At 46.5% G+C, this 64,653-nt stretch overlaps 1 protein-coding gene across 1 annotated transcript; it reads left to right on the top strand.

Annotated features, from left to right (window-relative positions):
• Positions 1-21,079: 21,079 nt before the first annotated feature.
• LOC106570918 (sorting nexin-18) lies at positions 21,080-56,553 on the top strand. The gene is made up of 3 exons (XM_045695426.2): positions 21,080-22,451; positions 22,862-23,331; positions 52,960-56,553. Exons 1-3 carry the CDS (start codon positions 21,406-21,408, stop codon positions 53,211-53,213), a joined length of 1,770 nt encoding a protein of 589 aa, XP_045551382.1. The 5' UTR covers positions 21,080-21,405; the 3' UTR covers positions 53,214-56,553.
• The last annotated feature ends 8,100 nt before the right edge of the window (positions 56,554-64,653 follow it).

The raw sequence follows: 64,653 nt of genomic DNA, 5'->3' as shown, positions 1-64,653 counted from the left end.
TGTCTGCTTGTATTAGTATATGGACCCAACTGTGTATCTAAGCTCAATGTATCCACGTTTAATTACATGCATGAATGGATATAGGCTGCTACGACCACTTTTTTTTTTTTTTTTTTTTACACTCTGTGATAGAAAGACTCCCACGACCACCGCTTAACGTCCACCGGCTCGGCTCCAAATATGTAATCCCTCAATATCAGCGTTGGTTTGGAGGAAACTACAGCGCTACGTCATTTGTCTCCTTTCACAACGTAACATATGGATGGTCAGCTGACCAAACCATCCCATTGGTTGAATCAACGTTGTTTCAACATCATTTGAACAACAACAACAAAAAAAAGTAATTTCTTGACATTGAATCAACGTTGTTTCAACATCATTTCAACAACAAAGATTCTTTTTTTTTGATTGACATTGAATCAAGGTAGGAAACGAATTGGATTTTGCAACAACAACAAAAAGTTATCAACATAAGGGAATTTTTAACCACGTGTTTTACCTAAATCCAATGACATGGAGAAATGTTTTGTTGATTTCACGTTAGTTGATAACTCAACAAAATGTTAATCAAAACTAGAGGTCGAACTGACATCAATGCCCAGTGGGAACTTTCCATGATGTAGACAGTATGTGTTACTACACTACACAAGCTGACGTTTTAACCACATCTAGTGGTGAAGTGGAGGGTATACATACACAGGTATAAGCCATATACCTACTTATTTTTCTGTGGTCATTACTTATACTAATGTTTTTGTTATCCCCAGGATACATATCAAAATAGTGTAGTGTAGGTATATGCTGTATCAATTAACAAGGCTGATGGAACAGAGCAGAATGTTTAGCTTAAAATGTTGGTAAACGTATTTCTTCAACAACAAAAATGGTGCAGCAATGTGCACACGGCGGTAGAAAAGTGTGAATGTTCCCAAAAAACAATTTGCGGGGAAAGAAATGTTCTAAAATGCACACCTCACATGCAAACAGTTTCCTGGACAGATATGGAAATATCCCGTTAGAAATTTAGAGAAGGGAGATTACATAATATGACTAGGATAATGCAATTTTGGCTGCTATAAAATGAAAGAAAGTTGAAAGAAAACTAATAGAACAGGAGAAAGCATAATGAGGAAGCCTTTATAAAAAAAAAAATTATTGCCTCCACGTTTCCATGGTGGGATTTTGGCTTTAGGCTACTTTGAAGCAAGGTAAACATTTTTTTTTTAAAAGCCTCATAATATGAAGTAAAACATCCAGGTTTCAAGCAATTAAGAAACAGGAAACAAATAAGGATGCTAATGATGGCCTAACCATCTTCAGGTAGAACACCACTAACCAAACAGCAGTGCTATGTGCCTGTACTACAGAAACATGCTAACCAAACAACAGTGCTAGGTGCCTGTACTACAGAAACACTGCTAACCAAACAACAGTGCTAGGTGGCTGTACTACAGAAACATGCTAACCTAACAACAGTGTTAGGTGCCTGTACTACAGAATCATGCTAACCAAACAACAGTGCTAGGTGGCTGTACTACAGAAACATGCTAACCAAACAACAGTTAGGTGCCTGTACTACAGAAACATGCTAACCAAACAACAGTGCTAGGTGGCTGTACTACAGAAACATGCTAACCAAACAACAGTGTTAGGTGCCTGTACTACAGAAACATGCTAACCAAACAACAGTGCTAGGTGGCTGTACTACAGAAACACCGCTAACCAAACAACAGTGCTAGGTAGCTGTACTACAGAAACTAGCTAACCTAACAACAGTGCTAGGTGGCTGTACTACAGAAACACTGCTAACCTAGCAACAGTGCTAGGTGCCTGTACTACAGAAACACTGCTAACCAAACAACAGTGCTAGGTGGCTGTACTACAGAAACACTGCTAACCAAACAACAGTGCTAGGTGGCTGTACTACAGAAACATGCTAACCAAACAACAGTGCTAGGTGGCTGTACTACAGAAGCACTGCTAACCTAACAACAGTGCTAGGTGGCTGTACTACAGAAACATGCTAACCGAACAACAGTGTTAGGTGCCTGTACTACATGAACACCACTTTTGTATGGAGGTCAATGAGAGAGTGTTGAATTTGGTTAACTGTAAGGGGTGCGTAACTGGTGGCAGTGAAGTCAGACGCAGGAGAGCAGAACTAAGTAATAGCCGGAGCAGTTTAATTTCAAAACCAACGGCATAAAGAAATAACCAACATGGGTACAAAACCCAACGCGCACCAGTAAACATGTGCACAAGCACTTACAACAAACAATACCACACAAAGACATTGGGGGAACAGAGAGTTAAATACACAACACTTAATGAGGGAAATGAGAACCAGGTGTGTAGGAAAACAAGACAAAACAAATGGAAAATGAAAAGTGGATCGACGATGGCTAGACCGCCGAACGTCGCCCAAACAAGGAGAGGAACCGACTTCGGTGGCAGTTGTGATGTAAACAAAAAATGTAGTGGCTTATTTTTTAAGTGTGGCTTATTTGATCAAATAGACGTTTTGTAATTATTAGGTTGTTACGTGTACTGATATAAGTAGGACATGTGACTATGGAAAATGGAAGACGTTTTTTACGTGCCCCCAGCCGATTGTGTTTTTTTGTTTATTTATTTGCGTTGTTTGTAACTTGTTTTTTTAACTTATTTTGTACATAATGTTGCCGCTGCCGTCTCTTATGACCGAAAATAACTTCTAGACATCAGAACTGCGATTACTCCCCACGGACTAGCAGAAACCTCTTTTTCCTTCCGTCATTTGTCTCCTTTCACAACGTAGTATATGGATGGTCAGCTGACCAAACCATCCCATTGGTTGAATCAACGTTGTTTCAACATCATTTCAACAACAACAACAACAAAAATGTAATTTCTTGACATTGAATCAACGTTGTTTCAACATCATTTCAACAACAAAGAAAAAAAATTAATTTCTTGACATTGAATCAACGTTTTTAAGTGTGGCTTATTTGATCAAATAGACGTTTTGTAATTATTAGGTTGTTACGTGTACTGATATAAGTAGGACATGTGACTATGGAAAATGGAAGACGTTTTACATAATGTTGCCGCTGCCGTCTCTTATGACCGAAAATAACTTCTAGACATCAGGACTGCGATTACTCCCCACGGACTAGCAGAAACCTCTTTTTCCTTTCATGACTCTGATGAGCCCGACGCGAAGAATACACCGCTTCCTCGGGAACAGGCCCCGACCCCAGTGATCTGCGAGGAGATGGAGAAAGAGAGGCCAGAGAGCAGGCTGCCTTCTGAGAATCCGAAGGCGATCAAATAAACCCCCACTTCCTTCCATTCTACTAGCAAACGTGCAATCTTTGGACAATAAAATCGACGAGTTACGAGGAAGATTAAACTACCAATGGGACATTAAAAACTGTAACATCTTATGCTTCACGGAGTTGTGGCTGAACGACGACAATATCAACATACAGCTGGCTGGTTATACGATGGACCGGCAGGATAGAACAGCGGCATCTGGTAAGACAAGGGGCGGCGGTCTATGTATTTTTGTAAACAACAGCTGGTGCACGATATCTAAGGAAGTCTTGAGCTATTGCTCGCCTGAGGTAGAGTATATCATGATAAGTTGTAGACCAAAATACCTACCGAGAGAGTTTTCATCTGTATTCTTTGTAGCTGTTTACATACCACCACAGTCAGAGGCTGGCACTAAGACAGCATTGAATGAGCTGTATTCATCCATAAGCAAATGAAGACGCTCAGCCAGAGGCAGTGCTCCTAGTAGCCGGGGACTTTAATGCAGGGAAACTTAAATCTGTTTTACCTCATTTCTATCAGCATGTTAAATGTGCAACCAGAGGAAAAATAACTCTTGACCACCTCTACTCCACACCCTCCATTTGACAAATCTGACCATAATTCTATCCTCCTGATTCCTGCTTACAAGCAAAAATTAAAGCAGGAAGCACAAGTGACGAGATCAATAAAAAAGTGGTCAGAGGAAGCAGATGCTAAGCTACAGGACTGTTTTGCTAGCACAGACTGGAATATGTTCCCGGGATTCCTCCGATGGCATTGAGGAGTACACCACATCAGTCATTGGCTTCATCAATAAGTGCATTGATGACGTCGTCCCCACAGCGACCGTACGTACATACCCCAACCAGAAGCCATGGATTACAGGCAACATCCGCACTGAGCTAAAAGCTAGAGCTGCCGCTTTCAAGGATCGGGACTCCAACCCGGAAGCTTATAAGAAATACCGCTATGCCCTCCGACGAACCATCAAATAGGCAACGCTTCAATATCTGCCCTCTCATTGGCTAGAATGATCCCACCTGATCTTGCCTCCTCAACTGCCTTTATTTTTGAAGATATTAGTATCTGAACAATATAATGGATAATCTGTGGTTAATCTGTGGTTAATCTGATAATCTGTGCTCTCTTTCCATTTACCCTGAAATCCGGAACCGGTTGTTGGGGACTCGGCAGAGACTAAAGGACTTAGAACGCAGCTATCATTTTCTTTCTCAAATGGCATGTACTGTAGAATTTAGACCAGTCTCTCTATAAATGTCGCTGGACACACCAATACACTGATTTGATAGTCAAACTATCATTTAAATAGCAGCCAGCGGTTGTCACTGTTGAAATCCTATGGCGGGTTGTGATTCGTTGAAGTTAACTAACAGAAAAATTGGTTTCTTTCCTTTTCCGAGATGGCAGCCTGCCGGAATCAACATCCGCAATTCCAAAACATAGATATAAGCCTTCTACAAGTTCTCATCTAACCAACCATGTACAATATAGGTTATTCCAAGTTTCCATGTGGCCTTTGAACAGTGTTAGTTTAAACAGTGCTACACTGTTCTATTGATTTCAGCGTGATATCTATGGAAGTGATATCTATGGAAGTGATATCTATGGAAGTGACATCTATGGAAGAGATATCTATGGAAGTGATATCTATGGAAGAGATATCAATGGAAGAGATATCTATGGAAGTGATATCTATGGAAGAGATATCTATGGAAGTGATATCTATGGAAGTGATATCTATGGAAGTAATATCTATGGAAGTGATATCTATGGAAGTGATATCTATGGAAGTGATTAACAAAAAAACTGTTGCCTTAAACTTACAGCGTTGGTGGCCAACTTTAATCAAAATGAAACACTTCAAAATGCAGCTAGCTGCCTTCTACAAATTGTCCTCTGACCAGTGATGTACACATTATTCAGAGATCCCGTGTGTTTTTTTTTAGCTGTGTTAGTTTCAACAGGACAACCTCATCACTCCCCCTCTCGCATAATTGAGTTCAGCGTGATACTTAAAAAAAAGTAAACTTTATTTAACTAGGTAAGTCAGTTAAGAACACATTTTTATTTACAATGACTGCCTACACCGGCCAAAGCGGGATGACACTGGGCCAATTGTGCGCCGCGGGACTTCCAATCACAGCCGGTTGTGATACAGCCTGGAATCGAACCAGGGACTGTAGCATTGAGATCCAGTGCCTTTAGACTGCTGCTCCACTCGGGAGCCAACATAATCAATGAGTGATTGATAAAACAGTTGCATTTCTCTTTCTGTTCTGGCGACCCACAAATCAAAATGCAACATTCCAAAATATAGCTGACTGTGTTCTGCATGTTATCTTCTAACAACCAGTAATGTAAAAAATCTATAGTTTATAAGGTGCTCGTTTAAAAATACTATTGTTCCACATATATGTGTATATAGTAAATGTATATTTATATTATATTGTTATATTTAGCTAGGTTTTCAAAATATCACAATGTTTCTGCATATTTGTTATTTATTTGGACACTTTTAAACTGTGTATTGACATTGGCCTATTTCTCTCAGCACATGTCAAAGCTGCAGGCTAAAGTTACATGTAGACTTGGTTTCCTCTATCGTAATTGCTCCTCTTTCATCCCCGCTGCCAAACTAACCCTGATTAAGATGACCATCCTACCCATGCTAGATTACGGAGACATAATTTATAGATCGGCAGGTAAGGGTGCTCTCGAGCGACTAGATGTTCTTTACCATTCGGCTATCAGATTTACCACCAATACTCCTTATAGGACACATCAATGCACTCTATACTCTTCTGTAAACTGGTCATCTCTGTATACCCGTCGCAAGACCCACTGGTTTCTGATTATTTATTAAACCCTCTTAGGCCTCACTCCCCTCTATCTGAGATACCTACTGCAGCCCTCATCCTCCACATACAACACCCGTTCTGCCAGTCACATTCTGTTAAATGTTCCCAAAGCACACACATCCCTGGGTCGCTCCTCTTTTCAGTTCGCTGCTGCTAGCGACTGGAACGAGCTGCAACAAACACTCAAACTGGACAGTTTTATCACCATCTATATTCCAAAGACTCAATCATGTACACTCTGACTGATAGTTGTGGCTGCTTTGCTTGATGTATTGTTGTCTCTACCTTCTTGCCCTTTGTGTTGTTGTCTGAGCCCAATAAATGTTTGTACCATGTTTTGTGCTGCTACAATGTTGTGTTGCTACAATGTTGTGTTGCTACCATGTTGTTGTCATGTTGTGTTGCTACCATGCAGTGTTGTCATGTGTTGCTGCCTTGCTATGTTGTGGTCTTAGGTCTCTCTTTATGTAGTGTTGTGGTGTCTCTCTTGTCGTGATGTGTGTTTTGTCCTATATATATATATATAGATGGCAGCCTATAATATAATATATATATATTATATTATATTATATATAATATATATATATATATATATTATATAAATATATATATATATATATATATTTTAATCCCAGCTCCCAGCCCCGCAGGAGGTCTTCTGCCTTTTGGTAGGCCGTCATTGTAAAGAAGAATTTGTTCTTAACTGACTTGCCTAGTTAAAAAAAGGTGAAATAAAGGTAAAAAAAAAATATATAAAATATATTTTTTTAAATCAATGTCTTGTCAATAGGAAGCAGCGACGGCAGTTTTAGGAACATAAATGGAACTTCCTACATTAACTTCCAATGGTAAATACTACTGAATGGGTCCTAAAACGTGCTGTGATTGATTTCTTTTGATGATATACCAGAAATCACCAAAACGGGTTTGCCCTGCCTAGTAGAAGGCTAGAATGCATTAGAGTGGAGGCAGCAGTATGGAGTCAATATTTAGATTCATTAAAACAAAAATGTGGAGTTCCAGGTTCCAGTGGTCATTATTTACAGTAGGACAAACATTTTTGTTGTTGACTAACTTGAAAAAAACACAAAGCTTAAAATGGGTGTTTAGGTTGTCCCATTTGGCATAGGCCTTAAAAAGATCCTGGCTTCCACATCAAAGGTTTCCTATGGTCTGTCGTTACCAAAGCACTCTACTCCAGACTGTACTTACTGTACTTAGCGTAGCACCTACTGGATACAGAACAAACATAGTTAACCCATTAAACAACAAAAGATTCCAAAATGACAAATAACATTCCCCAAAATATAAGATAAAAGGTAGTATAAATGGGTAACGAAAATCAGACAAATTACTAACTTTTCATAAACAATTTGGAATTAAACGTCTTATTTATCATGAGGCTACTTGGTTTGAACCACGAGAACCCAGGGAGAACCCAGGGAGAACCCCTCTACATAATGCACTTGAAATATCCCAACTTCATAAAAGTCACTTGACCGAGAGATATTTACATGGTTATCAAAATGTCACGCCAGGGTAAGCTCTTATGTTAAGTGTTTCTAAAAATCCCCTGTGGGGTAAAAAAATAATGGTGGAAAAACAATTGGAACCATTTCCTTGTTTGACTGCTAGGTTTTATGTTTGGCAACTGGTTAATCTGGGCAGGTGATGGGGGGTGTCTCTCTCTCTCTCTCTCTCTCTCTCTCTGTGTCCAGTGCCCCTCTCCCAGCTATCCAGGAGGTGTCGCTGTTTTGCATGCTATACCGGTATTGATTGATTGATTCTAGTAAAATATACTTTCTTCCTAAAAACAATTTTGCTCCACTCCTGTGGTCTTCAGTACAATATTATTGGGTGTTCATAACTCTTCATAGATATGGCTGATGATGGATTATCACATTAGCCTGGTTAAACCAGACTGAAAACTGCTGTTGCAATGTTGTTCCGATGGTGAGTGGAGCATTCAGTCTCGTTTAACCAGTCTATTATCACCAGCATCAAAGAGAAGAAAAAAATCACGTTTGGTTTTATAATGTGACGCAGACTGTATGCCAGGCTGAAGTAATCCTCTTTCTCCCTCTCTTCCTCTCTCTCTCTCTCTCTCTCTCTCTCTTTCAATTCAAAGGACTTTATTGGCATGGGAAACATATGTTTACATTGCCAAAGCAAGTGAAATAGATAATAAACAAAAGGGAAATCTCTCTCTACAGTTCTGCTCTCCTCCTGTTTAATATTTAATGTGCTGCTGTGCGATAAATGAGATCTCCCTGATCTGAGGAAGACGTAGGTGGGTGGGCGAGAAGATTGTTGCATAGGTTGGACTGTATAAATGAATAGTGCAGTGAAAAGTGTTGTATTAAAAATGTATGGTAAATTCACACATGCATGCTAGCCTACCATACACAGACCAGAATCAAATCAAATCAAATGTATTTATAAAGCCTCTTCTTACATCAGCTGTTATCTCAAAGTGCTGTACAGAAACTCAGCCTAAAACCCTCAAACAGCAAGCAATGCGATGTAGAAGCACGGGAACCAGGCTATGAGGGGTGGCCAGTCCTCTTCTGGCTGTGCCGGGTGGAGATTATAACAGAACATGGCCAAGATGTTCAAATGTTCATAGATGACCAGCAGGGTCAAATAATAATAGATAATAGATATCATTCCCAATAAAAAATCTAAATAAAAGAGCAAGTATTATTATTACGCGTCACATTTAACAAGGAGTCTGTATATCTCTATTTATGTAATTTATTGACGCTTCAAATGAGTGATATCGGTTTAAAGCTGCAATCCCTCTTTCATGATGACCAACTATGACCACTGGGAAGCAGTATTTACCAGAGTATGTTAATGTATCTTATTCACTGTATTAACGTTGTTTCCAATTGAATGAATTTTTATGCGGGGTTCGAAATACGTGGGAGCCAAGGGGGTGCTCAGCTCGGCTGAATGAGACGTTATCTCTCCTAAATGCAACAAAAGTCAAACGTTTTCTACGACTAAATAATGCTAATGACCATATTTGTTTAAAATGCAGTGGTAAATATGTTTTACACTGGCAAATATGAAAATAAAAGCTTCAAAATGAAACAAACACCCCCACCTCTTGTCATTTCTAAATGACTGCACAAACCGTTTCCCTGTCCAATAATGGCACTGAAGAGTGGACAGTGACGATGTCCACTCAACAGTGCAACCATTTCGGCCTCAGCTGAGCTCCTTTTTAAACGCATAGATTTTCCTTTGTACTTCCTCATTTTCGCAATTTGTTTGCCTTGCGTCCTTGAGCAAAAGAAAATAGCCTTAATTCCAATGCATTAGATTTATCCATTGATTTATCATTGTTTGTTTTTGTTAGTCAGCTGTTTAGAGCGCTCATTGTTTGATTTTCAGGTGCACACGGGTGTTGGTATTCTCCGTGCCTTCCGTGGTCGGAAGAAGTAGACCATTTATTTTCAATCAATATTTGTTTTCTTTTCCTGGATCAGCTGACGATGGTCAACAATATCGCTAGACAACTAGACTACAGCTAGACACCAATACGCATCCAATCCATCCCAACACGTATAGTTAATGACAGTAGACGTATAGTTAAGTGACTCTTTCGGTTATAAGTATTCGATAGTTTTGCAATGGCATTATTTTGGATTTGTGTGCCCATGTTTTCACTGTGAAACATAACGTTACGTAGGCATAGTTACACTTACAGTTTGCCACAGGGTTAGAATCAGAGCAGGTGGTCAGTCCTGTTAGAATCAGAGCAGGTGGTCAGTCCTGTTAGGGTTAGAATCAGAGCAGGTGGTCAGTCCTGTTAGGGTTAGAATCAGAGCAGGTGGTCAGTCCAGTTAGAATCAAAGCAGGTGGTCAGTCCTGTTAGGGTTAGAATCAGAGCAGGTGGTCAGTCCTGTTAGAATCAGAGCAGGTGGTCAGTCCTGTTAGGGTTAGAATCAGAGCAGGTGGTCAGTCCTGTTAGGGTTAGAATCAGAGCAGGTGGTCAGTCCTGTTAGGGTTAGAATCAGAGCAGGTGGTCAGTCCTGTTAGGGTTAGAATCAGAGGAGGTGGTCAGTCCTGTTAGGGTTAGAATCAGAGCAGGTGGTCAGTCCTGTTAGGGTTAGAATCAGAGCAGTTGGTCAGTCCTGTTAGAATCAGAGCAGGAGGTCAGTCCTGTTAGAATCAGAGCAGGAGGTCAGTCCTGTTAGAATCAGAGCAGGTGGTCAGTCCTGTTAGGGTTAGAATCAGAGCAGTTGGTCAGTCCTGTTAGAATCAGAGCAGGAGGTCAGTCCTGTTAGAATCAGAGCAGGAGGTCAGTCCTGTTAGAATCAGAGCAGGTGGTCAGTCCTGTTAGGGTTAGAATCAAAGCAGGTGGTCAGTCCTGTGCAAGTGTTCAGCAGTCTGATGGCTTGTAGATAGAAACTGTCTCTGTGTCACACCCTGATCTTTTTCACCTGTCCTTGTGCTTGTCTCCACCCCCTCCAGGTGTCACCCATGTTCCCCATTATCCCCTGGGTATTTATACCTGTGTTTTATGTTTGTCTGTTGCCAGTTCGTCTTGTTTTGTCAAGTCAACTAGCGTGTTACTCTGTGCGCCTGGTTTTTCCTTTTCTCTGGTTTTTGCTAGTCCTCCTGATTTTGACCCTTGCCTGCCTTGACTCTGAACCCACCTGCCTGACCATACTGCCTGCCCTGACCTCGGGCCTGCCTGCCACTCTGTACCTCCTGGACTCTGACCTTGTTATGATCATTTGCCTGTCCACAACCATTGTCTTACCTGCCCCTTGGATACTAATAAATATCAGAGACTGGAACCATCTGCCTCCCATGTCTGCATCTGGGTCTTGCACTGTGCCCTTATAGTACGAACTGGCCATGACAGACCCAGCAGACTTGGACCAGCTCCGCCACGCTGTCTCCCTGCAGGGAGCCACCATTGGGAGGCATGAGGAACTGTTACAGGACCTTCTGGAAGGGCTCCGTTCCTTGACGGAACGCCACGACCAAGGGTTCAAGGCTATTATGGAGCCAATCAGTGAGTTAGCTCATAGGCAGCCTGCCACCTCTGAGACCTCCCAACTACCCAGTAACCTGTCTACTATTAGTGGTGGGTTTGTACAGCCTACCACGGCTCCCCTGGAACCCCGCTTACCACCTTTTCTTTCTCAGTGCTCCCTTATTTTTGAGCTGCAGCCATCTTCGTTCCCTTCGGACCGGTCAAGGATAGCGTATATTATTACGCTAATGACGGGAAGGGTGCTCTCCTGCGCTACGTCAGTTTCGGAGCAACAATCCGCCATTTGTCGTCATCTAGAAGATGTCATGGCAGAGGTGAGGAAGGGGTTCTATTCTCCGGTATCTGGGAGAGAGGCGGCCCGAAATCTACTTGAATTACGTCCAAGACTCCCGTAGTGTGGCAGACTATGCAGAAGATTTTCACACATTGGTCGCCGACAGTGCCTGGAATCCGGAGTCCCTATTCGATACCTTCCTTCATGAACTTTCAAAGGAAATAAAAGACGAGCTAGCAGCTCGGGAGTTACCGCTTGGCCTCAATTCCCTTATCGCCCTTACTCTTAGGATTGATGGGCGTCTATGGGAACGCAGGAGTGAGAGAAGGTCTGGTCTGCTGCTCGTTCATCTCCGAAGGAATCCAGAAGTCCCCGAAGGCTGTATTTCCCAGAAGACCCGAAGCCACCCGAGTTCCCTCGAGAAATTAATAGACCTATTTATTTAGTAGGTACAAGTACTCTGGTGAGCCAGACTGGGAATCCTCTAATTCCCATCAACCACACTCCCTTTTTTGTGATACTGCTGTGGAGAGACCAGTCTAAGTCTCTCCGGGTGCTCATTGACTCTGGGGCGGATGAGAGTTTTATGGACGCTACCCTAGTTTCTGAATTAGGTATCTAAAGTCAACTACTCTCTGTTCCCATGGACACTAGAGCACTGGACGGCCGCTCCATTGGTTGACCCACAGCACTGTTCCTGTTAATCTGCGGGTTTCAGGAAATCACGGTGAGGCTGTACAGCTTCTCCTCATTGTGTCCCCCCATGTTCCTGTTTTGGGATTTTCTTGGCTCCAAAAGCACAACCCCGTTATTGACTGGACCGCGAGTTCAATCCTGGGTTGGAGTCTGTTCTGCCATTCCCATTGCCTCAAAGCAGCGCAGCCTTTCCCGAGACGGTCTCCTCAGGGCTTAAGTCAAGCCTCTGATTTTTCTGCCATCCCCGCAGAGTACCATGACCTCCTGGAGGTCTTCAGCAAGGCACAGGCTACTTCTCTTCCCCCGCATCATCCTTACGATTGTGCCATTGACCTTCCCCCAGGCACCACACCACCTCGTGGTTGGCTATATTCCCTATCCGTCCCGGAGACCAAGGCCATGGAGGAGTATATTGAGGATTCTCTGGCTGCTGGAGGCATCTGTCCTTCTGCATCTCCTGCCGGCGCAGGGTTTTTCTTTGTGGAGAAGAAGGACAAGACCCTGCATCTGTGCATTGACTACCGGGGCCTTATTGACATAACGATCAAGAGTCGATACACCCCCCGCCACGCCTCTCCTCGGCTTTCGAACCTCTCCAGCTGGACCTTCAGAATGCCTACCACCTGGTTCAGAAACGCGAAGGGGATGAGTGGAAGACAACCTTCAACACTGCCAGTGGACATTATGAGTACCTGCTCATGCCGTTTGGACTCACCAACACCCCAGCGGTCTTCCAGGCCCTGATAAACGATGTGCTCTGAGATATGTTAAATCGTTTTGTGTTCGTCTACCTGGACGACATCCTGTTTTTTTTCCCGTTCTGCCCAAGAACACGTCCTCCATGTTCGACAAGTCCTTCAGCGCCTCCTGGAGAACCAGTTATTTGTGAAAGCGGAAAAATTTGAGTTCTATCCTCTTCTTTCTGGGATATGTCATCGCTGAAGGAAATCTCCAGATGGACCCGGAAAAGGTGAAAGCAGTAGTGGCTTGGCCCCAACCTACGTCCTGGGTACAGCTACAACGTTTCCTTGGGTTTGCCAATTTCTACGGTGTTTAGTTCGATGCTACAGCACCCTAGCAATCCCCTTCTTGGCACTCACCTCTCCCAAGGTACCGTTCACATGGTTCCCAGCGGTTGACAGAGCCTTTGTGGACCTGAAGTATCACTTCCCCACAGCCCCCATCCTCGTCCATCTGGACCCGTCCCGTCAGTTTGTGGTTGAGGTCGATGCTTCTGACGTAGGAGTGGGGGCTATCTTGTCCCAGTGATCCATCCAGGACCAAAAGCTCCATCCCTGTGCCTTCCTGTCCCATCATCTCAACTCTGCAGGAAGAAACTACGACGTGGGTAAGCAAGAACTCCTGGCAGTCAAGATGGCACTGGAGGAGTGGAGACACTGGCTGGAGGGAGCATAACATCCGTTTTTGGTTTGGAGCGACCACAAGAATTTGGAATATCTGCGCACAGCCAAGCGCCTTAACTCCCGGCAGGCCCGATGGGCTCTGTTATTCACCAGGTTCAACTTCACCATTTCCTATCGCCCAGGGTCCAAGAATGTTAAATCTGACACCCTCTCTCGCCTGTACAGTCCCGCTGCCACATCCTCTGACTCCGAGACCATCCTCCCTACCTCATGCCTTGGAGGGGGCTCGGCTAACCTGTTGTTCGTCCCTAATTCTGTCCGGTCCCGGGTCTTGGAATGGGCTCATTCCTCCAGGTTTACCTGTCATCCAGGTTTACCTGTCATCCGGGTTCCCGTCGAACCCTGGCCTTCCTCCGACAACGTTTCTGGTGGCCCACAATGGTTCCTGATGCCTCTGCCTTCGTTGCCACATGCACTGTTTGTGCTCAGAATAAGACTCCGCAGCAAGTCCTTTCCGGCCTCCTTCAGCCACTACCTGTCCCTCATCGACCCTGGTTCCATATCTCCCTGGACTTTGTCACTGGGCTCCCTCCATCTGATGGCAACACCGTCATTCTGACGGTAGTGGATCGGTTTTCCAAGGCCGCCCATTTCATCCCTCTCCCCAAACTACCCTCTGCCAAAGAGATGGCCCAGCTCATGGTGCAGCACGTCTTCAGGATCCACGGACTCCCAGTGGACATGGTCTCCGACTGGGGTCCTCGGTTCTCGTTCTCAGTTCGGAGCGAGCAAACCAAGACCTGGAAACAACCTTAATTAAGATGTCTCACCACAGATTAATGAGAAGGGTGTGCTTGAAAGGATGCATATAACTCTGAAATGTTGGGTTGTATTGGAGAGTCTCAGACTTAAATCATTTTTCACACACAGTCTGTGCCTGTATTTAGTTTTCATGCTAGTGAGGGCCGAGAATCCACTCTCTCATACAGTTGAAGTCGGAAGGGTACACACACCTTAGCCAAATACATTTAAACTCAGTTTTTCACAATTCCTGACATTTAATCCTCGTAAAAAATCCCTGTCTTACGTCAGTTAGGATCACCAATTTATTTTAACAATGTGAAATGTCAGAATAATAGTAGATAGAAACTTTTATTTCTTTCATCACATTCTCAGCGGATCAGAAGTTTACATACACTCAATTAGTATTTGGTAGCATTGCCTTTGTTTAACTTGGGTCAAACGTTTCGGTTAGCCTTCCACAAGCTTCCAACAATAAGTTGGGTGAATTTTGGCCCATTCCTCCTGACAGAGCTGGTGTAACTGAGTCAGGTTTGTCGGCCTCATTGCTCACACACACTTTTTCAGTTCTGCAGGAAGAATTAAGTCCTACACAATAGTATGCGGCTTGCCTGTCCTAGCCACTCGGTAGCTCACCATGTAAGTGTCACGTCCTGACCAGTAAAGGGATTATTTGTTATTGTAGTTTGGTCAGGACGTGGCAGGGGGTGTTTGGTTAGAGTGTTTCAGGGTTTGTTGGGCTATGTTATTATGTAAGAGGTGTGTTTGTTTAGAGTGTTCCGGGGTTTTTGGTCTATGTTCTAGGTTAGTGTTTTTCTATGTTCAGTCTAGTTTTTCTACTTCTATGTTTAGGGTTTGTTGATTGACCTTCAATTGGAGGCAGCTGTTCCTCGTTGCCTCTGATTGAAGGTCCTATGTATAGGGGTGTTTGTGCTATGGGGGTTTGTGGGTAGTTGTCTCCTGTTTTGTGTCTGTGCACCTGACAGGACTGTTTAGTGTCGTTTGTTGTTTTGTATACGTGTTTCTTTTGTTTTTCCTTCTTTTAATAAAAATAAAGATGAGTATACACGTTCCCGCTGCGTTTTGGTCTAATCCGCACGACAACCATGACAATAAGGCGCTTCTAGCCCCTTCTTATTAATGCTATCTGTTGCTTTTATACACGTCTTACAACTTGAAAGTCGTCTTAATTCTCGCTCGAAAAACTCCCATGGCTTATTTTTCAAATTGGCATGTTTTCTTTCTAAATGTCTGCTCAAGACAGAAGGTTTCATCGAGTTGTGAGATAGTACTTTTGTACATATAACACACTGTGGCTGAGGAAAGGCACTACTCCCAATATAAGTGAACCCCAAATCAATGTAGTTCTCATCATGTTTGCGCCTCTTCGATGGTCCAACGTCCCTGTCTGTTGTTTGGTGCTTTCCTGGGTAAGGGGGCAGTAGCTCTTCGGCTGCATCAGATTCACAAATGTCAGGGTCCATGCTAGCTGGGCTAACAAAAAAAGTAGATTTACTGGTGCTAGCATTCGATATGCTCTTGGAAGCAGACCAACTTGTCATCGACAGGTGCAGGTGTAGTACTGCTGGTAGGTGCAGGTGTAGTACTGCTGGTAGTAGCAGTACTACCAGTAGAGCTGGTATGCGTCTCTATGGATGCGGGCCTTACTTTCTTTGAACCATTTATCAATTTTCGAGCAAACTGAATGAGCAGCAGCTATGTGTCATGACGTTGGCCTCTTTTGGTACAGGGAGGACAGTTGACCCCCCCCCTCCCTTTTGCACCACCAACCAACCTACCTTCCCCCAATCCACCCTGTGTGTAAAGGGTCGTAAAAACTCTAAAATTCCAGGAGAGTCTCTGGCCACATGGCCCATAGAGAGACACAGGAATTTCTTCCAACTCATAGAATTGGAGAGCAAAGCGACATTTTGTGTTCTGGAGAAGGTATGGAAGATTGGTGAAGAATCCAGCTACGAACTGATCCGCTTGGTACAATTTTGTGATACTCAGAAGAGACAATATAGCCATATTACCATAAAACTGTTTATATAATAGCATCATAATGGTTGTATAGAATGTATTAATAAGGATAAAGCTTTTGTAAGACATTGAGATGCTATGTACTGATGTAATGTGATAGAATTGTATTTCTGTAACCAAATCTAACTCAGTCATAGGCACGCCCCCAGGGACCCATACAGGACCAGGCGTCATTTGACAAGCTGTTCTATGGGCATTATAAAACACCCCTTGATTTACATTTCCCCAGACCAGGCCTACACTCTATGGCCAGAGGTTTGACCATCCAAGTACTCTACTGAAAGTGAACCATACCACGTGGTTAACTTTTAGACTATTGATACTGACAGAATAAGAACAAGTCTTTGATATTAATTATTAGTCTGCAGCTAAGTAAATTATATCATTGAACGCGAAGACCAACGAAACAACCATTCGATGACGACATTAATGAATGTCGCTTTGAAAGATCCATTCTTACCGAGAGAGAGACTCTCCATCAGAACTACTCTCCAACAAGAATCAGAACGACACACTGAGCGTAAATATATATTGATTGCAATTGTTCCCGAATGAGTGAGCCTTCAATTGTCAATTGTTAATATTAATGAACTCTGTGTGCCACAGCTGACCTTTTATGATCCATTGTTCAACAGGCCGACCTGCCTGTTTAGCCCACAAGGGCACATTCCTCTACCAATCCTCTGTGACGATAGTTGCTGTTTGTATGTTTTTCTGTTAATTACTTAGTGTAGTAAATAAATGATTTTAAGACAATTGATGTATGGATGATTTTAGTAAAGACTGGGTTCGTGCAGATACAACAATTTACGACGTTTGGAATGAGACTGGACTAGAGGTAAAATACACCATTGAAACTAGAAGATAATCGGCCTATACTATAATAGAATATAATATTATAGTACAGGAAAGTTATATTAGGAAAATTATAGCTTTGTAATCTGAATATTCTCCTTGGTGCCCCGATCTCCTAGTTAATTACAATTAAACGATTAATCAGTTTAATCGCGTGATAATAATTACAGGGAGCTAATTGATAAACATATCTTCCGTTTAATGGTAACCCAAAGACACGACATATGTTTGGCTACATAAGGACCAATAGTGGAATTCCCGCAAAAGAGTAACGGTTAATGTGATTGGATGTTCATTTAATTGACTAGGCTACCTGTATTTGACATTGTGTTGGTATTTCGCTGAACACTAGATGGTTTAATTTTCTTTTTGGCAGTGAAACGAGGCTACTCAGGCGAGGAAAGAAAACTCACCCAAATGTATAACCCCGTTGGAAAATATAAATGGACTGTTTGAAAATGTGAAAAAAATATATATACTTTTTTAAATGTATTTGAAAAAATGTGAATCACATTTTAATTTGGCGTACACCCGACGGCATTGTACATACCCCAGTTTGGGAATACCTGCTCTATGGGATCGGTGCTCTATGGTTGAGCTAACATAGGCTAATGTGATTAGCATGAGGTTGTAAGTAACAAAACAAAAAAATCCCAGGACATAGACATATCTGAAATGGGCAGAAAGATTAACATGAGTTTAAGCTAACTGTGCTGTCCAATTTACAGTAGCTATTGCAGTGAAATAATACCATGCTATTGTTTGAAGACTGCACAATTATGAACTTGAAAATGTATTAATAAACCAATTAGGCACATTTGGGCAGTCTTGATACAGCATTTTGAACAGATATGCAATGGTTCATTGGATCAGTCTAAAACTTTGCACATACACTGCTACCATCTAGTGGCCAAAATCTAAATTGGGCCTGGGCTGGAATAATACATTATGGCCTTTCTCTTGCATTTCAAAGATGATGGTACAAACTTTTTATTTTTTTAAACGCACATTTTTTTCTTTGTGTTAAATTCTCCTACATCAATGTCACATTTCCACAAAAATGATATCAAGAATGTGCATATCCTTGCTTCAGGTCCTGAGCTACAGGCAGTTAGATTCAGGTATGTCATTTTAGGAGAAAATTAAAAAAAAAAGGCTTAGTAATGGGTGGCTTTTTAATGGGTGATATTGTTGTAATAAACTAATGATTTGTTTTCCAGAGAAACACATTTGCTGAGCTCAAAAACATTTAGAAATAGTTATATTATATTTTGTCTGGGGTTTTATTAATGAATTTAGTTTGTTTGTTAGTCTAATGGATATATTACATTTAGTGTGTAAAGAAACATGACTCATATGAGTTATTAACTGTGTTGACAGTTTACATTAGTAGTGAACTCAACGGTGTCAAATGACAAGTCAACATGACAAATGATCAATTCACATGACATCACCCAAAACAAACAAGATCCACGATTCTCTGATCATGACAAGCTATTACAAGGACCAATGATGATTATATCTCTAAGGGGACTCTCTGGCCCGGAGTCCATATGTAATCTGATCTCCTGCTGCATATCTGCCAGCTCTGAAAACAGCCCTCTTATATCCCCACCAGGTCCAGACCTGGGTTCAAATACTATTTGAAATCATTGCAAATACTTGCCTGGCCAATGGTACCAAAAGAAAATAGTTGCAAAAGGGCGAACCCCGTCCATCTGGTAATCCAGGCAGGCTAAAGCAAATGCTAAAAGTATTGGAAAAGATTTTAAATAGCAATTTGAACGCAGGTCTGATCCCCTCCTACTATTAGGACTTGAGACCGCCCCAGGCCCCCACCCCAGGCCTCCAGGCCTCCACCCCCAGGCCCTCACCCCAGGCCCCCACCCCCAGGCCCTCACCCCCAGGCCCTCACCCCAGGTCTCCAGGCCCCCACCCCCAGGCCCTCACCCCAGGCCCCCAGGTGGAGTCTAAACAGCTGTGTCATGCTGGGATACTGGTGGTGGAGTCTAAACAGCTGTGTCATGCTGGGGATACTGGTGGTGGAGTCTAAACAGCTGTGTCATGCTGGGATACTGGTGGTGGAGTCTAAACAGCTGTGTCATGCTGGGGATACTGGTGGTGGAGTCTAAACAGCTGTGTCATGCTGGGGATACTGGTGGTGGAGTCTAAACAGCTGTGTCATGCTGGGGATACTGGTGGTGGAGTCTAAACAGCTGTGTCATGCTGGGATACTGGTGGTGGAGTCTAAACAGCTGTGTCACGCTGGGATACTGGTGGTGGAGTCTAAACAGCTGTGTCATGCTGGGGATACTGGTGGTGGAGTCTAAACAGCTGTGTCACGCTGGGATACTGGTGGTGGAGTCTAAACAGCTGTGTCACGCTGGGATACTGGTGGTGGAGTCTAAACAGCTGTGTCACGCTGGGATACTGGTGGTGGAGTCTAAACAGCTGTGTCACGCTGGGATACTGGTGGTGGAGTCTAAACAGCTGTGTCACGCTGGGATACTGGTGGTGGAGTCTAAACAGCTGTGTCACGCTGGGGATACTGGTGGTGGAGTCTAAACAGCTGTGTCACGCTGGGATACTGGTGGTGGAGTCTAAACAGCTGTGTCACGCTGGGATACTGGTGGTGGAGTCTAAACAGCTGTGTCATGCTGGGATACTGGTGGTGGAGTCTAAACAGCTGTGTCACGCTGGGATACTGGTGGTGGAGTCTAAACAGCTGTGTCACGCTGGGATACTGGTGGTGGAGTCTAAACAGCTGTGTCATGCTGGGGATACTGGTGGTGGAGTCTAAACAGCTGTGTCATGCTGGGATACTGGTGGTGGAGTCTAAACAGCTGTGTCACGCTGGGATACTGGTGGTGGAGTCTAAACAGCTGTGTCACGCTGGGATACTGGTGGTGGAGTCTAAACAGCTGTGTCACGCTGGGATACTGGTGGTGGAGTCTAAACAGCTGTGTCACGCTGGGATACTGGTGGTGGAGTCTAAACAGCTGTGTCACGCTGGGATACTGGTGGTGGAGTCTAAACAGCTGTGTCACGCTGGGATACTGGTGGTGGAGTCTAAACAGAGTGAGGAGAAGGACTATTAATGATTGACTATTGATTATTACTCTATTGATTAGGTAAGGAAGTGAGTTAAAGTACAAACAGTGACCTGACCAGATAGTACAGTAGCGCTAACAAAAGTGATTGATTGTATTATGTTTTGTGAAATGAATTATATAATTATAAATATTTCTCTAACCATACATTTCTATCTGGTATTACTTTGCTATATAAAGTTATTGGTAGTAATGTTATTGAATTACTTAACAGTATAAATGCTTTATTTAAAAAATAATAATTTAAGTGTTCAATTTGCTTTAAATTGTAAATAGACATATGAGGTTGGTCACTAGGCAGTCATTGAGAAGTTGATAATATAGTTCTTATGATATCTGACATGTATGAACAGATGTTCTGTACATTTAGGGCTGACTGAGACTATAAATATAGACTTCAAAGAAGATACAAATGTGATTTTAAAAAGTGATACATTGTCACATTATAATCACCAATGTTACTAGATTGATAAATTGCTATTCAAATCTTTTACATCATTTTTTGTTTTGTTTTTGTTTTTACTATTTTGTTACATTCATGCTACATTCTGATAATACAAATAAATACACGTAAATACAGTAGGAGTCTGATAACATCTATGAATTGATACGTGACAGAAAATCACATCACATAACTGGAATTCCACACCCACTCATCAACTAAAAAAAGCAAAGATAGGCGTTTGATTAACGTTGCCTGTTATCTGATCATCCTCATAGCTCCACCCTCGATTATTCGGACTGATTATGTGCGGTTGTTGCGCCGAGAAGGGGAGTCTGCGAGGAGAGGAGAGCAAGAGGCACTAACCAGGCTACACATCTAACGGGGAGGGTAAAAACCCGGACGAAACAACAGGATTTTATTGCACATTTGAACGGTAACAAAATAAAATTTGGATTGTATAGTGTAGGTCGTTGGAAGAAGGGATATTTCGGTGGGAGTTTACAAGCAGTGTGCCTTTTTAACTTCGTACACAGAGTTGTGTTAGTTTGGATAGGCTAGCCCAGCTGGGGGGAGAGTTTGCTGGTTATATTTTTTATTGCGCGTTAGGCGCTCCAGTTGTTTTGAACTATGGCGCTCAAAGCGAGGGCTTTATACGATTTCAATTCCGAAAACCCCGGTGAGATATCAGTGAAAGAAAATGAAATAGTGAGTCTGTACAGCGAACAGGATATCGAAGGATGGCTAGAAGGGTCCAACAGTAAAGGAGAGAGAGGTCTCATCCCAGCGTCCTACGTCGAGATCCTGAAGAATGATACTGCGTCCACGTTTAACAACAGCAGCACATCTGGATCACGGTACGCCAATATACCAACCGGAGGTTTCGGGGACTCCTCTTCTTCTTCTTATAAAATCCAGAATCAAACTGACAACTTGTCCAAAACATCGGTAACATCACCCGGGTTTAATGCGTTCTCACCGCCTGTCCCAGTACAACAGCAACACGGATACCAAGCCAGCCAGGGAAGCGACGAAGACTGGGATGATGACTGGGATGACAGCTCGACAGTGGCTGACGAACCAGGGGTTGTCGGAGGTAATTACCAAGGGGATTTTGATGGCAACGGACCGTCTACATACAGAGTGTCAACGTCTACGTCTAAAAGTAGCAACGTTCAACAAGCCAAGAGCTCTGCTACGGTCAGTAGAAACCTCAATAGGTTTTCAACATTTGTGAAATCAGGAGGGGAAGCGTTCGTGTTAGGTGATGCAGCTGGTTTTGTAAAAGATGGGGATAAGATATGTGTTGTAACGGGACAATACGGTCCAGAATGGCAGGAAAACCCATACCCTTTCGCCTGTACCATCGACGACCCCACCAAGCAGACCAAGTTTAAAGGGATGAAGAGTTACATTGCCTACAAGTTGACTCCCACCCACACACAGACCCAGGTAAACAGGAGGTATAAACACTTTGACTGGCTCTATGCCAGGCTGGTGGAGAAGTTCCCTGTCATCTCGGTACCCCACATCCCAGAGAAACAAGCCACGGGACGGTTTGAGGAAGACTTCATCTCTAAAAGGAGGAAGGGGTTGATATGGTGGATGAATCACATGACCAGCCACCCGATCCTGTCCAAGTGTGATGTCTTTCAGCACTTCCTCACCTGCAACAGGTAGGCTTCACCTTTCCCCATCCCCTCTCTCCTCTCCATGTTTCTTTGCTCTGTAAAGCTAGCCTGAGTGCCAGTCTTTTTTTTTTTTTTTGCTCTCTTGCCAACTCCTCATAGAATTGGCGTGTTTAGCGTGATAATGGGCAGCAATGGAGATGTCATAATAGCACAAACAGACTGGCACTCAGGCTATCGTAAAGCGTCTTTTGGGTCATTGAAAAGCTCTAGCCAGTAGTGGCCTGGGGATGGTCTGGTGGTAACTGCTTTCCATTCGGATCACACAATGTAGGCTTGGCCTGTGTTGGTATGGGTACGAATCTGGCCCACGAGAACCGTGTTCTTCACTGTCTCTGTAAAACAAAACATTTTTAAACGCTTTGTGAAAACCCCATGTTTTTAATTATTTTCCACAGCACAGACGAGAAGTCATGGAAGCAGGGGAAGAGGAAGGCGGAGAAGGACGAGATGGTGGGGGCAAACTTCTTCCTCACTATCTCCACGCCCTCCGGACCCCCCCTGGACCTGGTCGAGGTCGAGTCCAAGATCGACGGCTTCAAAGCTTTCACTAAGAAAATGGACGACAGCGTGGTCCAAGTCAACGCCACCACCAACGAGTTCGCCCGGAAACAGATCACAGGGTTTAAGAAAGAGTACCAGAAAGTGGGGCAGGCGTTTAAAGTCCTGGGACAAGCGTTTGAGCTGGACCAGCAGACGTATTCAGTAGGGTTGAACCAGGCCATAGCTTACACTGGAGAGGCATACGATGCTATTGGGGACTACTTTGCAGAGCAGCCAAGACAAGATGTGGACCCGTTAATGGATTTGTTACAGCTGTACCAGGGACATCTGGCCAACTACCCTGATATCATCCACGTACAGAAAGGTAATGCCACCATACTACCCTGATATCATCCACGGTACAGAAAGGTAATGCCATCATACTACCCTGATATCATCCACGGTACAAAAAGGTAATGCCACCATACTACCCTGATATCATCCACGGTACAGAAAGGTAATGCCACCATACTACCCTGATATCATCCACGGTACAGAAAGGTAATGCCACCATACTACCCTGATATCATCCACGGTACAGAAAGGTAATGCCACCATACTACCCTGATATCATCCACGGTACAGAAAGGTAATGCCATCATACTACCCTGATATCATCCACGGTACAGAAAGGTAATGCCATCATACTACCCTGATATCATCCACGGTACAGAAAGGTAATGCCACTATACTACCCTGATATCATCCATGGTACATAAAGGTAATGTCACCATACTACCCTGATATCATCCACGTACAGAAAGGTAATGCCACCATACTACCCTGATATCATCCATGGTACATAAAGGTAATGTCACCATACTACCCTGATATCATCCACGGTACAGAAAGGTAATGTCACCATACTACCCTGATATCATCCACGGTACAGAAAGGTAATGTCACCATACTACCCTGATATCATCCACGGTACAGAAAGGTAATGCCATCATACTACCCTGATATCATCCACGGTACAGAAAGGTAATGCCATCATACTACCCTGATATCATCCACGGTACAGAAAGGTAATGCCACCATACTACCCTGATATCATCCACGGTACAGAAATGTAATGCCACCATACTACCCTGATATCATCCACGGTACAGAAAGGTAATGTCACCATACTACCCTGATATCATCCACGTACAGAAAGGTAATGCCATCATACTACCCTGATATCATCCACGGTACAGAAAGGTAATGCCACCATACTACTAAACTCAGGCCTAGTAACTCCACTAATCAGCTGATTGATTGATTGATTGATTGCTCCACTGATTGTAAATCTGTGTGCGATAACAGTTGAATGGGTGTAGCTAAGTGTCAACATTGGTTCATCAGGGATTGGTTCATCAGGGATTGGTTCATCAGGGATTGGTTCATCAGGGATCAAATGACTTTGTTGAAACCCATGTGCTGTCAGACAGGAACAACAATATACATTCGCTTAATAAGAGCCTTCATGTTTTGTTTCTGATAAGGTACCTCCCTCCTGAGGCTTATTCTTTTTCTCCACCTGTCATGGTGGCTGTAGTCTCCGTATCATCAGCTCTGCAGCAGTCGTCACCATTATAACTGAGAGGAGGGGACTTCAGCTTTGCATGAGTGATGGGGAAATGTTTATGTTGGGGGTGTTGACTCACACCATAAGTCCTCCCTTACACACACACATACACAGGTTTCATTTGACTGCTGAGTCATATGGGAGGCAGGCTGTGGTTTAGCTGATGCGTTGTGTTTTCACGTCTGGTTGTGTGTGTGCAGTCATTGTGGTGCATGACCCATGTATAAAGCCTGGAAACAACAGAAATTGCCACAGGGTTTGCCAGGAAAGCCAGTCAGTCTATCACCCGTGACCTACAGTAGTATCAAGGGCTGTGACGGTCATGGAACTTTGGATGACGGTAATTGGCCAGCCAAATTACCACGATCAACGCAATAACCATTTGAATAGCAAAACATGTTTTAGAAAAAAATATAAATATTTTTTTATATATAAATATAAATGTTTTTTCTTTTTTAAACATGTTTTCTCCTTTGCTCAGCCTGCATGTGCTGCAGTAGAAATAGAAGGAAGAGAACGGGTGTCCCCATTCAAGTCAATGAGGACATAATGGGTGGAATGGCAGCCATTGCGAGGAGCAAAGCAGGAAGTAAAAGCAGGAAATATACCCATCAATATGTGCTGTGATTTGCAAAAAAATATATTCCATAGATCTCGCCAGCTTGTAGTCCTACAACCAGGCAATGAGTTACCTCTGATTCTTTCAGCCATTCCTGTGGTGAAAGAATAGGGGTTTGGGATAAACGTGAAAAATAAAAGTCTGAGGTTAACACAGGCTCAGGAGATCATAGCAGTCATTGAACATAACCTTTTTTATTAATTATGAAGCTTTTTTTAAATTATTTTTTAAATTTTAGTCATTTAGCAGACGCTGTTATCCAGAGCGACTTACAGTAGTTGAATGCATACATTTCGTACATTTCATGCATTTTTAAGAAAACATTTTTTCTACTGGCCCCCCGTGGGAATCGAACCCACAACCCTGGCATTGCAAACACCATGCTCTACCAACTGAGTCACAGTTTTATGTGCTTTATGCATTTTTTTTATTCCATAAATGCTTCATCATTTCACCAAAAAAGTGACGTTAGCTGATGATTATCTCATAGAACTAAACGTATAAGATCTGTGTTTACCTCTGACCTTATTTAAGGCATTTATTCCCCCGCTCCCTCAAAAAAACTACCAAAAAAAACCAGCATTCATTTCCACAAACCATGATGGAATTGAGCCCCTTTTTCCATTGGCACTTTGAAGTCCACCTAGGTTGGGCTGGCCTTGGGAGGGCTAGCTCAAAGTGCGTTTCCACTGCCTCCAGAAATTAGAATTGATGTCATGTTGCTAGGTAGCCAATATGTGACTGCTGCTGATGCTAGCTAGCTAGCTAGCCTTTTACTGAGGAGTTGTCATCAAGGCAAAGGGTGGCTATTTGAAGAATCTCATATATAAAATATATTTTGATTTGTTTAACACTCTTTTTTTGGGGGTAGTACATCATCCAATATTTGTTATCTCATAGTTTTGATGTCTTCACAACTATTCTATAATGTAAAAAATTTAGAAAGACCTTTGAATGTGTGTGTATATATATGTGTGTGTGTGTGTGTGTGTGTGTGTGTGTGTGTGTGTGTGTGTGTGTGTGGTGTGTGTGTGTGTGTGTGTGTGTGTGTGTGTGTGTGTGTGTGCGCGCGCACACAGTTGAATTCGGAAGTTTACAAACACCTTAGCCAAATACATTTAAACTCAGTTTTTCATAATTCCTGACATTTAATCGTAGTAAACATTCCCTGTCTTAGGTTAGTTAAGATCACCACTTTATTTTAAGAATGTGAAATGTCAGAATAATAGTAGAGTGATTTATTTCAGCTTTTATTTCTTTCATCACATTCCCAGTGGGTCAGAAGTTTACATACACTCAATTAGTATTTGGTAGCATTGCCATTAAATTGTTTAACGTGGGTCAAACGTTTTGGGTAGCCTTCCACAAGCTTCCCAGAATAAGTTGGGTGAATTTTGGCCCATTTCTCCTGACAGAGCTGGTGTAACTGAGTCAGGTTTGTAGGCCTCCTTGCTCACACACACTTTTTCAGTTCTGCCCACAGATTTTCTATATGATTGAGGTCAGGGCTTTGTGATGGGCACTCCAATATCTTGACTTTGTTGTCATTAAGCCATTTTGCCACAACTTTGGAAGTATGCTTGGGGTCATTGTCCATTTGGAAGACCCATTTGCGACCAAGCTTTAACTTCCTGACTGATGTCTTGAGATGTTGCTTCAATATATCCACATAATTTTCCTCCCTCATGATGCCATCTACTTTGTGAAGTGCACCAGTCCCTCCTGCAGCAAAGCACCCCCACAACATGATGTTGCCGCCCCCGTGCTTCACGGTTGGGATGGTGTTCTTCGGCTTGCAAGCCTCCCCCTCTTTCCTCCAAACAAAATGATGGTCATTATGTCCAAACAGTTCTATTTTTGTTTCAGCAGACCAGAGGACATTTCTCCAAAAAGTACGATCTTTGTTTGTCCCCATGTGCAGTTGCAAACCATAGTCTGGCTTTTTTATGGTGGTTTTGGAGCAGTGGCTTCTTCCTTGCTGAGCGGCCTTTCAGGTTATGTCGATATAGGACTCGTTTTACTGTGGATATAGATAGTTTTGTACCTGTTTCCTCCAGCATCTTCACAAGGTCCTTTGCTGTTGTTCTGGGATTGATTTGCACTTTTCTCACCAAATTACGTTTATCTCTAGGAGACAGAACTTGTCTCCTTCCTGAGCGATATGACGGCTGTGTGGTCCCATGGTGTTTATAGTTGCGTACTATTGTTTGTACAGATGAACGTGGTACCTTCAAGTGTTTGGAAATTGCTCCCAAGGATGAACCAGACTTGTGGAGGTCTCCAATTTTTTTTCTGAGGTCTTGGCTGATTTCTTTAGATTTTCCCATGATGTCAAGCAAAGAGGCACTGAGTTTGAAGGTAGGCCTTGAAATACATCCACAGGTACACCTCCAATTGACTCAAATGATGTCAATTAGCCTATCAGAAGCAATTAGCTGTTTAAAGGAACAGTCAGCTTAGTGTATGTAAACTTCTGACCCACTGGAATTGTGATACAGTAAGTGAAATAATCTGTCTGTAAATAATTGTTTGAAAAATTACTTGTCATTCACAAAGTAGATGTCCTAACCGACTTGCCAAAACTATAGTTTGTTAACAAAACATTTGTGGAGTGGTTGAAAAAAACGAGTTTTTTAATGACTCCAACCTAAGTGTATGTAAACTTTCGACTTGTACTGTGTGTGTGTGTGTGTGTGTGTGTGTGTGTGTGTGTGTGTGTGTGTGTGTGTGTGTGTGTGTGTGTGTGTGTGTGTGTGTGTGTATTTAGAAAGGTAGATGCAAAGTTTGGTAACAGAATGACAGTAAATGTGACCGTTTATGTGACCACGTTTTCGAAAAACTATCTTTTCCATTTTTCAAGATTCAAAGATGTCTGCAATAAGAGCTATGATATGACACCTTGACTCTCTTTTGGGTTATTTTACTACAGGAAGTGAAGTGGTTTAAGACCCGGTAACAGAATGACGGTAACATTGACATCATGGGTCCTTGATCTGTACTATAGAGGAATGCATCATTCTGAGTGTCGTTCTGTTCATGGTGATGTAGTCTAAATAGGTAGGAATGTTTAATGTTCTTCCTTTGCATGTTTTGGGAATTATTATTACTACACACTGGTTATTATTCTAATGCCCCCAAAACAAGATCACATTTGGTTGATCCAGACCAAATCTGTACCAATCATAGATGTCTATATTTCACAAGTATGGACATCACAGTTTGGCCCCGGGCAGAGTGGAGTTTGGCCCCGGGCAGAGTGGAGTTTTTTCTATTTTTTTTTATTTTTTATTTTTTTATTATTGTATTTATTTAACCTTTTATTTAACTAGGCAAGTCAGCAGAGTTGAATTCAGCACAGGGAAAAATAATAATACTCATTGAGTAGTAACAATTAACAGGACACTAGAGTAACAATTAACAGGACACTAGAGTAAGAAATGAATGAGGACAATAATGAAATGGTGACAGACACAGGAAGCAATGTTTATTCTGTGGTTGGTCATTCCACTGGCTGGCTCTACGGGTGTGGCAGCTGCTACATATTATGAAACTAATATGGCACAAAGATACTGGATTTTCTCCTTTTCTGGTTTTGTTTTCAAAATGTTTTTGTTTTCAATTTTGTAAAAAGAAATAGCTGGTAAGTCTCTCTTGTTCTCTCGGTGTGGGAGAAAGTACAGCCTCTCACTGTCTCTCTCTCTCTCTCTCTCTCTCTCTCTCTCTCTCTCTCTCTCTCTCTCTCTCTCTCTCTCTCTCTCTCTCTCGTTTGTATGTGTATCTGTATTCATCTGTTCTGCGTTAGAGATTCTGTGGATCTGGGTTAAACTTCAGCAGTGGAGCAGAGATATTGCCAAGAAGAAGAATGGGTAGTGGGGGGGAGAACTTATTTTAGGGAATGTCAGCATGTTTTCCTTACTTCATGCACAAGTCTGTCTGTGGTATGTCTGGACAGAATACTGTAGAATATAATAGATTTATTGTCCTCTGAGCAGGAAATTGTTTTTCACAAGCTTGTACATTTTACACAAACCTCAAACCAACATCAAACATACAGCTCATCGTTCAGACATAGGGATGGGCGTTTTACATTTTTGGACTGTTAGAGTACTCGCAATTGTTTTATCTGGAGTTCTCGAATGGAAAAAATATAATATTGTTTTTAACACAATGCCCGACACTAGAAAAAAAATATGTTTGCATTTATCTATATGCCAACAGATCATAACCATTACAGATAACAAATCCAAATTGCTAAATTGCCCCATATATACAAAGCATTCGGAAAGTATTCAGACCCCTTGACTTTTTCCACATTTTGTTACGTTACAGCCTTATTCTAAAATTGATTCGAAAAAAATATATATATTTTTAATAAATCTACACACAATACCCCATAATGACAAAGCAAAAATAGTGATATTGCATTTACATAAGTATTCAGACCATTTACACAGTACTTTGTTGAAGCACCTTTCCTCCAGACGTGACGCTTGGCATTCAGGCCAAATAGTTTCATCTTGGTTTCATCAGACCAGAGAATCTTGTTTCTCATGGTCTGAGAGTCCTTTAAGTGCCTTTTGGCAAACTCCAAGTGGGCTGTCATGTACCTTTTTTTACTGCGGAGTGGCTTCTGTCTGGAGCTCTACCCTAAAGGCCTGATCGGTGGCGCTGCAGAGATCGTTGTCCTTCCGGAAGGTTCTCCCATCTCCACAGAGGAGCTCTGTCATAGTGACTATCGGGTTCTTGGTTGTTCCAAACTTGTTTCATTTAAGAATGTTTCCCCCCATCAATGTATTCCATTTCAGAATAAGGCTGTAATGTGGAAAAAGTCAAGGGGTCTGAATACTTTCCGAATGCACTGTATATGCAAATAACTCGTTTGCCACACGGGCCTGCCATCATTCACTTTGAACTGGACTGTGTGTTAACAGGAAGTAGGACCTGCCTTAATTCTCTTTGAACTGGACTGTGTTTACAGGAAGTAGGGCCTGTCAAATTGAACTGGACTGTGTGTTTACAGGAAGTAGGGCCTGTCATCATTCACTATGAACTGGACTGTGTGTTTACAGGAAGTAGACCTGCCATCATTCACTATGAACTGGACTGTGTGTTTACAGGAAGTAACAACAGCGTGACTTTAGATCATTAGAACACATTCACCTGAATGGATTTCTGTAAATATGTAAAAACACCACAGGAGTCCTCTTACCAAATGACCCCTGCATCTCTAGCTGTAGCCACCGTAAAAGATATCCGAAGATATGACATCCTCCCAGCAACTAGCTTGTTAATGTTAGGCTCTGTGTTTTTAGCTTGCTAAATAAATAGCTAGCTGCATAAATAGATACGCTAGCCATGGGGTGTCAAACTCAAACAGTGCACAAGGCCGAATTGAAAAAAAATCCTAACGAAATCGTGGGCCAGACAGCCTATTTGGTTTTTACAAAAAAAAAGTAAAACTGCGACCCAAACTGGCCATTTTTTGTTTTTCTTCTGTACACTTTCCCTCCACTCCGCGCTGTAAACAGGACACGCGAAAGTTTGGGTCAATTGAAGTTGAATTCACCGACGCAAGCGCATCAGGCTGTAATTTCATAAAAGTACATGACTCACTTGTGTCCTTTTTTATTTTTTTATCCCGCGGGGCTTTGTGTTTGGCCACGTTATGACTGACTTGTCATCCTTGCCCTTGCAAGTCAGATTGTATTGACATTCCCAGCCTTAGTTTACAGTCATTTAAACCAAAACAGTGCATCCGAATGGCTGGAGGCAGCAAACAGTGTACCAGACCGGCTGTGATTTACAACCTGATAGCAATTTTGTTGTTGTTGTTGTACTACCAAGAAATGTATTGGTGAATTATTATATTAAATAATGCATTGAACTGCATCCATCTATTCTGCCAACAATTCCTTACTCTATGTCATGGAAAGTTGAGTCACATAGAACCCTCTTGATAAATTTGGTTTTGAAGCATATTAATATCTTTGACTGATTTTTCTTTTTGTTTCATATCTGCAAAAGTAGTTTAAACGCTGTCAGTTTCTCTTTTTAAAGTGAAAGATGTTAGCTTTTGCTGCACATGGCGTTGAGAAGGGACCCATTGCACTTCTATTGCAAAAACAGACATTTCCTTGTTTTCTTGTGGAGTCTGGAGTAGAATAGATTATAATGAAAATCTGTATGTAAGGTCTGAAATACAGTGGACTTGAATAAGATGCATTTCCTAGGAGAAGGTAACTATTTCCTGCAGGGTCGTCAAACTTTACACAAACACCAAACCAATATATAATCATTAGGGCGCAGCGGTCTAAGACACTACAGACACCCTGGTTCGATTCCAGGCTGTATCACAACCGGCCGTGATTGGGAGTCCCATAGGGCGGCGCACAATTGGCCCAGCATCGTCCGGGTTTGGCCGGGGGTAGACCGTCATTGTAAATAAGAATTTGTTCTTACCTGACTTGCCTAGTTAAATAAAGGTTACATAAAAAAAATTGGTTTGTTACACATGGAGAAAGGACCATTAGACCTCTATTGCAAAAACAGACATTTCCTGTTTCTTGTGAGGTCTATGTGAGAGAGCAGACAACAGAGTGCAATGTCAGTGTATTTACGTTCTCTTGATGATTGGCCAATGAAAGGTCTTCCTGTCGGGGTCAGACCAATCCCAGCTCTTTTATTTTGACAGAGGCCATTACTCATGGTGACTGAGTTCACTAAATGAAACCAAATCCCGGGGCAGAGTCATGCAGGAAGGTTGGCTGCATGCCTGAAAGGTGAGGATAGTTTCACTCCCTCCCCCTGGGAGTCCCTGAGCAGCAACATCACAATGTGACAGCATGTGTAGAGTTGCGGATATTCTAAAACTTACCCAAATTCCCATAATTCCCTGTTTTTATCAGAAATCCTAGTTGGGAGGATGACTTCTGTAACAAGGAGGGAATAGACTGTGAGGGAATCCTTTGTGCTCCCGAGTAGTGTAGTGGTCTAAGGCACTGCATCTCAGTTCTAGAGGTGTCACTGCAAATCAAATCAAATTTTATTGGTCACATACACATGGTTAGCAGATGTTAATGCGAGTGTAGCGAAATGCTTGTGCTTCTAGTTCCGACCGTGCAGTAATATCTAACAAGTAATATAACCTAACAATTTCACAACTACCTTATACACACAAGTGTAAAGGAATGAATAAGAATATGTACATATAAATATATGAATGAGCGATGGCCGAACGGCATAGGCAAGATGCAGTAGATGGTATAGAGTACAGTATATACATATGAGATGACTAATGTAGGTTATGTAAACATTATACTGCTCAAAAAATAAAGGGAACACTTAAACAACACATCCTAGATCTGAATGAAAGAAATAATCTTATTAAATACTTTTTTCTTTACATAGTTGAATGTGCTGACAACAAAATCACACAAAAATAATCAATGGAAATCCAATTTATCAACGCATGGAGGTCTGGATTTGGAGTCGCACTCAAAATTAAAGTGGAAAACCACACTACAGGCTGATCCAACTTTGATGTAATGTCCTTAAAACAAGTCAAAATGAGGCTCAGTAGTGTGTGGCCTCCACGTGCCTGTATGACCTCCCTACAACGCCTGGGCATGCTCCTGATGAGGTGGCGGATGGTCTCCTGAGGGATCTCCTCCCAGACCTGGACTAAAGCATCCGCCAATTCCTGGACAGTCTGTGGTGCAACGTGGCGTTGGTGGATGGAGCGAGACATGATGTGCTCAATTGGATTCAGGTCTGGGGAACGGGCGGGCCAGTCCATAGCATCAATGCCTTCCTCTTGCAGGAACTGCTGACACACTCCAGCCACATGAGGTCTAGCATTGTCTTGCATTAGGAGGAACCCAGGGCCAACCGCACCAGCATATGGTCTCACAAGGGGTCTGAGGATCTCATCTCGGTACCTAATGGCAGTCAGGCTACCTCTGGCGAGCACATGGATGGCTGTGCGGCCCCCCAAAGAAATGCCACCCCACACCATAACTGACCCACCGCCAAACCGGTCATGCTGGAGGATGTTGTAGGCAGCAGAATGTTCTCCACGGTGTCTCCAGACTCTGTCACGTCTGTCACGTGCTCAGTGTGAACCTGCTTTCATCTGTGAAGAGCACAGGGCGCCAGTGGCAAATTTGCCAATCTTGGTGTTCTCTGGCAAATGCCAAACATCCTGCACGGTGTTGGGCTGTAAGCACAACCCCCACCTGTGGACGTCGGACCCTCATACCACCCTCATGGAGTCTGTTTCTGACCGTTTGAGCAGACACATGCACATTTGTGGCCTGCTGGAGGTCATTTTGCAGGGCTCTGGCAGTGCTTCTCCTGCTCCTCCTTGCACAAAGGCAGAGGTAGCGGTCCTGCTGCTGGGTTGTTGGCCTCCTCCACGTCTCCTGATGTACTGGCCTGACTCCTGGTAGCGCCTCCATGCTCTGGACACTACGCTGACAGACACAGCAAACCTTATTGCCACAGCTCGCATTGATGTGCCATCCTGGATGAGCTCCACTACCTGAGCCACTTGTGTGGGTTGTAGACTCCGTCTCATGCTACCACTAGAGTGAAAGCACTGCCAGCATTCAAAAGTGACCAAAACATCAGCAAGGAAGCATAGGAACTGAGAAGTGGTCTGTGGTCCCCACCTGCAGAACCACTCCTTTCTTGGGGGTGTCTTGCTAATTGCCTATAATTTCCACCTGTTGTCTATTCCATTTGCACAACAGCATGTGAAATGTATTGTCAATCAGTGTTGCTTCCTATTTGGACAGTTTGATTTCACAGAAGTGTGATTGACTTGGAGTTACATTGTGTTGTTTAAGTGTTCCCTTTTATTTTTTTGAGCAGTGTATAAAGTGGCATTGTTTAAAGTGGCTAGTGATACATTTATTACATCCCATTTTTAATTATTAAAGTCGCTAGAGATTTGAGTCAGTATGTTGGCAGCAGCCACTCAATGTTAGTGATGGCTGTTTAACAGTCTGATGGACTTGAGATTGAAAAACAGCTTCTGTCTCTCGGTCCCAGCTTTGATGCACCTGTACTGACCTCGCCTTCTGGATGATAGCGGGGTGAACAGGCAGTGGCTCGGGTGGTTGTTGTCCTTGTTGTCCTTGATGAGCTTTTTGGCCTTCCTGTGACATCGGGTGGTGTTGGTGTCCTGGAGGGCAGGTAGTTTGCCCCCGGTGATGCGTTGTGCAGCCCTCACTACCCTCTGGAGAGCCTTGCGGTTGTGGGCGGAGCAGTTGCCGTACCAGGCGGTGATACAGCCCGACAGGGTGCTCTCGATTGTGCATCTGTTAAAGTATGTCAGGGTTTTAGGTGACAAGCCGAATTTCTTCAGCCTCCTGAGGTTGAAGAGGCACTTTTGAGCCTTCTTCACCACGCTGTCTGTGTGGGTGGACCATTTCAGTTTGTCTGTGATGTGTACGCCGAGGAACTTTTAAAACTTTCCAGCTTCTCCACTACTGTCCCGTCGATGTGCAGTACCTGGTTCGAATCCAGGCTGCATCACATCCGGCCGTGATTGGGTGTCCCATAGGGCAGCGCGCAATTGGCACAGCATCGTCCGGGTTTAGCCGGGGTTAGACCGTCATTGTAAATAAGAATTTGTTCTTAACTGACTTGCCTAGTTAAATAACGGTTAAATAAAAGTTACATTTAAATTAATAAAAAACCAAGTTTCCAGAATGATTCAACCCTACACTGTATGTCAACAATACCATTCATATTTGTGTAGGCAAAATACTCCCAGCTATATTGGAAGTGAGCTAATGTAGGCCTAAGCTATGCTTCCTCCCAAGCCCCACCAACAGAACAGAACAGAGCAGAACGGGGAAGTAGAACAGTGCCTTTAGCAGTAGGTCGGAACCAACCAAACCTGCTTTTCTGCTCCATGAGTCTGAGGGATTGTAATCTAACTATTCCTACGTGTTGAACACATCCTACAAAGGCAACATCAGACACTTGTTGCATTTGCTTGTTTCACACCAGAGTCAGACCCCAGGTATTTGAGGACACCCTCAAGCATAGCACTTTCAACATAGAGAGAGTGTAGGGTTAGGGGGAGAGTGTAAGGTTAGGGGGAGAGTGTAGGGTTAGAGAGAGTAGGGTTAGGGGAGAGTATGGTTAGGGAGAGGGGGAGAGAGTAGGGTTAGGGAGAGGGGGAGAGAGTAGGGTTAGGGAGAGTAGGAGAGAGTAGGGTTAGGGAGAGAGTAGGGTTAGGGAGAGGGGGAGAGAGTAGGTTTAGGGAGAGAGTAGGGTTAGGGAGAGAGGGAGAGAGTAGGGTTAGGGAGAGAGGGAGAGAGTAGGGAGAGAGAGTAGGGTTAGGGGAGAGAGGGAGAGAGTAGGGAGAGAGTAGGGAGAGAGTAGGGTTAGGGAGAGAGAGAGAGTAGGGTTAGGGAGAGAGAGAGAGAGTGGGGTTAGGGAGAGAGAGAGAGAGAGTGGGGTTAGGGGGAGAGAGAGAGAGAGAGAGTGGGGTTAGGGAGAGAGAGAGAGAGAGTGGGGTTAGGGAGAGAGAGAGGGAGAGAGTAGGGTTGGGGAGAGAGTAGGGTTGGGGAGAGGGGGAGAGAGTAGGGAGAGGGGGAGAGAGTAGGGTTAGGGGGAGAGAGTAGGGTTAGGGGGAGAGTAGGGAGGGGGGAGAGGTAGGGAGAGGGGAGAGAGTAGGGAGAGGGGGAGAGAGTAGGGTTGGAGAGAGTAGGGAGAGAGAGTAGGGAGAGAGAGTAGGGTTAGGGGAGAGAGTAGGGTTAGGGAGAGAGAGTAGGGTTAGGGAGAGAGTAGGGTTAGGGAGAAGAGTAGGGTTAGGGAGAGAGTAGGGTTAGGGAGAGAGTAGGGTTAGGGAGAGAGTAGGGTTAGGGAGAGAGAGAGAGAGAGTGGGGTTAGGGAGAGAGAGAGAGAGAGAGTGGGGTTAGGGAGAGAGAGAGAGAGAGTGGGGTTAGGGAGAGAGAGAGAGAGAGAGAGAGAGTGGGGTTAGGGAGAAGAGAGAGAGAGAGAGTGGGGTTAGGGGAGAGAGAGAGAGAGAGAGTGGGGTTAGGGAGAGAGAGAGAGAGAGAGAGTGGGGTTAGGGAGAGAGAGAGAGAGAGAGAGTGGGGTTAGGGGAGAGAGAGAGAGAGAGAGTGGGGTTAGGGAGAGAGAGAGAGAGAGAGTGGGGTTAGGGAGAGAGAGAGAGAGAGTGGGGTTAGGGAGAGAGAGAGAGAGAGTGGGGTTAGGGAGAGAGAGAGAGAGAGAGTGGGGTTAGGGAGAGAGAGAGAGAGTGGGGTTAGGAGAGAGAGAGAGAGAGTGGGGTTAGGGAGAGAGAGAGAGAGTGGGGTTAGGGAGAGAGAGAGAGAGAGTGGGGTTAGGGAGAGAGAGAGAGAGTGGGGTTAGGGAGAGAGAGAGAGAGAGAGAGAGAGAGAGAGTAGTAGGGAGAGAGAGAGAGAGAGAGTGGGGTTAGGGGAGAGAGAGAGAGAGAGTGGGGTTAGGGAGAGAGGGAGAGAGTGGGGTTAGGGAGAGAGGGAGAGAGTGGGGTTAGGGAGAGAGGGAGAGAGTGGGGTTAGGGAGAGAGAGTGGGGTTAGGGAGAGAGAGAGGGTTAGAGAGAGAGAGAGTTAGAGGGAAGAGAGAGAGAGAGAGAGGGGTTAGGGAGAGAGAGAGAGAGGGGTGGGAGAGAGAGAGAGAGAGGGAGAGAGAGAGAGAGAGAGAGAGAGGTGAGGGAGAGTAGGGTTAGGGAGAGAGTAGGGTTAGGGAGAGAGAGAGAGTGGGGTGAGGGAGAGAGTAGGGTTAGGGAGAGCGGGAGAGAGTAGGGTTAGGGAGAGAGAGAGTAGGGTTAGTGAGAGAGAGAGAGTGGGGTGAGGGAGAGTAGGGTGAGGGATAGAGTAGGGTTAGGGAGAGCGGGAGAGAGTAGGGTTAGGGAGAGCGGGAGAGAGTAGGGTTAGGGAGAGAGTGGGGTGAGGGAGAGAGAGAGTGGGGTGAGGGGAGAGAGGGAGAGAGTAGGGTTAGGGAGAGAGGGAGAGAGTAGGGTTAAGGGAGAGAGGGAGAGAGTGGGGTTAGGGAGAGAGAGAGAGTGGAGTGAGGGAGAGTAGGGTGAGGGATAGAGTGGGGTCAGGGAGAGAGTAGGGTTAGGGAGAGCGGGAGAGAGTAGGGTTAGTGAGAGAGAGAGAGTAGGGTTAGTGAGAGAGAGAGAGAGTGGGGTTAGGGAGAGCGAGGAGAGAGTGGGGTTAGGGAGAGCGAGAGAGAGTGGGGTTAGGGAGAGCGGGAGAGAGTGGGGTTAGGGAGAGCGGGGAGAGAGTGGGGTTAGGGAGAGCGGGAGAGAGTGGGGTTAGGGAGAGCGGGAGAGAGTGGGGTTAGGGAGAGCGAGAGAGTGGGGTAGAGAGAGAGAGAGAGAGAGAGAGTGGTGTTAGGGAGAGAGAGAGAGAGAGAGTGGTAGAGAGAGAGAGAGAGAGAGAGAGTGGGGTTAGGGAGAGAGAGAGAGAGAGTGGGGTTAGGGAGAGAGAGAGAGAGAGAGTGGGGTTAGGGAGAGAGAGAGAGAGAGAGAGAGTGGGGTTAGGAGAGAGAGAGAGAGAGAGAGTGGGGTTAGGGAGAGAGAGAGAGAGAGAGTAGAGTAGGGTAGGGAGAGAGAGAGAGAGAGAGAGAGAGGGGTTAGGGAGAGAGAGAGAGAGCGGGGAGAGAGTGGGGTTAGGGAGAGCGGGAGAGAGTGGGGTTAGGGAGAGCGGGAGGGAGTGGGGTTAGGGAGAGCGAGAGAGATGGGGTTAGGGAGAGAGAGAGAGAGAGAGTGGGGTTAGGGAGAGAGAGAGAGAGAGATGGGGTTAGGGAGAGGGAGAGAGAGAGAGAGAGAGTGGTGTTAGGGAGAGAGAGAGAGAGTGGTGTTAGGGAGAGAGAGAGAGAGAGAGTGGGGTTAGGGAGAGAGAGAGAGAGAGAGAGAGAGAGGGGTTAGGGAGAGAGAGAGAGAGAGAGAGAGAGAGAGTGGGGTTAGGGAGAGAGAGAGAGAGAGAGAGAGAGTGGGGTTAGGGAGAGAGAGAGAGAGAGAGAGGAGTGGGGTTAGGGAGAGAGAGAGAGAGTGGGGTTAGGGAGAGAGAGAGAGAGAGAGTGGGGTTAGGGAGAGAGAGAGAGAGAGAGTGGGGTTAGAGAGAGAGAGAGAGAGTGGGGTTAGGGAGAGAGAGAGAGAGAGAGTGGGGTTAGGGAGAGAGAGAGAGAGAGTGGGGTTAGGGAGAGAGAGAGAGTGGGGTTAGGGAGAGAGAGAGAGAGAGAGTGGGGTTAGGGAGAGAGAGAGAGAGTGGGGTTAGGGAGAGAGGGGGTTAGGGAGAGAGAGAGAGAGGGGTTAGAGAGAGAGAGAGAGAGAGAGAGAGAGAGAGGTTAGGGAGAGAGGGAGAGTAGGGTTAGGGAGAGAGTAGGGTTAGGGGGAGAGAGAGAGTGGGGTGAGGGAGAGAGTAGGGGTTAGGGAGAGCGGGAGAGAGTAGGGTTAGGGAGAGAGAGAGTAGGGTTAGTGAGGAGAGAGAGAGTGGGGTGAGGGAGAGTAGGGTGAGGGATAGAGTAGGGTTAGGGAGAGCGGGAGAGAGTAGGGTTAGGGAGAGAGTGGGGTGAGGGAGAGAGAGAGAGTGGGGTGAGGGAGAGAGGGAGAGAGTAGGGTTAGGGAGAGAGGGAGAGAGTAGGGTTAGGGAGAGAGTAGGGTTAGGGAGAGAGGGAGAGAGTGGGGTTAGGGAGAGAGAGAGAGTGGGGTGAGGGAGAGTAGGGTGAGGGATAGAGTGGGGTCAGGGAGAGAGTAGGGTTAGGGAGAGCGGGAGAGAGTAGGGTTAGTGAGAGAGAGAGTAGGGTTAGTGAGAGAGAGAGAGAGAGAGTGGGGTGAGGGAGAGTAGGGTGAGGGATGAGAGTAGGGTTAGGGAGAGCGGGAGAGAGTAGGGTTAGGGAGAGCGGGAGAGAGTAGGGTTAGGGAGAGCGGGAGAGAGTAGGGTTAGGGAGAGCGGGAGAGAGTAGGGTTAGGGAGAGCGGGAGAGAGTAGGGTTAGGGAGAGCGGGAGAGAGTAGGGGTTAGGGAGAGCGGGAGAGAGTGGGGTTAGGGAGAGCGGGAGAGAGAGTGGGGTTAGGGAGAGCGAGAGAGAGTGGGGTTAGGGAGAGCGGGGAGAGAGTGGGGTTAGGGAGAGCGGGAGAGAGTGGGGTTAGGGAGAGCGGGAGAGAGTAGGGTTAGGGAGAGCGGGAGAGAGTAGGGTTAGGGAGAGCGAGAGAGAGTAGGGTTAGGGAGAGAGAGAGAGTGGGGTTAGGGAGAGCGAGAGAGAGTGGGGTTAGGGAGAGCGAGAGAGAGTGGGGTTAGGGAGAGCGAGAGAGAGAGAGTGGGGTTAGGGAGAGCGAGAGAGAGAGAGAGAGTGGGGTTAGGGAGAGCGAGAGTCGGGTTAGGGAGAGAGAGAGAGAGAGAGTGGGGTTAGGGAGAGAGAGAGTGGGGTTAGGGAGAGAGAGAGAGAGAGTGGGGTTAGGGAGAGAGAGAGGGGTTAGGGAGAGAGAGAGAGAGAGAGAGAGAGTGGGGTTAGGGAGAGAGAGAGAGAGAGAGAGAGTGGGGTTAGGGGAGAGAGAGAGAGAGTGGGGTTAGGGGAGAGAGAGAGAGAGAGGGGTTAGGGAGAGAGAGAGTGGGGTTAGGGAGAGAGAGAGAGAGTGGGGTTAGGGAGAGAGAGAGAGAGAGTGGGGTTAGGGAGAGAGAGAGTGGGGTTAGGGAGAGAGAGAGAGAGAGTGGGGTTAGGGAGAGAGAGAGGGGTTAGGGAGAGAGAGAGAGAGAGAGAGAGAGTGGGGTTAGGGAGAGAGAGAGAGAGAGAGAGATGGGGTTAGGGAGAGAGAGAGAGAGAGTGGGGTTAGGGGAGAGAGAGAGAGAGAGAGGGGTTAGGGAGAGAGAGAGAGTGGGGTTAGGGAGAGAGAGAGAGAGTGGGGTTAGGGAGAGAGAGAGAGAGTGGGGTTAGGGAGAGAGAGAGAGAGAGTGGGGTTAGGGAGAGAGAGAGAGAGAGAGAGAGTGGGGTTAGAGAGAGAGAGAGTAGGGTTAGTGAGAGAGAGAGAGTGGGGTGAGGGAGAGTAGGGTGAGGGATAGAGTAGGGTTAGGGAGAGCGGGAGAGAGTAGGGTTAGGGAGAGAGTGGGGTGAGGGAGAGAGAGAGAGTGGGGTGAGGGAGAGAGGGAGAGAGTAGGGTTAGGGAGAGAGGGAGAGAGTAGGGTTAGGGGAGAGAGTAGGGTTAGGGAGAGAGTGGGGTTAGGGAGAGAGAGAGAGTGGGGTGAGGGAGAGTAGGGTGAGGGATAGAGTGGGGTCAGGGAGAGAGTAGGGTTAGGGAGAGCGGGAGAGAGTAGGGTTAGTGAGAGAGAGAGTAGGGTTAGTGAGAGAGAGAGAGAGAGAGTGGGGTGAGGGAGAGTAGGGTGAGGGATAGAGTAGGGTTAGGGAGAGCGGGAGAGAGTAGGGTTAGGGAGAGCGGGAGAGAGTAGGGTTAGGGAGAGCGGGAGAGAGTAGGGTTAGGGAGAGCGGGAGAGAGTAGGGTTAGGGAGAGCGGGAGAGAGTAGGGTTAGGGAGAGCGGGAGAGAGTAGGGTTAGGGAGAGCGGGAGAGAGTGGGGTTAGGGAGAGCGGGAGAGAGTGGGGTTAGGGAGAGTGAGAGAGAGTGGGGTTAGGGAGAGCGGGAGAGAGTGGGGTTAGGGAGAGCGGGAGAGAGTGGGGTTAGGGAGAGCGGGAGAGAGTAGGGTTAGGGAGAGCGGGAGAGAGTAGGGTTAGGGAGAGCGAGAGAGAGTAGGGTTAGGGAGAGAGAGAGTGGGGTTAGGGAGGAGCGAGAGAGAGTGGGGTTAGGGAGAGCGAGAGAGAGTGGGGTTAGGGAGAGCGAGAGAGAGAGTGGGGTTAGGGGAGAGCGAGAGAGAGAGAGAGAGAGTGGGGTTAGGAGAGAGAGAGAGAGTGGGGTTAGGGAGAGCGAGAGTCGGGTTAGGGAGAGAGAGAGAGAGAGTGGGGTTAGGGAGAGAGAGAGAGTTGGGTTAGGGAGAGAGAGAGAGAGAGGTGGGGTTAGGGAGAGAGAGAGGGGTTAGGGAGAGAGAGAGAGAGAGAGAGAGAGAGAGAGTGGGGTTAGGGAGAGAGAGAGAGAGAGAGATGGGGTTAGGGAGAGAGAGAGAGAGTGGGGTTAGGGAGAGAGAGAGAGAGAGAGGGGTTAGGGGAGAGAGAGAGAGTGGGGTTAGGGAGAGAGAGAGAGAGAGAGGGTTAGGGAGAGAGAGAGAGAGAGTGGGGTTAGGGAGAGAGAGAGTGGGGTTAGGGAGAGAGAGAGAGAGAGTGGGGTTAGGGAGAGAGAGAGGGGTTAGGGAGAGAGAGAGAGAGAGAGAGAGAGTGGGGTTAGGGAGAGAGAGAGAGAGAGAGTGGGGTTAGGGAGAGAGAGAGAGTGGGGTTAGGGAGAGAGAGAGAGAGAGAGGGGTTAGGGAGAGAGAGAGAGTGGGGTTAGGGAGAGAGAGAGAGAGTGGGGTTAGGGAGAGAGAGAGAGAGAGTGGGGTTAGGGAGAGAGAGAGAGAGAGTGGGGTTAGGGAGAGAGAGAGAGAGAGAGAGTGGGGTTAGAGAGAGAGTAGGGTTAGTGAGAGAGAGAGAGTGGGGTGAGGGAGAGTAGGGTGAGGGATAGAGTAGGGTTAGGGAGAGCGGGAGAGAGTAGGGTTAGGGAGAGAGTGGGGTGAGGGAGAGAGAGAGAGTGGGGTGAGGGAGAGAGGGAGAGAGTAGGGTTAGGGAGAGAGGGAGAGAGTAGGGTTAGGGAGAGAGTAGGGTTAGGGAGAGAGTGGGGTTAGGGAGAGAGAGAGAGTGGGGTGAGGGAGAGTAGGGTGAGGGATAGAGTGGGGTCAGGGAGAGAGTAGGGTTAGGGAGAGCGGGAGAGAGTAGGGTTAGTGAGAGAGAGAGTAGGGTTAGTGAGAGAGAGAGAGAGAGAGTGGGGTGAGGGAGAGTAGGGTGAGGGATAGAGTAGGGTTAGGGAGAGCGGGAGAGAGTAGGGTTAGGGAGAGCGGGAGAGAGTAGGGTTAGGGAGAGCGGGAGAGAGAGGGTAGGGGTTAGGGAGGAGCGGGAGAGAGTAGGGTTAGGGAGAGCGGGAGAGAGAGGTTAGGGTTAGGGAGAGAGCGGGGAGAGAGTGGGGAGTTAGGGAGAGCGAGAGAGAGTGGGGTTAGGGAGAGCGGGAGAGAGTGGGGTTAGGGAGAGCGGGGGAGAGAGTGGGGTTAGGGAGAGCGGGAGAGAGTAGGGTTAGGGAGAGCGGGAGAGAGTAGGGTTAGGGAGAGCGAGAGAGAGTAGGGTTAGGGAGAGAGAGAGTGGGGTTAGGGAGAGCGAGAGAGAGAGTGGGGTTAGGGAGAGCGAGAGAGAGAGAGAGTGGGGTTAGGGAGAGCGAGAGTCGGGTTAGGAGAGAGAGAGAGAGAGAGAGTGGGGTTAGGGAGAGAGAGAGTGGGGTTAGGGAGAGAGAGAGAGAGAGTGGGGTTAGGGAGAGAGAGAGGGGTTAGGGAGAGAGAGAGAGAGAGAGAGAGTGGGGTTAGGGAGAGAGAGAGAGAGAGAGAGAGTGGGGTTAGGGAGAGAGAGAGAGAGTGGGGTTAGGGAGAGAGAGAGAGAGAGAGGGGTTAGGGAGAGAGAGAGAGTGGGGTTAGGGAGAGAGAGAGAGTGGGGTTAGGGAGAGAGAGAGAGAGAGGGGTTAGGGGAGAGAGAGAGGGGTTAGGGAGGGAGAGAGAGAGAGAGTGGGGTTAGGGGAGAGAGAGAGAGAGTGGGGTTAGGGAGAGAGAGAGAGAGTGGGGTTAGGGAGAGAGTAGGGTGAGAGAGTAGGGTGAGAGAGAGAGAGAGTGGGGTTGGAGAGAGAGAGAGAGTGGGGTTAGGGAGAGAGAAAGAGTGGGGTTAGGGAGAGAGAGAGAGAGTGGGGTTAGGGAGAGAGAGAGAGAGAGTGGGGTTAGGGAGAGAGAGAGAGAGAGTGGGGTTAGGGAGAGAGAGAGTGGGGTTAGGGAGAGAGAGAGAGGGGTTAGGGAGAGAGAGAGAGAGAGAGTGGGGTTAGGGAGAGAGAGAGTGGGGTTAGGGAGAGAGAGAGAGAGAGAGAGTGTGGGGTTAGGGAGAGAGAGAGAGAGTGGGGTTAGGGAGAGAGAGAGAGAGAGAGAGGGGTTAGGGAGAGAGAGAGAGAGTGGGGTTAGGGAGAGAGAGAGTGAGAGTGGGGTTAGGGAGAGAGAGAGAGAGAGTGGGGTTAGGGAGAGAGAGAGAGAGAGTGGGGTTAGGGAGAGAGAGAGAGAGAGTGGGGTTAGGGAGAGAGAGAGAGAGAGTGGGGTTAGGGAGAGAGAGAGAGAGAGTGGGGTTAGGGAGAGAGAGAGAGAGTGGGGTTAGGGAGAGAGAGAGTGGGGTTAGGGAGAGAGAGAGAGAGAGAGAGTGGGGTTAGGGAGAGAGAGAGAGAGGGGTTAGGGAGAGAGGGGTTAGGGAGAGAGAGAGAGAGGGGTTAGAGAGAGAGAGAGAGAGAGAGAGAGAGAGGTTAGGGAGAGAGGGAGAGTAGGGTTAGGGAGAGAGTAGGGTTAGGGGAGAGAGAGAGTGGGGTGAGGGAGAGAGTAGGGTTAGGGAGAGCGGGAGAGAGTAGGGTTAGGGAGAGAGAGAGTAGGGTTAGTGAGAGAGAGAGAGTGGGGTGAGGGAGAGTAGGGTGAGGGATAGAGTAGGGTTAGGGAGAGCGGGAGAGAGTAGGGTTAGGGAGAGAGTGGGGTGAGGGAGAGAGAGAGAGTGGGGTGAGGGAGAGAGGGAGAGAGTAGGGTTAGGGAGAGAGGGAGAGAGTAGGGTTAGGGAGAGAGTAGGGTTAGGGAGAGAGGGAGAGAGTGGGGTTAGGGAGAGAGAGAGAGTGGGGTGAGGGAGAGTAGGGTGAGGGATAGAGTGGGGTCAGGGAGAGAGTAGGGTTAGGGAGAGCGGGAGAGAGTAGGGTTAGTGAGAGAGAGAGTAGGGTTAGTGAGTGAGAGAGAGAGTGGGGTGAGGGAGAGTAGGGTGAGGGATAGAGTAGGGTTAGGGAGAGCGGGAGAGAGTAGGGTTAGGGAGAGCGGGAGAGAGTAGGGTTAGGGAGAGCGGGAGAGAGTAGGGTTAGGGAGAGCGGGAGAGAGTAGGGTTAGGGAGAGCGGGAGAGAGTAGGGTTAGGGAGAGCGAGAGAGAGTAGGGTTAGGGAGAGAGAGAGTGGGGTTAGGGAGAGCGAGAGAGAGTGGGGTTAGGGAGAGAGAGAGAGAGAGTGGGGTTAGGGAGAGCGAGAGAGAGAGAGAGTGGGGTTAGGGAGAGCGAGAGTCGGGTTAGGGAGAGAGAGAGAGAGAGAGTGGGGTTAGGGAGAGAGAGAGTGGGGTTAGGGAGAGAGAGAGAGAGAGTGGGGTTAGGGAGAGAGAGAGAGGGGTTAGGGAGAGAGAGAGAGAGAGAGAGAGAGAGTGGGGTTAGGGAGAGAGAGAGAGAGAGAGAGTGGGGTTAGGGAGAGAGAGAGAGAGTGGGGTTAGGGAGAGAGAGAGAGAGAGAGGGGTTAGGGAGAGAGAGAGAGAGTGGGGTTAGGGAGAGAGAGAGAGTGGGGTTAGGGAGAGAGAGAGAGAGAGGGGTTAGGGAGAGAGAGAGGGGTTAGGGAGGGAGAGAGAGAGAGAGAGTGGGGTTAGGGAGAGAGAGAGAGAGAGTGGGGTTAGGGAGAGAGAGAGAGAGTGGGGTTAGGGAGAGAGTAGGGTGAGAGAGTAGGGTGAGAGAGAGAGAGAGTGGGGTTAGGGAGAGAGAGAGAGTGGGGTTAGGGAGAGAGAGAGAGTGGGGTTAGGGAGAGGAGAGAGAGAGAGTGGGGTTAGGGAGAGAGAGAGAGAGAGTGGGGTTAGGGAGAGAGAGAGAGAGAGTGGGGTTAGGGAGAGAGAGAGTGGGGTTAGGGGAGAGAGAGAGAGGGGTTAGGGAGAGAGAGAGAGAGAGAGTGGGGTTAGGGAGAGAGAGAGTGGGGTTAGGGAGAGAGAGAGAGAGAGAGTGTGGGGTTAGGGAGAGAGAGAGAGAGTGGGGTTAGGGAGAGAGAGAGAGAGAGAGAGAGAGTGGGGTTAGGGAGAGAGAGAGAGAGTGGGGTTAGGGAGAGAGAGAGTGAGAGTGGGGTTAGGGAGAGAGAGAGAGAGAGTGGGGTTAGGGAGAGAGAGAGAGAGAGAGAGTGGGGTTAGGGAGAGAGAGAGAGAGAGTGGGGTTAGGGAGAGAGAGAGAGAGAGAGAGAGGAGTGGGGTTAGAGAGAGAGAGAGAGAGAGAGAGAGAGAGAGGGGTTAGGGAGAGAGAGAGAGAGAGAGAGGGGTTAGGGAGAGAGAGAGAGAGTGGGGTTAGGGAGAGAGAGAGTGGGGTTAGGGAGAGAGTGGGGTTAGGGAGAGAGAGAGAGAGAGTGGGGTTAGGGAGAGAGAGGGAGAGAGAGAGAGAGAGTGGGGTTAGGGAGAGAGAGCGAGAGAGTGGGGTTAGGGAGAGAGAGAGAGAGAGAGTGGGGTTAGGGAGAGAGAGAGAGAGAGAGAGAGAGTGGGGTTAGGGAGAGAGAGAGAGAGTGGGGTTAGGGAGAGAGAGAGAGAGAGAGTGGGGTTAGGAGAGAGAGAGAGAGAGAGTGGGGTTAGGGAGAGAGAGAGAGTGGGGTTAGGGAGAGAGAGAGAGTGGGGTTAGGGAGAGAGAGAGAGTGGGGTTAGGGAGAGAGAGAGTGGGGTTAGGGAGAGAGAGAGAGAGAGTGGGGTTAGGGAGAGAGAGAGAGAGAGAGAGTGGGGTTAGGGAGAGAGAGAGAGAGAGAGAGTGGGGTTAGGGAGAGAGAGAGAGAGAGAGAGAGTGGGGTTAGGGAGAGAGAGAGAGAGAGTGGGGTTAGGGAGAGAGAGCGAGAGAGTGGGGTTAGGGAGAGAGAGAGAGAGAGAGAGAGAGAGGGGTTGAGAGAGGGAGAGAGAGAGAGAGAGAGAGAGAGAGTGGGGTTAGGGAGAGAGAGAGAGAGGGGGTTAGGGGGAGAGAGAGAGAGAGAGTGGGGTTTGGGAGAGAGAGAGAGTGGGGTTAGGGAGAGAGAGAGAGAGTGGGGTTAGGGAGAGAGAGAGAGAGAGAGTGGGGTTAGGGAGAGAGAGAGAGAGAGAGTGGGGTTAGGGAGAGAGAGCGGGAGAGAGTGGGGTTAGGGAGAGAGAGAGAGAGAGAGAGAGTGGGGTTAGAGAGAGAGAGAGAGGTGGGGTTAGGGGGAGAGAGAGAGAGAGAGTGGGGTTTGGGAGAGAGAGTGGGGTTAGGGAGAGGGAGAGAGAGAGTGGGGTTAGGGAGAGAGAGAGAGTGGGGTTAGGGAGAGAGAGAGAGAGAGTGGGGTTAGGGAGAGAGAGAGAGAGAGTGGGGTTAGGGAGAGAGAGAGAGTGGGGTTAGGGAGAGAGAGAGAGAGAGAGTGGGGTTAGGGAGAGAGAGAGAGAGAGGGTTAGGGAGAGAGAGAGAGTGGGGTTAGGAGAGAGAGTGGGGTTAGGGAGAGAGAGAGAGAGAGAGGTGTGGGGTTAGGGAGAGAGAGAGAGAGAGAGTGGGGTTAGGGAGAGAGAGAGAGAGAGTGGGGTTAGGGAGAGAGAGAGAGAGAGAGTGGGGTTAGGGAGAGAGAGAGAGAGTGGGGTTAGGGAGAGAGAGAGAGAGAGAGTGGGGTTAGGGAGAGAGAGAGAGAGAGAGTGGGGTTAGGGAGAGAGAGAGAGAGAGTGGGGTTAGGGAGAGAGAGAGAGAGAGAGAGAGTGGGGTTAGAGAGAGAGAGAGAGAGAGAGGGGTTAGGGAGAGAGAGAGAGAGAGAGAGTGGGGTTAGGGAGAGAGAGTGGGGTTAGGGAGAGAGAGAGAGAGTGGGGTTAGGGAGAGAGAGAGAGTGGGGTTAGGGAGAGAGTGGGGTTAGGGAGAGAGAGAGAGAGTGGGGTTAGGGAGAGAGAGGGAGTAGGGAGAGAGAGAGAGAGAGAGAGTGGGGTTAGGGAGAGAGAGAGAGAGAGTGGGGTTAGGGAGAGAGAGAGAGAGAGTGGGGTTAGGGAGAGTGAGAGAGAGAGAGAGAGTGGGGTTAGGGAGAGAGAGAGAGAGGGGTTAGGGAGAGAGAGAGAGAGAGAGAGTGGGGTTAGGGAGAGAGAGAGAGAGAGTGGGGTTAGGGAGAGAGAGAGAGAGTGGGGTTAGGGAGAGAGAGAGTGGGGTTAGGGAGAGAGAGAGAGAGAGAGTGGGGTTAGGGAGAGAGAGAGAGAGTGGGGTTAGGGGAGAGAGAGAGAGAGAGAGTGGGGTTAGGGAGAGAGAGAGAGAGAGAGGGGTTAGGGAGAGAGAGAGAGAGAGTGGGGTTAGGGAGAGAGAGAGAGAGTGGGGTTAGGGAGAGAGAGAGAGAGTGGGGTTAGGGAGAGAGAGAGAGAGGTGGGGTTAGGGAGAGAGAGGGAGAGAGAGAGAGAGAGTGGGGTTAGGGAGAGAGAGAGAGAGTGGGGTTAGGGAGAGAGAGAGAGAGTGGGGTTAGGGAGAGAGAGAGAGAGAGAGAGAGTGGGGTTAGGGAGAGAGAGAGAGAGAGAGTGGGGTTAGGGAGAGAGAGAGAGAGAGAGAGTGGGGTTAGAGAGAGAGAGAGAGAGAGAGTGGGGTTAGGGAGAGAGAGAGAGAGTGGGGTTAGGGAGAGAGAGAGAGAGAGAGAGAGTGGGGTTAGAGAGAGAGAGAGAGAGAGAGTGGGTTAGGGAGAGAGAGAGAGAGAGTGGGGTTTGGGAGAGAGAGTGGGGTTAGGGAGAGAGAGAGAGAGAGTGGGGTTAGGGAGAGAGAGAGAGAGAGTGGGGTTAGGGAGAGAGAGAGAGAGTGGGGTTAGGGAGAGAGAGAGAGAGAGTGGGGTTAGGGAGAGAGAGAGAGAGAGTGGGGTTAGGGAGAGAGAGAGAGAGTGGGGTTAGGGAGAGAGAGAGAGAGAGTGGGGTTAGGGAGAGAGAGAGAGAGAGAGTGGGGTTAGGGAGAGAGAGAGAGAGTGGGGTTAGGGAGAGAGAGAGAGTGGGGTTAGGGAGAGAGAGAGAGTGGGGTTAGGGAGAGAGAGAGAGAGAGTGGGGTTAGGGAGAGAGAGAGAGTGGGGTTAGGGAGAGAGAGAGAGAGAGTGGGGTTAGGGAGAGAGAGAGAGAGTGGGGTTAGGGAGAGAGAGAGAGAGAGAGAGAGTGGGGTTAGGGAGAGAGAGAGAGAGAGTGGGGTTAGGGAGAGAGAGAGAGAGTGGGGTTAGGGAGAGAGAGGGAGAGAGAGAGAGTGGGGTTAGGGAGAGAGAGCGAGAGAGTGGGGTTAGGGAGAGAGAGAGAGAGAGTGGGGTTAGGGAGAGAGAGAGAGAGTGGGGTTAGGGAGAGAGAGAGAGAGTGGGGTTAGGGAGAGAGAGAGAGAGAGAGTGGGGTTAGGGAGAGAGAGAGAGAGTGGGGTTAGGGAGAGAGAGAGAGAGAGAGTGGGGTTAGGGAGAGAGAGAGAGAGAGTGGGGTTAGGGAGAGAGAGAGAGAGAGTGGGGTTAGGGAGAGAGAGAGAGAGAGTGGGGTTAGGGAGAGAGAGAGGAGAGAGAGTGGGGTTAGGGAGAGAGAGAGAGAGTGGGGTTAGGGAGAGAGAGAGAGAGAGAGTGGGGTTAGGGAGAGAGAGAGAGAGAGAGAGTGGGGTTAGGGAGAGAGAGAGAGAGAGTGGGGTTAGGGAGAGAGAGTGGGGTTAGGGAGAGGGAGAGAGAGAGAGTGGGGTTAGGGAGAGAGAGAGGAGAGTGGGGTTAGGGAGAGAGAGAGAGAGAGAGTGGGGTTAGGGAGAGAGAGAGAGAGAGTGGGGTTAGGGAGAGAGAGAGAGAGAGTGGGGTTAGGGAGAGAGAGAGAGAGTGGGGTTAGAGAGAGAGAGTGGGGTTAGGGAGAGAGAGAGAGAGAGTGGGGTTAGGGAGAGAGAGAGAGAGTGGGGTTAGGGAGAGAGAGAGAGAGAGTGGGGTTAGGGAGAGAGAGAGAGAGAGAGTGGGGTTAGGGAGAGAGAGAGAGAGTGGGGTTAGGGAGAGAGAGAGAGAGAGTGGGGTTAGGGAGAGAGAGAGAGAGAGAGTGGGGTTAGGGAGAGAGAGAGTGAGAGTGGGGTTAGGGAGAGAGAGAGAGAGTGGGGTTAGGGAGAGAGAGAGAGAGAGAGTGGGGTTAGGGAGAGAGAGAGAGAGAGTGGGGTTAGGGAGAGAGAGAGAGAGAGAGTGGGGTTAGAGAGAGAGAGAGAGAGAGAGAGAGAGAGAGTGGGGTTAGGGAGAGAGAGTGGGGTTAGGGAGAGGGAGAGAGAGAGAGAGAGTGGGGTTAGGGAGAGAGAGAGTGGGGTTAGGGAGAGAGAGAGTGGGGTTAGGGAGAGAGAGAGAGAGAGAGAGTGGGGTTAGGGAGAGAGAGAGAGAGAGAGTGGGGTTAGGGAGAGAGAGAGTGGGGTTAGGGAGAGAGAGAGTGGGGTTAGGGGGAGGAGAGAGAGAGAGAGTGGGGTTAGGGAGAGAGAGAGAGAGAGAGTGGGGTTAGGGAGAGAGAGAGAGAGAGTGGGGTTAGGGAGAGAGAGAGAGAGAGAGAGTGGGGTTAGGGAGAGAGAGAGAGAGAGATGGGGTTAGGGAGAGAGAGAGAGAGAGTGGGGTTAGGGAGAGAGAGAGAGAGAGAGAGTGGGGTTAGGGAGAGAGAGAGAGAGGGGTTAGGGAGAGAGAGAGTGGGGTTAGGGAGGGAGAGAGAGAGAGAGAGTGGGGTTAGGGAGAGAGAGAGAGAGAGAGAGAGTGGGGTTAGAGAGAGAGAGAGAGAGAGAGAGAGTGGTGTTAGGGAGAGAGAGAGAGAGAGTGGGGTTAGGGAGAGAGAGAGTGGGGTTAAGGAGAGAGAGAGTGGGGTTAGGGAGAGAGAGAGAGAGAGAGTGGGGTTAGGGAGAGAGAGAGAGAGTGGGGTTAGGGAGAGAGAGAGAGTGGGGTTAGGGAGAGAGAGTGGGGTTAGGGAGAGAGAGAGAGAGTGGGGTTAGGGAGAGAGAAAGAGAGAGAGTGGGGTTAGGGAGAGAGAGAGAGAGAGTGGGGTTAGGGAGAGAGAGAGAGAGAGAGAGAGTGGGGTTAGGGAGAGAGAGAGAGAGAGAGTGGGGTTAGGGAGAGAGAGAGAGAGAGAGTGGAGTTAGGAGAGAGAGAGAGAGAGAGAGAGAGTGGGGTTAGGGAGAGAGAGAGAGAGTGGGGTTAGGGGAGAGAGAGAGAGAGTGGGGTTAGGGAGAGAGAGAGTGGGGTTAGGGAGAGAGAGAGAGAGTGGGGTTAGGGGAGAGAGAGAGAGAGAGTGGGGTTAGGGAGAGAGTAGGGTTAGAGAGAGCGAGAGAGTCGGGTTAGAGAGAGCGAGAGAGTGGGGTTAGGGAGAGAGAGAGAGAGAGAGAGAGAGTGGGGTTAGGGAGAGAGAGAGAGAGAGAGAGAGAGTGGGGTTAGGGAGAGAGAGAGAGAGAGAGAGAGAGTGGGGTTAGGGAGAGAGAGAGAGAGAGAGAGTGGGGTTAGGGAGAGAGAGAGCGAGAGTGGGGTTAGGGAGAGAGAGAGAGAGGTGGGGTTAGGGAGAGAGAGAGGTGGGGTTAGGGAGAGAGAGAGAGAGTGGGGTTAGGGAGAGAGAGAGAGAGTGGGGTTAGGGAGAGAGAGAGTGGGGTTAGGGAGAGAGTAGGGTTAGAGAGAGTCGGGTTAGAGAGAGTCGGGTTAGAGAGAGTCGGGTTAGAGAGAGTCGGGTTAGAGAGAGCGAGAGAGTCGGGTTAGAGAGAGCAAGAGAGTTGGGTTAGGGAGAGAGAGAGAGAGAGAGTCGTGTTAGGGGGAGAGTTGATGGAGGTTAGGAAGTTGAGGGAGATTAGGGTGAGGGTTAGGGAGATTGAGAGGGAGTTTGGGGAGAGGGAGGTTAGGGAGTTTCTTCCACTGATTCTGTGCTAATTATTTGTGCACGCTTCAGTCAAGCAGAAACTAAGTCGGATGCAGCTGTCTGGTCAGCTGGGTCACACGTTGTTTAGGCATACAACTTGGCAGTGAGAGGGGTGAAGTTGTGTAATGGTGAGAACCAAAACCTATGCCTCCTATCCAAAAGAGAGGTTCAGTAAGGTCTTGTTTAGCCTGCCATATTTGTTGAATATAACTTAATATTCACAATATTGTTTGTTTATGTTAATGAAGTACCATTGCTTATGCATGTAAATTAAGAGTATCCTAAAGTCACAAAAAGACAAACAAATTAAAAATTAATTCCCCTTCCCTTGTTCTGTTGGCTTCTGTCAGTGGCCCTGGAACTCTGTCAGTGGCCTGGAACTCTGTCAGTGGCCTGGAACTCTGTCAGTGGCCTGGAACTCTGCCAGTGGCCTGGAACTCTGCCAGTGGCCTGGAACTCTGCCAGTGGCCTGGAACTCTGCCAGTGGCCTGGACTATATTTATTGTTTGAAAAGCCATGCTGTGTTGAAGTGCTTTAAGTCCCCTCCATGGCTATAGACCAGCCCTATGCGGTAATACATGAGTATTTTTAGCTTTTAGTTCCCCCTTTCAGACCCATTATCATAGCCAATAATAATGCCCACAGACTCAGGCCTAGTCAGATCTCAGGCCAATGGGAACAGGTTGTTCACGCCAGGAATCTGGAGACTATTTTTGGGTCGAGCCCTCGGTGTCATCGAGCCTGTTGTAGATCTATAATGATCTGCTTTGAGAGGTTTTAATGGAAGTGTCTTTATGTGTTAGGCCATGTAATATAATGTCATGTCTGTGTAATGGTCATGTTATGCTGTTATTATGTTGACTTTAGAACCCAGCCTCTTCCTCTAAAGGGAGAGTTCACCCCAAATTACAAAATGACACGTTGGTTTCTTTACCCTGTCAGCAGGACAAGTTATGACGGCAGTCCATGCTTTGGTTTAGTTTCCCTGACACTGTTTCCACATGCTAACGTTTTAGCATTTGTGGCACAAATCCCATTCAAGTTATGAGACCAATATTAGCGTTTTAATTAATTTTTTTTGCACATCATATCCAAATTAACGGAAAATATCTCAAATTCATTGTGAAGCTCAGCACACAGTTGCTTATGGATGTTTTGAACATGTGTGAAAAAATTCTGATGTGTGTGCCACAAAATGCTAAAATATTAGCATGTGGGAACAATGCCAGGGAAACTAAAGCAAAGCATGGATTTCTGTCATACCTTGTCCAAAGACAACGTACAGGGTGAGGAAACCAATATGTCATGTTGTAATTTGGGTTAACTATGCCTTTTAATGAAGTTGATAAAAATGGCAACTCAGACTTTTTTCCCCACAATATGCACATATGTGAACTTGCTGTCAATTGAGTCTTAACCCTCTATTCTGTCATTTCCTATCCTTTCTCTCCTGGACTACTGACCCTCTCCTCTCTCTCCTGGACTACTGACCCTCTCCTCTCTCTCCTGGACTACTGACCCTCTCCTCTCTCTCCTGGAGTACTGACCCTCTCCTCTCTCTCCTGGACTACTGACCCTCTCCTTTCTCTCCTGGACTACTGACCCTCTCCTCTCTCTCCTGGACTACTGACCCTCTCCTCTCTCTCCTGGACTACTGACCTTCTCCTCTCTCTCCTGGACTACCGACCCTCTCCTCTTCTCTCCTGGACTACCGACCCTCTCCTCTTCTCTCCTGGACTACTGACCCTCTCCTCTTCTCTCCTGGACTACTGACCCTCTCCTCTCTCTCCTGGACTACTGACCCTCTCCTCTCTCTCCTGGACTACTCGACCCTCTCCTCTTCTCTCCTGGACTACTGACCCTCTCCTCTTCTCTCCTGGACTACTGACCCTCTCCTCTTCTCTCCTGGGCTACTGACCCTCTCCTCTTCTCTCCTGGGCTACTGACCCTCTCCTCTTCTCTCCTGGACTACTGACCCTCTTCTCTTCTCTCCTCTTTCTCCAGGAGCACTTACCAAGGTGAAGGAGTCCCAGAAGCACGTTGAGGAAGGCAAGATGGACGCTCCCCAGGCGGACGGCGTCAACGAGCGCTGTAACATCATCTCCTTCGCCACGCTGGCAGAGATCCAGCACTTCCACCAGGTCAGGGTGAGGGACTTCAAGGCCCAGATGCAGCAGTATCTAACCGAGCAGATTGGCTTCTTCCAGAAGATCACAGGCAAGCTGGAGGAGGCCCTGCAGAAGTATGACAACGCTTAGACGGAGGGACACCCTGATTGGTCTAAATCCGATTGACCACATTCTGATTGGTCGAGATCTCATATCCGACCCCCCCCCCCCCCCCCCCCCCCCCCCCACTCCCATTGGTCCAGATATGACCCTTGACCTCCCTCAGTCAGCCAATCATTGAAGCCCCAGGTGGACATTACCTTCAACTGCCAAACAGCAATACAATCCACTATGAGAAAACACTGACCGACCTGGAAAGTCCCCTGAAGGCTGGATTGTTTCCTGACGCCTGGATGTTGATTCCATGTATGGTGGCTACTGATTTGAAGGAGCTTGAGTTGACATCTGGCTTTGTTTTAATGGGTTTTAATGCAGTGGTTTTTTTTTCTGGATCAAAATGGGGTTTGGGTGGTGGGTGTGTCCATGCGCATGACAAAATCTGTTTTAAAGCAAATTTCCTGTAATTCTACACATTTTGCCATGTGGCTGAGAGAATATTTGCAGTTTTATAAAGATTATATCCTCTAACACATTTTGCTATGGCTTATGCTATTTCAGTGACTCCAACATTCTAATGAAATCAATGGGGGGGGGCATGCCTGACAAATACTCCTGAATACATAATTTTTATATTTTAGATTCTCCCTGACAGTCTCGCTTTTATTATGGTGATTTTTACTTTTCAAAGAGGCTGTTATTTTTTTAATAAAAAAAAAAAAATATATATATATATATTAGCTTTTCTACATACTTTATATCTTGTTTTAGTCGTTTTAAGTTTACACTGAAAAAATTTTTTTCATTTTTTTTTTTTTTTCATATATAGTTTTTTTTTTACTGTTTGGACATAGTTGGCCCGACAAAACACTGAGGCAGCGGACAGCCCAATACTTTTCTACGTAGAGACAACACTGGGGTGGTTTAGGAGGTGAGCCACTCAGACGTGAGACTACAAAAAGGTCATATAGCTTCTATAAAGCTTCTGTTTTGTATTGATCGATGACAAGGCAAACCTCAGTTGGTGGTACGTATTGATTTAACGAGGGCTATCCTCACCGTGACTGGTTTGGTAGGTGTAGTAGTCCACCGAGTGGGTGGATATGCTATTATCACAATCGTAACTTAGAGAGGGGAAACTCAATATATGGTGTGTAAACTTGTATCCCTGCTGCTGCGTATACTAACGACGGTAACATGGGAAGGTGTTGTGTTCTTTAACCTTGTAGCTCACACTATGTGGACTAAACCTTTTTAACAACGTGACCAAGTTTTATCTTAACTAGTAAGTGATTTGTTCAGAGGGGAGTCTCTACCGTAAAGCAATGCTGTTTAGTGGCTTTAAACAGTTAAAATGCTGCCTTCTGCTATAACGCTTGAGCTCCTCATAGTGTGTGTCCCAAATATCTTCATATTCCCTATATATAGTGTACTACTTTTGATCAGAGCCCTATGGGTAGTGCGCTATATAGGGAATAGGGTTCCATTTGGGAAGTCTCATCTCTAGCAGGGACATGTTTACACATACAGACTCCCAGACTTGTGGCTTTTTTTGATTGTCTCTCTCTGATTTATATATATATATATATTTTAGATTTTTTTTTTTAAATAACTTCTATAAAGGTTTATGTAATAATATAAATATATTCTCATATTTCGTTTTTTAAGAGGCTTGTTTGTTGCAAATATTATAGAAAGGTTATCGAGAACCACGCTTTTGGACGTGGACTAGTGTTTTTTTGAGAGAAGTGCCCACCCGATGGGCAGCAGAATCCGTCGGACTGCTTGGAGTGCTGGCCTCGACGATTCTCCCTTCAGAGACTGAAGTCTGATTCAGGGGCATCAATGTAGAGCATGTGACTGGATCATTCTGACTGGGACAAGGCTGATTTTTACAGAGCACGGAGAGGAAGAAAGCTATACTGCTCTCAGTGGGATAACCTGTTCTCTTCTTACTGCAGGCTAGGATTCCATTCAGCGGACATCATGGGACCATGAACTCTGCCTGCTTCGAGCAGTTCAGAGCCTTGGAACGCAAGGGAACATGTCTCGGACTGAAATGGATTAACACAGACTGAAATGGACTGGACAGTCGGCTCAGACTGAAACTAAACTGGCCATTTTAGCCCTCCCTAAAATCAATTTCTTTGAAAGTTATTTGAAGAAGAAAAAAACTCTCTAAATATTATTCTTGCACAATGTTGATTTTTTATTTTTTAACTTTTATTTTTTATTTTTTAGAGGTTGATGGATGTTAGTCTGTCAGTCAGACTGGTTGATGGGTAGAGAGAGAGAGATCAGTCAGACTGGTTGATGGGTAGAGAGAGAGAGAGAGATCAGTCAGACTGGTTGATGGGTAGAGAGAGAGAGAGATCAGTCAGACTGGTTGATGGGTAGAGAGAGAGAGAGATCAGTCAGACTGGTTGATGGGTAGAGAGAGAGAGAGATCAGTCAGACTGGTTGATGGGTAGAGAGAGAGCGAGATCAGTCAGACTGGTTGATGGGTAGAGAGAGAGAGAGATCAGTCAGACTGGTTGATGGGTAGAGAGAGATCAGTCAGACTGGTTGATGGGTAGAGAGAGAGAGATCAGTCAGACTGGTTGATGGGTAGAGAGAGAGAGATCAGTCAGACTGGTTGATGGGGAGAGAGAGAGAGAGAGATCAGTCAGACTGGTTGATGGGTAGAGAGAGAGAGAGATCAGTCAGACTGGTTGATGGGTAGAGAGAGAGAGATCAGTCAGACTGGTTGATGGGTAGAGAGAGATCAGTCAGACTGGTTGATGGGGAGAGAGAGAGAGAGAGATCAGTCAGACTGGTTGATGGGTAGAGAGATCAGTCAGACTGGTTGATGGGTAGAGAGAGAGAGAGATCAGTCAGACTGGTTGATGGGTAGAGAGAGAGAGATCAGTCAGACTGGTTGATGGGTAGAGAGAGATCAGTCAGACTGGTTGATGGGGAGAGAGAGAGAGAGAGATCAGTCAGACTGGTTGATGGGTAGAGAGAGAGAGAGAGATCAGTCAGACTGGTTGATGGGTAGAGAGAGATCAGTCAGACTGGTTGATGGGGAGAGAGAGAGAGAGAGATCAGTCAGACTGGTTGATGGGTAGAGAGAGAGAGAGAGATCAGTCAGACTGGTTGATGGGGAGAGAGAGAGAGAGAGATCAGTCAGACTGGTTGATGGGTAGAGAGAGAGAGAGAGAGATCAGTCAGACTGGTTGATGGGTAGACATCCTTCCTCTCCTGTTATTAATTCAGTCTAACGATCCTAGTACAGATTTGGAATCCTCAGCCAGCCTGACTCTCCTGTTATTTTAACTTATGTGCCAGTTTTAGTGTCGAGTCAGAGACTAAATAAACTACATAAACTCCTCCACGTATTGGTCTCGTTTGTACATGTCTGCTGTCACATTGTGATGTTGCTGCTCAGGGACTCCCAGGGGTCTTGTCTGGTCCGACGGTTCAATTGCTCCCTGCTTCTTCACACGTAATATAACTAGCCCGACGTAGGCTACACCGATCTGATGACAGACCTGCCGGCGGGTTCAGGATCAGGCTCAGGATCAGGTTCAGGATCAGGCTCAGGTTCAGGCTCATGTTCAGGCTATCCATCAGATACATGTGTCCAGTGTTTTTCTTTAAAGATGCCAGAGAAGATGCCAAGATACGTCCTCCAAGCAGCCAAGTTCAACAGCCTAACAGCTTTAACACTGAATGTGTTGCTATCACTTTTATCATCTCATTAAATCATTTCCTTTAAATGACTGAAGATTGAGTGATACTCTTAAATGAGTATGTTGTTTGATTGAACAATCCATTTTCCCTGAGAAATTCTATTAATCCCTGAGTCTGTACTGAAAAAAATAGTATGTTTTTGTCATGGACAAATTTGCTGTGGAAAAAGAAACCTCAGCCTTGTCTTGGAATGGAGAAAGATAGATAGATAGATAGAGGAAGTGTGTTTTGTTTGGGTTGGAGGAGAATCCATGCATGAAGGATGTGGTGGTGATGGCAGCAGGACATTTGATCAGAGACGGTCCTTTCAGCTCCTCTGGACATCAGCTGGGTTATTGGTAGGGCTCTGTTAATGTGTTCAACACTGTCAGACAGACACACTTTTAACTTATGTGCAAGTTTTAGTGTCGAGTCAGAGACTGCCTTCTTTTTGACCTCCTGTAAATTAAATACTTCACTGTCCTATGAAAAGAAAATTGTTTCCAGATGCCTGTTCCACAAAGTAAACTGCTGTAATCAGAGCTTAGTCTTGGCTCTGAGGGCTGTTTGCTATTGTCAAGACTGGACAGCAAAGGTGACCATGTGTTCAGTTCTTGAAGGAAAGTTCCGGTTGACTCTATGTTGATGTAGTAAAATGTTTACGTGGAATTTCCATTAAAACAGAATAAGGTCAAAGAAGGGTCTATACTGATACCTGTGACCTACCGTTTGGATTGTAACATGAACCCAGTGTCTGGGGGAATGGCTAAACTTTTTTAGTTTTTTTGTTTGTTGTTGTTGCAAAAGGTTTTGCTATGGTGTGCCTTAATGAATACAACCCTGGGTTCCTAGATCTGCCAACTCTGTATCCAGGGTCCCTGTACTGAGGGTAGTGGTAGCTCCAAGATTGATCCTAGATCTGTCCAGGGTAACCTCTTGTGAGGCTAGCGGCCCATCAAAGAGCAGCAGAGGCCCAACAGACAGGCAGTAATTGAAAACAGACCAGAGACTGTTTCCATGAGGAATCTGCTGAGTACAAGCAAACTCCTCACATTCCAGCAGAATGAACTCTGCAGAAAGAGAGAGAGAAAAAAAAGAATAAGCACTTGAAAAGTCTTTTTTTCATAAGACTGAGGCATGAACTGCGATGTTTTGGTCATGACCTGGTATTCATTGGTATTGTAAGATTTTATCGATATCAGTATGACTATCTGTTGAGTCATACTGAACACTATTATATGGCGTTAGTTTCCTTGTGTATAGGGTTAGTGAGAAGAAAAAACGAGTTTAATCTTGAAGTGACAAAAGCATGGATTAGCTTTCTGCATCATTTTTTTTGACAAGTTTAAGATTTTTTGCAATGTTACGAAGATGGGGGGAAAAAAAGCTGCTCTTGAAATATTTTTGATATGTTCGTCAAAAGAGAGATCAGGGTCCAGAGTAACGCCAAGGTCCTTCAGTTTTATTTGAGTTGACTGTACAACCACCGAGATTCATTGTCAGATCCGACAGCAGATTTCTTTGTTTCTCAGGAAACACAGGCTTCCAAGGTAGGCATTTTTGGGGCTTCACCATGTTTCATCGAAATGTACAGGTGTGTTTTTTTCTGCATAGCAGTGACAGTTGGCATTTTGTTTCCGAATGACATCACCAAGTGGTAGAATATATAGTGAAAACAATAGTGGTCCTAAAACAGAACCTTGAGGAACACCGAAACTTACAATTGATTTGTCAGAGGACAAACCATCCACAGAGATGAACTCATATCTTTCAAACAAATAAGATCTAAACCAGGCAAGAACTTGTGCTCGTAGACCAATTAGGGTTTCCAATCTCGCCCCAAAATATGTGGTGAACGATGGTTTCGAAAGCGGCACTAAGGTCGAGGAGCACGAGGACAGACGCAGAGCCTTGGTCTGACGCCATTAAAAGGTAATTTACCACCTTCACGAGTGTTGTCTCAGTACTATGATCAGGGTCTAAAACCTGGAGCGTTTCATATACGTTATTTGTCTTCAAGAAGCAACATTTAAAAAAAATATATATATATATAAAAATACAGGCATGTGAGATTCGATACAGGCTGATTAGTTTAAAAAAACAAATTCATGTGTCAGGTTTGGCTTTTTCAGGACAGGCTTTATTACTGCCACTATGGGTGAGTTTGGTACACATCCGGAGGATAGGGAGCCGTTTATTATGTTCAGCATAGGAGGGCCAAGCACAGGAAGCAGCTCTTTCCGTAGTTAAGTTGGAATAGGGTCCAGTAGACAGGAAGGTTGAGGCCATGACAATAGGACATCTTGTAGACATGTTAATGAAATAACAATAGGACATGTTGTTGACGTAACAATAGGACATGTTTTTGACGTAACAATAGGACATGTTGTTGACATAACACTAGGACGTGTTATTGACATAATAATAGGACATGTTGTTAACATAACAATAGGACATGTTGTTGACGTAACAACAGGACATGTTGTTGACAACACTAGGACATGTTATTGACATAACAATAGGACATGTTGTTGACAGAACAATAGGACATGTTGTTGACATAACAATAGGACATGTTGTTGACATAACAATAGGACATGTTGTTGACATAACAATAGAACATGTTGTTGACATAACAATAGGGCATGTTGTTAACTTAACACTAGGGCATGTTGTTGACGTAACAATAAGGCATGTTGTTGACATAACACTAGGACATGTTGTTGACATAACAATAGGACATGTTGACATAACAATAGGGCATGTTGTTGACATAACACTAGGACATGTTTTTGACATAACAATAGAACATGTTAACATAACACTAGGACATGTTGTTGACATAACAATAGGGCATGTTGACATAACAATAGGGCATGTTGTTAACATAACACTAGGGCATGTTGTTGACATAACTATAGGGCATGTTGACATAACAATAGGGCATGTTGACATAACAATAGGGCATGTTGTTAACATAACACTAGGGCATGTTGTTGACATAACAATAGGGCATGTTGTTGACATAACAATTTTTTTATTTTATTTTTATTTCATCTTTATTTAACCTGTCTCTAGCTGTCTGTAGCTGTCTGTCTCTAGCTGTCTCTAGCTGTCTATAGCTGTCTGTAGCTGTCTCTAGCTGTCTCTAGCTGTCTCTAGCTGTCTGTAGCTGTCTGAAGCTGTCTGTAGCTGTCTCTAGCTGTCTGTAGCTGTCTATAGCTGTCTCTAGCTGTCTGTAGCTGTCTCGCTGCAGATGTCTGTAGCTGTCTGTAGCTGTCTGTAGCTGTCTCTAGCTGTCTGTAGCTTTCTGTAGCTGTCTGTAGCTTCTGAGCTGTCTGTAGCTGTCTGTAGCTGTCTGTAGCTGTCTCTAGCTGTCTGTAGCTGCCTGTAGCTGTCTGTAGCTGCCTGTAGCTGTCTCTAGCTGTCTGTAGCTGTCTGTAGCGGTCTGTAGCTGTCTCTAGCTGTCTCTAGCTGTCTGTAGCTGTCTGAAGCTGTCTGAGCTGTCTCTAGCTGTCTGTAGCTGTATGTAGCTGTCTGTAGCTGTCTGTAGCTGTCTGTAGTTGTCTGTAGCTGTCTGTAGCTGTCTGTAGCTGTCTGTAGCTGTCTGTAGCTGCCTGTAGCTGTCTGTAGCTGCCTGTAGCTGTCTCTAGCTGTCTCTAGCTGTCTGTAGCTGTCTGTAGCTGTCTGTAGCTGTCTATAGCTGTCTGTAGCTGCCTGTAGCTGCATGTAGCTGTCTATAGCTGTCTGTAGCTGTCTGTAGCTGCCTGTAGCTGTCTCTAGCTGTCTGTAGCTTTCTGTAGCTGTCTCTACCTGTCTGTACCTGTCTGTAGCTGTCTGTCTGTAGCTGTCTGTAGCTGTCTGTCTTAGCTGTCTGTAGCTGTCTGTCTGTAGCTGTCTGTAGCTGTCTGTCTGTAGCTGTCTGTAGCTGTCTATAGCTCTGTCTGTAGCTGTCTGTCTGTAGCTGTCTGTAGCTGTCTGTCTGTAGCTGTCTATAGCTGTCTGTAGCTGTCTGTAGCTGTCTGCAGCTGTCTGTAGCTGTCTGTCTGTAGCTGTCTGTAGCTGTCTGTAGCTGTCCATAGCTGTCTGTCTGTAGCTGTCTCGTGGTAGCTGTCTGTCTGTAGCTGTCTATAGCTGTCTGTAGCTGTCTATAGCTGTCTGTAGCTGTCTGTAGCTGTCTATAGCTGTCTGTAGCTGTCTGCAGCTGTCTGTAGCTGTCTGTAGCTGTCTGCAGCTGTCTGTAGCTGTCTATAGCTGTCTGCAGCTGTCTATAGCTGTCTGTAGCTGTCTCTAGCTGTCTGTAGCTGTATATAGCTGTCTGTAGCTGTCTGTAGCTGTCTGTAGTTGTCTGTAGCTGCCTGTAGCTGTCTGTAGCTGCCTGTAGCTGCCTGTAGCTGTCTGTAGCTGCCTGTAGCTGTCTGTAGCTGTCTCTAGCTGTCTCTAGCTGTCTGTAGCTGTCTGTAGCTGTCTATAGCTGTCTGTAGCTGCCTGTAGCTGCATGTAGCTGTCTATAGCTGTCTGTAGCTGTCTGTAGCTGCCTGTAGCTGTCTGTAGCTGCCTGTAGCTGTCTCTAGCTGTCTCTAGCTGTCTGTAGCTGTCTGTAGCTGTCTGTAGCTGTCTATAGCTGTCTGTAGCTGCCTGTAGCTGCATGTAGCTGTCTATAGCTGTCTGTAGCTGTCTGTAGCTGCCTGTAGCTGTCTCTAGCTGTCTGTAGCTGCCTGTAGCTGTCTCTAGCTGTCTGTAGCTGTCTGTCTTAGCTGTCTGTAGCTGTCTGTCTGTAGCTGTCTGTAGCTGTCTGTCTGTAGCTGTCTGTAGCTGTCTATAGCTCTGTCTGTAGCTGTCTGTCTGTAGCTGTCTGTAGCTGTCTGTCTGTAGCTGTCTATAGCTGTCTGTAGCTGTCTGTAGCTGTCTGCAGCTGTCTGTAGCTGTCTGTCTGTAGCTGTCTGTAGCTGTCTGTAGCTGTCCATAGCTGTCTGTCTGTAGCTGTCTGGCGGTAGCTGTCTGTCTGTAGCTGTCTATAGCTGTCTGTAGCTGTCTATAGCTGTCTGTCGCTGTCTGTAGCTGTCTATAGCTGTCTGTAGCTGTCTGCAGCTGTCTGTAGCTGTCTGTAGCTGTCTGCAGCTGTCTGTAGCTGTCTATAGCTGTCTGCAGCAGTCTATAGCTGTCTGTAGCTGTCTCTAGCTGTCTGTAGCTGTCTATAGCTGTCTGCAGCTGTCTATAGCTGTCTGTCTCTAGCTGTCTCTAGCTGTCTGTCTCTAGCTGTCTATAGCTGTCTATAGCTGTCTGTAGCTGTCTGCAGCTGTGTGTAGCTGTCTCTAGCTGTCTGTAGCTGTCTGTAGCTGTCTGTCTGTAGCTGTCTGTAGCTGTCTGTAGCTGTCTGTAGCTGTTTCTAGCTGTCTGTAGCTGTCTGTCTCTAGCTGTCTCTAGCTGTCTCTAGCTGTCTCTAGCTGTCTATAGCTGTCTGTAGCTGTCTGCAGCTGTCTGCAGCTGTCTATAGCTGTCTGTAGCTGTCTTCAGTCTTCAGCTGTCTGTAGCTGTCTATAGCTGTCTGCAGCTGTCTATAGCTGTCTATAGCTGTCTGTAGCTGTCTATAGCTGTCTATAGCTGTCTGCAGCTGTCTATAGTTGTCTGTAGCTGTCTCTAGCTGTCTCTAGCTGTCTGTCTCTAGCTGTCTCTAGCTGTCTCTAGCTGTCTCTAGCTGTCTCTAGCTGTCTGCAGCTGTCTGCAGCTGTCTCTAGCTGTCTCTAGCTGTCTATAGATGTCTGTAGCTGTCTGCAGCTGTCTATAGCTGTCTATAGCTGTCTGTAGCTGTCTCTAGCTGTCTGTAGCTGTCTGTCTCTAGCTGTCTCTAGCTGTCGATAGCTGTCTGCAGCTGTCTATAGATGTCTCTAGCTGTCTATAGATGTCTGTAGCTGTCTGCAGCTGTCTGTAGCTGTCTGTAGCTGTCTCTAGCTGTCTGTAGCTGTCTGTCTCTAGCTGTCTGTAGCTGTCTGTCTCTAGCTGTCTCTAGCTGTCTGTAGCTGTCTGTAGCTGTCTGCAGCTGTGTGTAGCTGTCTCTAGCTGTCTGTAGCTGTCTGTAGCTGTCTGTCTGTAGCTGTCTGTAGCTGTCTGCAGCTGTCTGTAGCTGTTTCTAGCTGTCTGTAGCTGTCTGTCTGTAGCTGTCTCTAGCTGTCTCTAGCTGTCTCTAGCTGTCTGTCTATAGCTGTCTCTAGCTGTCTGTAGCTGTCTATAGCTGTCTGTAGCTGTCTGCAGCTGTCTGCAGCTGTCTATAGCTGTCTGTAGCTGTCTTCAGTCTTCAGCTGTCTGTAGCTGTCTATAGCTGTCTGCAGCTGTCTATAGCTGTCTATAGCTGTCTGTAGCTGTCTATAGCTGTCTATAGCTGTCTGCAGCTGTCTATAGCTGTCTGTAGCTGTCTGTAGCTGTCTGTAGCTGTCTGTCTCTAGCTGTCTGTAGCTGTCTCTAGCTGTCTCTAGCTGTCTTTAGCTGTCTCTAGCTGTCTCTAGCTGTCTCTAGCTGTCTATAGCTGTCTGCAGCTGTCTATAGATGTCTCTAGCTGTCTCTAGTTGTCTATAGATGTATGTAGCTGTCTGCAGCTGTCTATAGCTGTCTATAGCTGTCTGTAGCTGTCTCTAGCTGTCTGTAGCTGTCTGTCTCTAGCTGTCTCTAGCTGTCGATAGCTGTCTGCAGCTGTCTATAGATGTCTCTAGCTGTCTCTAGCTGTCTATAGATGTCTGTAGCTGTCTGCAGCTGTCTATAGCTGTCTATAGCTGTCTGTAGCTGTCTCTAGCTGTCTGTAGCTGTCTGTCTCTAGCTGTCTGTAGCTGACTCTAGCTGTCTCTAGCTGTCTATAGCTGTCTGTAGCTGTCTATAGCTGTCTGTAGCTGTCTCTAGCTGTCTGTAGCTGTCTCTAGCTGTCTCTAGCTGTCTCTAGCTGTCTGTCTCTAGCTGTCTGTAGCTGTCTATAGCTGTCTGCAGCTGTCTATAGCTGTCTATAGCTGTCTGTAGCTGTCTCTAGCTGTCTGCAGCTGTCTATAGCTGTCTATAGCTGTCTGTAGCTGTCTCTAGCTGTCTGTAGCTGTCTATAGCTGTCTGTAGCTGTCTGCAGCTGTCTCTAGCTGTCTGTAGCTGTCTGTCTCTAGCTGTCTGTAGCTGTCTCTAGCTGTCTCTAGCTGTCTGTAGCTGTCTGTCTCTAGCTGTCTATAGCTGTCTCTAGCTGTCTGTAGCTGTCTGTAGCTGTCTGCAGCTGCTCTACTCCAGCTTTTACTCCGTATGTTAGACCAGGTATTCCCAAATGCCGTCGGGGGTACGCCAAATATAAATGTGATACATTTTTTCTTTTTTTTTCCTTCACATTTTCAAACAGTACATTTATATTGTCCAACGGGGCTATACATTTAGGTGAGTTTTTTTCTCCTCACCTGAGTAGCCTCGCTTCTCTGCCAAAAATATAATTAAACCATCTAGTGCTCAGCGAAATAACAACACAATGTCAAATACAGGTAGCCTAGTCAAATAATTACCATCCAATTACATTAACCGTTACTCTCTCGTGGGAAACCTTCACTGGTAGCTGTGTGAGTTATTCACAATGTTTGATGAAAAAAATAAGGTTTTATATGTAAGATGGCTAAATAAAGAGCCAAATTATTGATTATCATGATATTATTATTTGTGCCCTGGTCCTTTAAGAGCTCTTTGTCACTTCCCATGAGCCGGGTTGTGACAAAAACTCACACTCATTCTTATGGTTAATAAATGTATA

Source organism: Salmo salar, chromosome 15, assembly GCF_965601325.2.
Source record: "Salmo salar chromosome 15, fSalSal1, whole genome shotgun sequence".
NCBI lineage: Eukaryota > Metazoa > Chordata > Actinopteri > Salmoniformes > Salmonidae > Salmo > Salmo salar.
The sequence above is the reverse complement of the archived record's forward strand: the minus strand, read 5'-3'. Positions and strand labels throughout refer to the sequence as shown.

Excerpts from the sequence above, each read along its gene's own strand:
- LOC106570918 (XM_045695426.2), top strand. The coding sequence starts at position 21,406 with ATGGCGCTCAAAGCGAGGGCTTTATACGATTTCAATTCCGAAAACCCC. Across the intron at positions 22,452-22,861 it reads CACTTCCTCACCTGCAACAG|CACAGACGAGAAGTCATGGA; the intron begins GTAGGCTTCACC and ends TATTTTCCACAG. Across the intron at positions 23,332-52,959 it reads TATCATCCACGTACAGAAAG|GAGCACTTACCAAGGTGAAG; the intron begins GTAATGCCACCA and ends CTCTTTCTCCAG.